Source organism: Podarcis liolepis (genome assembly GCF_965112155.1).
Source record: "Podarcis liolepis genome assembly, chromosome: W".
Taxonomy (NCBI): Eukaryota; Metazoa; Chordata; class Lepidosauria; order Squamata; family Lacertidae; genus Podarcis; species Podarcis liolepis.
Genome location: NC_139568.1, coordinates 22,758,214 through 22,830,302, shown reverse-complemented (window position 1 = coordinate 22,830,302; position 72,089 = coordinate 22,758,214).

Here is a 72,089-nt window from a genome sequence, read left to right as displayed (position 1 = left end):
AATCTTCGTAAGTGGCTGTCTTCCCTTCCATGTTGGTTTTTTTTATTGTTAAGACCTCTACCGGTGAGATCCACCATGGTGTTTTTCTTTCAAGAAGGTTCTTATTTCTTTCCCAGACCTGATATATTGGTCCCCTGAAAATATGATTTAAGAAAGCCCTGTGGACTTTCACCTTCTCATACCAGAGATATGCGTGCCACCCGTACCAATTATTGAAACCTTCTAAATCCAATAGGTCTCTGTTCTCCAGTTTTATCCAATCTTTTAGCCAAAGTAGGCACGCTGCTTCATAATATAGGCTCAAATCTGGGAGAGCAAAACCTCCTCTTTCCTTTTTATCAGTTAATATTTATATTTTAATCCTTGGTCTTTTCCCCTGCCAGATGAATTTCATCAGGGTTCTCTGCCATTCTTTACATTGTTTTAAACCTTTAATAACTGGAAGAGTTTGAAATAAAAACAACATCCTCGGCAAAACATTCATTTTAACCACTGCTATCCTCCCTAAAAAGGAAAATTTCATCCTCCCCCATATTTCCAGATCTTTCTTTATTTTTTTCCATGTAACTTCATAATTATCTTTATATAGGTTTATGTTTTTTGCCGTGATCCACACTCCCAAATATTTCACTTTTTTCACCACCATGATTTCCACTTTTTGTTCTAGATCTTTCGTTTCTTCCTTAGTTAGATTTTTAACCAGCATTTTAGTTTTATTCTTATTTACCTTAAAACCTGCCACCTCTCCAAATTCCTCAATTTTTTGTAATGCTTCTTTTACACTATCTTGTGGATCTTCCAAAGTCAGAACAATATCATCGGTGAAGGCTTTGATTTTGAATTCCTTCTTTCCTACTCTAATTCCTTTCACTTCTGTTGCCTCCCTCAGTCTCTTATTAAGTACTTCCAAAATTATAATAAATAATAAGGGGGACAGGGGGCAACCTTGTCTGGTCCCTTTATAAATGTTAAAATATTCTGTTGTATTATTATTTATCACCAGCTTTGCTTTCTGTTCTTTGCATATTGCTTCTATGCCTCTTCTAAATTTTTCGCCAATTCCCATCCTCTCCAAAACCTTCTTTAGGAAGTTCCAGGAAACATTGTCAAATGCCTTTTCGGCGTCTATGAAAACCAGTGCAGCTTTTCTGTCTATTTTCATGTCCAAGTATTCAATAATGTCAATCAAATTCCTTACATTATCCCGTAATTGTCTCCCTGGGAGAAATCCTGTTTGGTCACCATGAATTTTATTAATCAAGACCTTCTTTAATCTTTCTGCCATTATGTCTACAAATAGCTTATAATCATTATTTAATAATGAGATTGGCCTATAGTTCTTTACTTCCATAGTGTCCACCTCTTTTTTAGGAATCAATGTAACATAGGCTTCCTTCCAGGTATTAGGTATCTTTCCTTCTCTCAAAATATTGTTCATAACCTCTCCCAGCACTGGTGATATTTGGTTAATTAATATTTTATAATATTTGGCCGGAAGGCCGTCCGGTCCCGCGCCTTCCCAGCTTTCATCTTTTTAATAGCCTTTTTTATCTCTTCCTGTGTTATTATCTCATCTAGTGCTGCTCTTTCATCTTCTACAATTTGTTCCAGATGGTGTTTTTGCAAAAATTGATCTATTTCTTGTTCTGTTTCCTCTCCTCTTTTATACAAATCCTTATAATATCTTTGGAATATTCTTTTTATTTCTTTTGGTTCTTCCATAATCATATCTCCTTCTTTTATTTTACTGATCGTACTCAACTTCTTCCTTTCTCTCAACTGCCACGCTAGATATTTCCCTATCTTATTTGCGGACTCAAAGTTCTTTTGATTCATCCTCTTAATTTTCCACTCTATCTCTTGGTTAATTATTGTAGCAAATTTAGCTTGTAATATTTTTAAGTTCTGTTTTAAACTCTCTTCACTAGGGTTAACAGTTAATTTTCTTTCATTTTCCATAATCTGTGTTAAAACCTGCTCTTTCTTTTTTTCCTTTCCTTTTCTTAATTGGCTATTTTTCTGAATCAAAAAACCCCTCATGACCGCTTTTCCTGCGTCCCACACCGTCTCTATGGAAGTTTCTCCATTTAAGTTCCACCTAAAGTATTCTTCAATTGTTTCTATAGCCTTATTTACTATCTTTTGATCATTAAATAAATATTCATTCATTCTCCATCTGGCTGTTTTAACCTCTCTACCTTTTAACTCCATGGAAACCGCACTATGATCAGATAAAGTTCGAGGCCAAATTTCAGACTTAATTAAGTTCTGTACCAATTCCCTCGAGACCCAAATACTGTCTATCCTCCCCCAGCTCTGATTCGGATTTGAAAAAAAAGTGAATTGTTTTGCAGTAGGGTTTTTAAATCTCCAAGCATCCGTCAATCCTAAATTATTTACCATGTCAAAGAAAGATCGTGGTAATTTACCTTCTTTCCCATCTTGTCTTTTTGTTAATCTATCCGTATTCGGCGTCACCACCCCATTAAAATCTCCCATCAATATCATTTTCTGATCCATCCATTCCATTAGTATATTGTCTAGTTCCAAAAAGAAAGCTGATTTTTTCTCATTCGGGGCATATATTCCAACCACAACTATTTTTTCTCCATGAAACACCATCTGCACCACCACTACTCTCCCATGTTCATCTTTGTACAGTAATTGCGGGTCATATTTTTCCTTTATATAAATTACTACCCCTCTTTTCTTAACCTTGTCGGAGGTCACAAAGTCCAATCCCAATCTCTTATTACTTAATACCCTCTTGTGTTTTCCTATTACATGCGTTTCTTGAAGACAAATTAGATCCCAATTCTTTTTCAGCAATACATGCGCAATCTGATTCCTCTTATTTTTATTGTTCAAACCGTTCACATTCCAGCTTATTGTTTTTAAAGCCATCTATTAAACTATTCTAGCTAATTTAACTAGATTAAATAGAAACTACTGTTCCTTGCTTTCCTCCTCTTGTTCTTCCCCTTCTCCTGTTAAGCTCTCCTCTTTTTCTTCTTCTTCACTCCCTTCACCCTCCTCGTCTCTCTGTCGTTCCTCCCTTTCCGCCTCCCCTTCAACTTTTCCCAGGTCCTTCTCGTATCTCCTCGCAAATTTTTGGAGTTCAACACTGGTGCTTAATTTAAACCTTTTTTCCTTAAAGTAGAATGAAATGCCTTCAGGAAACTCCCATCTATACAATATCCCATTCTTCTTCAATTGGTTTGTTAATTTTTTGTATGTCTCTCTCCTTCGAAGAAATCTCGAAGGAATTTCTTTAAAGATAATAATTGGGTTTCCTTCAATATATAACCTTTTTATGTGGTTCTGTTGCAGTATTTCATTTCTTATTTCCAAAGTGTTGAACATGACAATTACATCACCTGGCAGCTTTTTCTTTTTGGCTCTGTCTGATTTTGGTCTTATTCAAAAAATGTTTACTAAATGACAGTTTACCTCCTCCTCACTCTTATTTAACCAAGTTGCCAGCTCTTTTATCATTTTAGATCTAATATTCTCATTTGGGGTCTCTGGTACACCCCTCAGTTTCAGGTTGGTTTGATTTTGCCTCATTTGCGTCATAGCCATATTGTCCAACAACTCTTCCTGCACTCTTTCTATCTCTTTAACTTCTACTCTAATTCTATCCACCTCCTTCTTACTAGTTTTCATATCTTTTTGCACCTTTTTCATTGAATCTTCCAGAACCTTAGTTCTTACTGATAAATCTTTAACCTTTCATGTCAATTCCCCCACCACTCCCTCCAATTTCTTGTCCAAAGTGTCTTGTACCTCAAGTAATTTTCTCTCAATATATTGTTCATTATTTTTGAATTATTTCCTTATTTCGGCCATCAGACTACTATAGTCTTTAATTTCTTTGCTTTCCTTAGCATCCTCTTGTCTCGACGGCCTCCTTTCCGCTGGTGTTGTCACCCCCCTTTTTGCACCGTTTGTCATTTTGTAGGCTTGGAAGATCGTAGGGTCCACCACACTAATGTCTTTCAAAAAGGGATGAGGCACAGGATCACAGATAGTCTCTAATGGGTTAATAGGTTACCGGGTCTGGCGTTGGGGTGTAATAGCAGATAGTAGGCGTCAGACTATACACAAAGTTTTACAGTCTTTACCTTTTACAGTCTTTACCCTCTTAGAGGGTGGTATTATAGAAGTCTGGCGTCACCAAAAATGTACTACTTATCAAACCTTTATTAGGCATTGTGCAAATAAAACCATAAAAGAGGAAATAACATATAAAAGCCTTGAAATATATATAAAAGGCAGCAGTTGGCTACATACATATATATATATATACATATAAAATCAGTGGTTTTCGTTGTTAACCTGCTCCTTGGAGGACTGCTACCAAAAACTCGGCTACCCCCGCCGTTACCCTTTGGTCGACGTCGGATAGGCAGAATCGCACACATTCACCTTGCTGGGGTTCCAGACCACCCAAAAGAGGGGACAGCACGCGTTGACGTGGGATACTGTACAATGGGCAATGAAAGAGAATATGCTCTACAGTGTCCGGGACATTCATAGAACATCTGCAGAATCTCTTGTTTCTAGGAATGTTTTGATATCTTCCCCTGACAAATGCTGAGGGAAAAACATTCAAACGGGCCAGCATAAAAGCCCTACGTTGGGCTGGGATTATTAATTTAGTGACGTAATTGGCTCTGCTATCTAAGATATTTAAATCATAGAATATGGGGGAGCAAATTTTGTTTACAGCTGCCATAATATTTTGTCTCTCGACATCCTTTAGTCTAGTTAGGATATTATGGAAAATGTATTGCTCATTAGAATTGTACAGGGGCTCCAGCTCGATGCCTAAAGATTCAATCTTTTTTTCGAGGTACTGATACCATCTTGATTTATAGGAGTCTTTGAGCAAATCAGCGAGCAGACTTGATGGAGGGCAGCGAAAATGGCAGCGTAACCAGTACTTTATTGAGGTGGACCATGCCCAATATTCCATTGTGTGTATGCCTATTTCTGCACACATTGTTTCATATTTGATCACAGCTGGGAGTCCAAGAATACGTCTCAGAAAGCTGGAGTGAATCTTTTTTAAATCACTGTTATATGCTTGGACCCATAGCGGGATTCCATAGAATATCTGGGATTGCACTTTTGTTTGAAATATCTGATTGGCCGCAGGAATAAATTGATTACCTTTCTGATAATAAAAACGGGCAACTGCTGATGGGGTACACTTTGCCTGTTTTATGGCATTTGTGCGATGATTTGCCCACCCTAAATTGCTCTGGAATAAGATTCCCAGATACCTATAGATTTTCACTTGTTGGATTTCTTGCCCTCTTATTTTCCATTTCTCTAATTTCCAACCATTCGAGAAGACCAAAATTTTTGTCTTCTCATAATTTATAGAGAGTTTGTTACATTCGCAGTAAAGGATCAGAGAAGATATAAGACGTTTCAGACCCAAGCTCGTTAATGATAGTAGGACAGCATCGTCTGCGTATAATAAGAGAGGAACTGGTTTCTGATTAAGTTTAGGGGCATGTGATTCTATTTTTTGGAGGTGATCTGGCAAGTCTGATAAAAATAAATTAAATAGAAAGGGAGCGAGAATACACCCTTGTTTTACCCCTTTCGAGTTTGGGATGTCTGATGAAAGGTGACCTTTGGTGTTAAGTTTGACTTGACAGGTATTGGAAGAGTATAGATTTTGTATTAGAATCAATAAGCGCTGATCAATTTTTAATTCTGCGAGTTTCCTCCACAGCTTTGGGCGGTCAATTGAGTCGAATGCACCACGGAAGTCTACAAAAGCAGCATATATCTTAGATTGCCTTTGGGATCTATATTTTTCAACCAAATGCATAAGTATAAGGCAGTGGTCTAATGTAGAGCAACCTTTGGAGAAACCTATTTGTTCTTTCCCTGGTAAATTTAGATTTTTTCATCCAGGTAAGAAGTTTAGATAAAAGGTGCTTAGCGTAGATTTTCCCTATCACTGATAATAGGCTTATCGGTCTGTAATTCCTTGGTTCTTTTGGGTCGCCATTTTTAAAGATTGGGATAATTATTGATCTTAACCATATCTCAGGTATGATCCCATATTTATCTATGAGAGTAAACAATTGAGCTAAGGGTTCTGCCCACCAATCTATATAGGTCTTGAATAATTCTATTGGTAGACCGTCTGGCCCAGGAGATTTCCCCGATTTGAAATTTTTAACTATCTCTCTAATTTCCACTTCTTCTACCCTTGGCCACTCCTGGAGTTTATTGATTTTATTTTTAGTGGTCTCATTTCCTTTGAGTTCACTGTGTAGATTGTTAAATACAGATGTGAAGTATTGGGACCATTTGGATTCTGCAATTGGTGGTAGAGTTAGTTGGTTTTCGGCTTTCAATCCTCCGTACACTAGGTTCCAGAACGCTTTGTTGTTTTTACTCTGAATTGAGTCGAGTAATTGTAGCCATTTTTGGGTTGCATATTTCTGTTTCTTTTCGGCCAGAATGTAATGGTATTGTCTTTTTTCATCAAGATAAGAGGGCTCTAGTTTAGCGCGATTATTTTTAAATGTTTGACGCAGCTTTCTTTTTAGCTGGAAACATTCATCATCAAACCAAGGGCTAGCGCTATGTTTAAGTACCCAAACTTTAGGTGGAGTACTAAGCTCTACGAACATTTGGAAGATTTCATTATAAATTTTCGGAATATCACTGTAGGGATTAGTGGTCTTTAAGTTGGATAATACTTGTTTTCTCAGGTTGGCTGTAAGTTTTTGCCCCACTGCTGCACTCGTTTCCTGGGACCATTTTAATTGGGTCATTTGTTTGTATTGAGAAGGTTCTATGATATTGTACTTGGTTATTTTGGTTTCGTCCTTTAAGTTAATAGACAACAATAATGGCTGATGGTCGCTTTCAGTACGCGTTCCAATTTTGAGGTCCATGATTGAATTTATAATATTATAAGGGACAAGAATATAGTCGATGACACTGCATCCTCGGGGGGAGAAGTATGTAAACTCCCCGCTTCTATCGCCTTTTGTTGAACCGTTCACAATCTGCAAATTAAAGTTGTTACATAATTCAAGTAGGCGTAAGCCTTCGTTGTTTACAACCCTATCTCTGGAGAATCGTCCTATTTTCAGGGCATGTGCGATATCATTATCAGTATTCCAATTTAGTTTGCTACATAGTTGTTCATTGTTGGTTCCCACTCTGGCATTAAAATCACCTGCTATTATCAGTGAGGCATTTGGGTATTTATCGGTCAAATTTTCTATATAAAAGGTTAGTTGTGACCAATTTTCACTGCTGCTGTTGTTTTTGGTTGGGGGGATATAGACATTTACAAGTAGCAAAGTATCGTCTTTTTGGGTTAAAAGTAGAGCTTGTGCAAGTGGTAAGCATTTTTCTAGCTGCTTGATTTCAAACCCTAAGTTGTCTTTGATCATGCAACAGAACCCTGCTTTCGGCCGGCCCTTCGTGTTTGTTTTCACTGCGGGTTTCGTATAGGAGGTGAATCCATTGATTTTAATATCTCTAGTTGACCATGTTTCTTGTAGAAGTATTAATTCAAAATCTTTAAGGAAGTTCATTAGGTCTGGGTCTCCGTCTTTGTTTCCCCACCCTGCAATATTCCAGGACAGCAAGCGTAGGATCCGTTTTTGAGTTGATGGCTGGTTGACAGCATTTAGTCATTCTAGTTCTGTTATTGAGTCCAGCGAGGGATTTTGTCTTGTGCAGATACAGCCATTTGTCGCTGCTTTCGGCGGGGAACATAATGGTGGGTCTTTTAGATTCTTTTTTAAAGTGCGGGAAATTAAAATTTCCTCCCTTTCTTGGTTTTCTTCCTTAACTATTCCTTGTTCCTGAGAAATTTCTGTGGTTGGTAGACTGTTGTGGACAGTAGGACTGTTTTCAGTCTCTACTTCCATTTCTTTGGCCTCATTTGATGTTGGGCTCAGTGAATCAGGTCTGTTGGAGGTCATCTTTTGTTCAGCAATGTTAGAGTCCTTTGTAGTACTTAAATAAGGGGTACCTATTTCGTTTAGAGCTAGTATTTGATATCTCAGCCAGGAATTTGTGGTCTCATTGCTGGAGTTTTTCCTTGCCATTTCATATTCTAAAGGAGGCTGGATTTGAAGGTCTGCATCTATACATTTGAAAGTTCCATTGGTGGCTTTCTTTTTGACTATGCATTTAGGGGAGAGGGCTGGTAAGTGTAAAGTTTGATTGTGTATTGTTTCTACTGCATTTTGTTGCCCTTGTTGGTGAATTTCGGTCAATCTGGCCTGTAGTTTCGTCAATTTACTGAGTATGTTTATTTGTTCTTTGTCTGGTAGCTTGGTAAAGTTACTCAGCAGATCTACTTCTTCTGGGACTGTCCAGTCTATTGTATCAAGGGCGCACCAAAAATGTTCCTTTACTGGATACTTGGAGGTTCTTCGGGAAGTGTTCTTTATGCTGGTTTAAATTCTCCTATTTGGCTTTTGGCGCATGTCCCTTTAAATCTCAAATGCATGCAGAGGCGTAGTAGATCAAGAACAAATTGAAATGGCGAATAACAGAGCCAAGTTAAGTCCCGAAATGGCTTCCTCCTCCCTTTTTTAAACCCATAGGGAAGTCACTAACATAAAACCGGCATTAAGGTCTGGGGAGGACCCAGGCTTTCTTCCACCCACTTCAAACAAGAAAGTTGATGTTAACGATAACGTCCTCAAAAAGCCTGTCGGTTAAAGCATCAACCAAATGCCCCAGAAACCTCCTTTCCTCCTCTCAAACCCGGTAAAGAGTCTCTCTATCAAAAAAAAAAACCAAAAAAACTCAGTATTACCTTACTTCCAACTCTTTGTACTTTGTACTTTGTAAAGTGTACTTTGTTACCGAGGATATTCCTTCCCCTCGCTAGTGGTTACTTTCTTGCTCTTTCATTCACGTCTGCCAGCTTTTCGCTTTACTCCTTTATCAATCTTGCCGCCAGTAGTGAATTCCTCCTTCTTTTGTCTTTAATTACTTCTCCGCTGGGTACTTCGTTCAGCATTCCTTTTGCTTTTACTTTGATTGTTTTCCATTGTTCTCCCTCCTCTGCTTTCTTCAAAGCTTTAGAACTATTTCCCAGCTTTTCCTCTGTTGTCGGAGGTCCGCCGCTTTCACTCGGAGCCTGAGGCTTCACAGCATGGAGTCTGTTGCTTCCCCTTCTCGCTGCGGCTCCAGCCTTGTTAAACGCCGGCAACACAGGCGAGCACACACAGCCTTGCTGGGTGTTTGACCAACAGGATATTCCACCTGTGGTTTAGGGGTTCACGGAGCCTTCGTGACCCCTCTAAGACCCCCACGCTGTTCGAGGCTCCTCGGACGAGTTGCCTCGCGCTCCTTCCCGTGGCCGCGGCGTCCCGGAAGACGGAAACCACTTAGTTTCTATCCAACATCCTTCTAACATTCATTAATTTTACAATATTTCTTTAAATAGTCTTTAAATTTCTTCCAGTCTTCTTTCACCGACTCTTCTCCCTGGTCTCGGATTCTGCCAGTCATTTCAGCCAATTCCATGTAGTCGAACACCTTCATCTGCCATTCTTCCAGAGTGCGTAGATCTTGTGTCTTCCAATACTTAGCGATGAGTATTCTTGCTGCTGTAGTAGCATACATAAAGAAAGTTCTGTCCCTCTTTGGCACCAATTGGCCGACAATGCCCAAGAGAAAGGACTCTGGTTTCTTCAGGAAGGTATACTTAAATACCTTTTTCAGTTCATTATATATCATTTCCCAGAAAGCCTTAATCTTTGGGCATGTCCACCAAAGGTGAAAGAATGTACCTTCAATTTCTTTACATTTCCAACATTTATTATCGGGCAAATGATAGATTTTTGCAAGCTTGACTGGGGTCATGTACCACCTTTATATCATTTTCATAATATTCTCTCTTAGGGCATTACATGCCGTAAGCTTCATACCTGTGGTCCATAACTGTTCCCAGTCAGCAAACATAATATTATGTCCAACATCCTGTGCCCATTTAATCATGACAGATTTCACCGTTTCATCCTGAGTATTCCATTTCAACAGCAAGTTATACATTCTTGACAAGTTCTTAGTTTTAGGTTCTAGCAGTTCTGTTTCTAATTTTGACTTTTCCACCTGGAAGCCAATTTTCTTATCTAAGTTATATGTCTCCATTATCTGATAATAATGAAGCCAATCTCTCACTTTGTTTTTTAATTTTTCAAAACTCTGCAATTTCAGTTTGTCTCCTTCTTGTTCCAAAATTTCACAGTATGTCGGCCATTTGGCCTCCATATTGAGCCTTTTCAAAGCTTTCACTTCCATTGGTGATAACCACCTTGGGGTTTTATTTTCCAACAAGTCTTTGTATCTTATCCAGACATTAAACAACGCTTTCCTGACAATATGATTCTTGAATGCTTTATGTGCTTTGACCTTATCATGCCATAAATATGCATGCCATCCAAATACATTATTAAAACCTTCTAAATCCAAAATGTCTGTGTTTTCAAGAAGTAGCCATTCTTTCAACCAGCAAAAGGCTGCTGATTCATAATAAAGTTTAAGGTCTGGCAGGGCAAATCCACCCCTTTCCTTTGCATCTGTTAATATCTTAAATTTTATTCTGGGCTTCTTGCCCTGCCAGACAAATCTAGAAATATCTCTCTGCCACTTCTTAAAACAATCCATCTTGTCCACAATTTGCAATGTCTGAAATAGGAACAACATTCTCGGCAATACATTCATTTTTATCACAGCAATTCGGCCTAACAGTGAAAGCTTCAAATTTGACCAAATTCCTAAATCTTTTTTCACTTCCGTCCAACATTTTTCATAATTATCTTTAAATAAGTTCCCATTTTGGGCTGTCATATTAATCCCCAGGTATTTCACTTTCTTTACCACAGTCAATCCTGTCTCATTCTGAAACCTATCTCTTTCGATTGGTGTTAAATTTTTCTCTAAAACCTTAGTTTTCAACTTATTCAGTTTAAAGCCTGCCACTTGACCAAATTCCTGAATTAATTCTAAAACCCTTTTGGTACTAGATTCTGGCTCCTGTAACGTCAATACTAAGTCATCTGCAAATGCTCTCAGTTTATATTGTTTAGCTCCGACCTGTATACCTTGAACCAACCAGTCCCTTCTAATCATGTTTAGCAAAACCTCCAGGACCGATATAAAAAGCAGTGGGGAAATTGGGCACCCCTGCCGTGTCCCTTTTTCTATTTTAAATTCTTCCGTAACCACATTATTTACAATTAATTTGGCCTTTTGTTCAGAGTATATTGCACCTATACCATTTTCAAAACCTTGGCCTACCCCCATCCCATGTAGGTTCTTCTTCATAAAGCTCCAAGAGATGTTGTCAAAAGCTTTCTCCACGTCCACAAATATCAAAACTGCTTTAGTGTTTATGTTCACTTCTAGTTTTTCCAAAATGTCTATTATATTCCTCAAATTATCAGACAAATGTCTTTCCGGGAGAAAGCCCGCTTGATCTTTATGTATCTCTTCCATCAATACTTTTTTCAATCTCTTGGCTAAAATGTCTGCAAAAATTTTGTAATCCACATTTGAAAGTGTTAGACTGTTGTTGAAGATAGCTGCCGAAGAGTGGATGACAATTTCCCATCATGACATTAATACTGCACTTTTGTATGGCGTTCTCAATGAGAATATCTATATGTCACTGCCAGATGGTGTGCAGATAAAAGAGGGAATGGTTTGCAAGCTGAAAAAATCCCTGTACGGTTTAAAACAGAGTGCATGATGCTGGCACACCAAGCTGACTGAAGTGCTGTTTTCCTTAGGTTTTGTGCAAGGAAAGGCTGATTCGTGTGTTTTTGTTAAAGAGTCAAATCAGCACAAGCATTATTGCATTTGTTTTGTAGATGACATATTATTTATGTGGAAGAATGAAAACATCTACAAAAGCACTCTGGTAAAGTTGCAAAAGCATTTTGACTTAAAAGACCTAGGAGAAGTCAGCAATTATCTCTCGCTTGAGATTGAGAGAAATGCACAGGGGGATGTTTTGCTGCATCATTCACGTAAGATCACTGATGTCATAGAGAAGTTGAACCTGAGTGATGCCAATCCTGTAGATACTCCCATGGTCACAGGTTATCAGCATGATGCCAAAGCTGATGTGTTTCCTGATGCAACACTTTTCAGAAGTGTGTTAGGTAAACTTAGTTTCATAGCAAAATGTTCAAGGCCAGACATTGCTGTGAGTGTAAATTTGATCAGCAGATATGCAAATAAACCCACAGTTCAGGATTGGAAAGCGCTAAAACGAATAGCAAGATATTTGAAAGGAACTGTGGATTACAGATTGAGACTTACTAGTCAAAATTCTGGAGGTCTTGAGATCTATGCAGACAGCAGTTTTGGTAGTGACACAATTGATGGCAAAAGCACATCAGGAGTGTGTTATCTGTATAATCAATGTCTTTTTGATTGGTGTTGCAGAAAGCAAGCAACGGTAAGCTTGAGCTCTTGCGAGGCAGAACTGAATGCTTTAACTCTTTCCCTGATGGACATAGAGTGGTTGCAGCAACTGTTTGAGGATATAAAAGTGAAGGTCACTTTTCCTGTTCACGTGTATCAGGATAATAAAGCATGTATATTGTTGCTCCACTCAGAAGGATGTAAGCAGAGGACAAAATATCTGCTAACCAAGCTTCATCGAGCTCGGGAATGTGTCCAAAGTGGTGTTGTAAAAGTGTCTTATATGCCGGGGAAAGAGATACCTGCAGATGTTTTAACAAAGGTGGTTAGCAAAGAACAACTTTTGGAGTGTGTACGCAAGTTGCAGTTATGCTAGATTCTGCAATGGTTGGAATGAAAGGGGGAGGATGAGGAGATTTCACCTCTCCCATTGCAAGAATCTGCTGATTTTCCAGAGAGGAGGGGGCGGATTGTGCTTGCTACTTATTCCGCTCCAGCCTCACTTCAAAGGGGGAGACTGAGTGTTATCTCTGTATAGATAAGGTCGCTGCAGAAAGCAGCTGTAACACTCAGTGCAGTCCAGCGTCTCCATTTGTATATAGTTTGTATAGTACAGTAGCTGTAGTGAATAAAAGAAGATATTCTTCAGCGCTGTCGTCCGAGTGATTTATGCTCTGCTGTACTCTGCTGTGCACAGCTGTCTTCTGGAAGTGAGTTCGGTGCTCACAGCTCTGAGTTGTGTGTCCACAGCACTTAGACCTGTTCCTGCAGAAGAAGGTCTCTGGAAGTGCTACCCCAGCTCGCCTGGCCCAGTCGGGGCTGAAGTGGTTGAGCCCAGTCGGTGGCACTGGCTCAAAGGCGAAGCTGACAATTTGGACAGTGCTTGGGAGCTTCACCTGTGTTGCAGGTGGGAAGGGGAACAAGGGCTCTGGTCCCCCATGGCTGACACAGCTCGGATGGCCAACTTTGCCACTTCCACTACTTAAGGCAGTTGACCCCCCCGCACTGGAGTTGCTGGGAAATTGCAGCAGTCTTTCCTGGTGTGGCCCAGGGCCTGTAGGGTATGGACCAGCTGATGACCTAGGCCTTCCATGTGGTTCTTAGCACTGAGCAGGGCTCCTGGACCTGGAAGGGACCCCTAGGGTCATCTAGGCCAACCCCTTGCAATGCATGAATCTCAACTAAAGTATTCATGACTGATGGTTGTCCAACCTCTGCTTGAAAGCCTCCAAGGGAGGAGAGTCCACAATTTCCCAAGGGAGTCTGTTTCACTGTCAAACAGCTCTTACTTTCAGTCTTCTCTTTTCCAGGCTAAACATACCCAGCTTGTGGTCTACGATTACAATGTCTCAGTGCTCAAGGGAGACACAGTATTGTGTTTTATTCTACCTTGTCTTCTCATCCCCACCCCCATAAATTGAACAGGTATTCCATCTGGTAGAATTGTTCCAAAATTCATTGCAGTATACCCTCGAGGGTGCATTCTGGAGCCATAGGAACACAGAAAGCTGCCTTCCACTGAATCAGACCATTTGTTCCCCTATCTCACTATTGTCTACACTGACTGAACCTGGGAAGCAGAGGCTGCATCACTGAGTGACACCCCTTCCCCCATTTTCCTCATCTCAGTCACTGAAGCAGATGCCAGCCCTAGCATATGAATATCAATATGGCAGTCTTATATACACACACTTTGGAGTTAGGCTTATTGAAGTCAATGGGACATACATCTGAATAAACACAGAGGAGCGGAAGTGGGCTTCACAGCACTTAAAAATGGAGCCCAAAACCATTGCACCCTTTGCTGCTTTTCATCTGCCTTTGACCCAAGCCCCTTGTGTTACTGCAAGATCCTTTGAAAATACTTTCTTCTTTTAAATAAAAAAAACCCCCTAACTGTGTAAATGCTTTCTCATGTGATCCTTCTGATGTGCCAGTTAGAGTTACCATATAATGTTTCTTCTGGGGAATGCGAGGGGTCTGAAAAGGAAATGTTTTGAGCAAGTAGCTAAGGTGAGGATATTGTAGCCAATATCACAGCTCTCATCTGTCAGACACAGTCTTCATTGGGGGAGTCAGATTGAAAGAGATGGGTCCAAGGGACTTCTCTTTAAGGAAATTAAATTATTGTCCTGATAACGTTGCAAACTGTGACTAGAAAGGCTGCATGCTTCACAACACAGAAGTATTCTCCCGTACAAAGCTGAGAAAGATGAATTGTGCTGGCTTCAAACCTAACTCCCACCTACTGAGTGTTGGGAAATAAACTACTGGAGCAAAATCAGAACACCCAAAATGACAATGGAGATGCTTCTTTAGCTTATTTAATACTCCTACGTAGCTGGGGGCATCTACTTCTACATTGGCATTTTGCAGGAATAGGGTATGACAGTAGTTTTATGTTTATCCTGTCAACATCCTACTTGATCTTTCTGATCTTGATCTTTTGTGTGGCTCATTCTTCCTCCCACCGTTACTTAACTTGCCCTTGTAAAACTCGTGAGTGGGGACTTCCGGTTGGCTCGCCCGATATGGCGGACAGGAGCTCTTTCACAGAAAGGGCGCCGGTGCTTTGAAGGCAGGGGAAAACCGCTAGAGCACTGCGGTACCCTGAAAACCCTCAGATCGAGCGTTCTGAGGACCTGGTGTTCCTGCGGGTGTCTGGAACTACTCCACCGCTCCCCGGTAAGCTCCAAAAAGAGCGCCGAGTGTGAGCAGGGTTGGAGATGGTGGCACTTGGGAATCAACTCACTTCCTTCATTGCATGAAGCTCTGAGTCTGGCGATCGTGAGCGGCCAATTCCTCCAAAGAAAATTTGATTGGGAATTCATGAGTAAAAGGACATAAATTTGATCTCTTGATTTGGAAGGAAAGGGATTTAAAAACGGAGGTTGGTCCCTTCCGCTGAATGAAAGTGAAAGCAGCTATCGTAACCAAAAGCCGCAACTTAAAACTTCATTTTTTGAGAAAACTTTCAAGTAAACTTAGATCCCCCCTTCTAGCAGGGGGAAGGGGGTAAAAAGATAAAAAATTAACTTCCCTGCTGAAAACTGCTTGAACTATTATATCTTCTTTGTGGAAGCGGACTCCCTGGTGGGGGGAGGCTAGACTATTGTGACGTCATAAAGGAATCAGATACTTTTCAACTTTCGTTTTCCCCTTTGGGAAAAACAAAGTGTCAGAGCTGCTCCCAGATCCTAGCTCACAGAGGATCACGCTAGCCAGCGTTCACTTTATAAAAGTCTTTATTGAGTTACAGTTTCCATTTCCAAGCTGCCGCGTGCAGCTCTACGTCTTATAAGCTAGACCGGCGAAGCTCCGTCTGAGTCTCCGCCCCCTGTACACCAACTTAATACCCTAGCCTTACTCCACCTTTTCCGCCTGACCGTTCTTCTCTGGGTCCCTCTGCCCCCCGTGGTCTCTTCCTTCCTGGACTCTTCTGACGCTGACCCCCCGGACCCTTCTGTCTCCTTGCGTGGGGCTTTAGGACCTGGCTCCCTTTCCGGGCTGCTTACTGCGCCGCCTTCCTGTGCATTTGAACTTGGCGCGCGCGCCCAACCTTCCACCTTCCGCTTGACCGTTTCTTCGCTCCCCGATGGAGGTGTGGCCACTCCTGACTCATGCCCTCCCCCCTGCGGCGAGCTGCCGGAGCTCGATACCTGGCGCCCTTCCTCTCCACTGCGCTCTGTTGGGGATGCTGGCCCCGATTTCCAACTGCTCTCCTCTGAGTCCCCTCTGGACCCTTCTTCCTGGGGTGTCCCCCTAAGCTCCCCCCTTGCTCTGGCCACTGGCGCTCCTTTCTGTGAATCCTCTGATTCACTGGAAAGACTCGGAGATCTCGGGTCGTCGTCATCACTCATCTTTTCTTCGGACTCCTCCCCCTCGCTCTCTGTTTCCTCCCTTGCCCTTGCCTCTGCTCCTAAACCCCTGACATCCATCCCCCCCTCGAAGCCCCCCATTCCCCCCTCCCCTCCTTCCGGTGCTGGAGCTGGGTGCTGCTGTTGCAAAGGGACGAACGTCGGATATCGTTCGCTTCCCGTGGCGGGCCTCCATCTGAAGTCTCCCGGGTCTTCCTCCCTGCTCTCGTCGACGACGGTCACCTCCGCTTCCATCTCTGTGCCGCCGTGCTCGAAACCAGGGTCGTCCCCGAAAACATCCATGTCCGTCTCTCCCTCACTTCCTCCTGGCGGCGTTGCTCGTCCTGGGCATTCCAGCCACTTTCTGCGGAACTGCTCCTCTGGTCTATCGTCCCACCAATATGAGGGTTCTGAGGCAGATCCCGAGGGTGACCCCTCCGGGGAACGGACGTCTCGTGTCGGGTCCTCGTCCGAGTCGAACCCCCGGAACGTGCTGGCCGAAAGCGTGGGCGTGAAAAGCCAGTCGTCGAAAAAGTCTGCTGGCATTGGTCTATGTGGGAAGAGGGCATGAAACTCATCTTTGAGCAGAGGTTCGTCCAAGGCGTAGCCCGGCACCCAGCTGTTCGCACTGGCCGGGGTGCCCTCCTTGGCGAGAAAGTATTCTACCCCCTCTTCCCCCCATCTGGAGTCCAAAATCTCCGTGACTTCGTTGATGCGCTCCTTCTGTGCCACTCCCGCGTGCCCTGTTCTGTCTCTGACCGGACTCGGCGCCGTTCCGGGTTCCTGGAACCTGTGCGGTGCCTTGTAGGGAGTGAGCACCGATCTGTGGAACACCGGATGCATTCTGGAACCCTCCGGAAGTGCCAGTCTGAAAGCTACCGGGTTGACCTGCTCTTCGACTTGGTAGGGCCCCAGTTGTTTATGCCCTAGTTTCTTCTTGGCCAACGACCTGGCCGGCACTGCGTGGGCTGCTAACCAGACCCAGTCTCCCACGTGGAGCTCTTCGCCAACCCTTCTGTGTTTGTCCGCTTGTACCTTGTATGCGTGCTTGGCCAGCTCCAGGTGGCGCCTCAGCTGATCGTGGACTTCCTGCAGCTCCGACGCGAACGCATCTGCTGTCTGCGGCTCCCCCTCCCCCATTCTTTCCAGTCCCGGGAAGGTTCTGGGGTGCCTCCCGTTGTTGGCGAAGAACGGCGTGACCCCCGTGGACACGTGCTTCGTGTTGTTGTAGGCGAACTCGGCAAGCGGCAGGTAATCCACCCACGTCGCAGGCTGTTGATTTGCATAACATCTCAGGTACTGCTGCATGATGGCATTGACCCGCTCCGCTTGCCCGTTGGTCTGCGGGTGTCTCGCCGACGCCAGGTTGATCTTGACGTTCAGGAAGCCCATCAGCTTCTGCCAGAAATTCGAGATGAACTGCCGCCCCCGGTCGGACAGAATAGACCGTGGCAGACCGTGAACCTTGAACACGTGGTCTATGAACAGTTTGGCGGTTTGCTCCGCCGTGGCCACCTTAGCACACGGAATGAAATGTGCCATCTTGGAAAACAGGTCAAGATTGCTGCAGAGGAGAAACTGCACGTTTCCCATCACGACATTAATACAGCTTTTTTGTACGGGGTTTTGGGGGAGGAGCTGTATATGCTTCCACCTGATGGAATGCAGATACAGAAGGGAATGGTCTGTAAACTTTGGAAATCCTTATATGGTCTCAAGCAGAATGCCAGGTGTTGGAACACAAAACTCACTGAGACATTGCTTTCTCTAGGTTTTCACCAGGGCAAAGCTGATCCATGTGTGTTTGTCAAGGAGGAGGGACAAAACAAACTGTATTGTTTATGTTTTGTTGATGATCTTCTGATGTTTTGGAAGAATCAGGCTTTCTACCAAGGCACCCTAGCTCAGCTGAAGGAGCACTTTGACATGAAGGATCTTGGTGAGGTATCCAACTATCTTTCTCTGCAGGTGGAGAGGGACCAAGCAGGTAATTTTCTGGTACACCAAACACAGAAAATTGCTGATGTATTAACCAGGTTGAATTTGGTTGATGCAAACCCAGCAGACACACCGATGGTGTACCAGGTAGATAGTACTGCTGAAGCGTTTTCTGAGACTATACTCTACAGATGGATTCTAGGCAAGCTGAATTTCATTGCTAGATGTTCAAGACCTGACATAGCTGTAAGCACTAACCTGCTTAGCAGACATGCTAACAATCCTACTGTTCAGGATTGGAAAGCTCTGAAGCGCATAGCCCACTATTTGAAAGGGACTTTGCACTACAGGCTGAGGTTCACCAGTCAGAAGACTGGAGGTCTTGAAATCTTTGCAGATGCTAGTTTTGGAAGTGACACCACGGATGGTACAAGCACTTCTGGAGTATGCTACATGTACAACCACTGTCTGTTTGACTGGCTGTGCAAGAAGCAGACGACAGTAAGCCTAAGTTCCTGTGAAGCAGAACTCAATGCACTGTCATTTTCACTCATGGATTGTGAATGGTTGATGCAACTGTTTCAGGGCATCAGAGTTTCTGTGAAATGTCCTATACAAGTGTATCAAGACAATAGATCCTGTTTGGCTTTGCTGAACTCAGAGAGTTGCAAGCAAAGAACCAAGTACTTGCAGATTAAGCAACATCGTGCAAGAGAGTGTATTCAGAAAGGACTCATTCAGGTGTCCTACATGCCAGGAAATGAAATTCCTGCTGATCTGTTGTCTAAGGTTGTTAACAGAGAACAACTTAAGGTTTATGTACAGAGGTTGCAATTGGGTTGAACCGCAGGTACTATAGGTTACACGGAAAGGGGGAGGATGTTAGGCTATTTCCGTTCCACCTTAAAAAGGGAGCAGGTTGTTGTATCACAGCCTGCGTATTTCCTGTTCACAGGAAGTTTCTCTTTTGTATATAGCTTTTGTTTTTCTCTCTGTGTCTGGACATCGAAGCAGGCAGTCATGTTTTTTTCTTTGTTCTGACCAACGCTGAATAAAGTTGTAAATAATGCTTTTTTTAAAAAGGGATTCCCATGATCCCCCTCACACATGGGAATCAGAGCTCTCAGTTGCCGACTCCTTGGCTCCCCCTGGAGGCTGGAATGCTGCCTGGGATGGCAATTTCACCCCTCCCATTGCAAGAATCTGCTGATTTTCCAGAGAGGAGGGGGCGGATTTTGCTCCAGTACTTATTCCGCTCCAGCCTCACTTCAAAGGGGGAGACTGAGTGTTATCTCTGTGTAGACAAGGTCGCTGCAGAAAGCAGCTGTAACGCTCAGTGCAGTCCAGCGTCTCCATTTGTATATAGTTTGTATAGTACAGTAGCTGTAGTGAATAAAAGAAGATATTCTTCAGTGCTGTCGTCCGAGTGATTTGTGCTCTGCTGTACTCTGCTGTGCACGGCTGTCTTCTGGAAGTGAGTTTGGTGCTCACAGCTCTGAGTTGTGAGTCCACAGCACTTAGACCTGTTCCTGCAGAAGAAGGTCTCTGGAAGTGCTACCTCAGCTCGCCTGGCCCACTCGGGGCTGAAGTGGTTGAGCCCAGTCGGTGGCACTGGCTCAAAGGCGAAGCTGACATCGGTTATGGGTCCAGTTGTCTCACCAGTCGTCTCACCAGTCGTCCCAGTCGCCGGTGGCTTCTGATGCTGATTGCCGGACGGCAGAACGGAGGCTGCGTGCTGGACTGATTTGCGGTGCCCAGGAGCAGAGCTGTTTCGGAGTTGTTCAAGCTATTGCTGCTGCTGCTGCTTGATTTATGGAGGTATGTTGCTGGCTGCCAAGAAAAAAAGATAGCGTCCCTGTTTGCCTGTTAATTGCGCTCTGAGTGGGAGAGAGAGTGGCTGAAGGAGTCCAAGGCTCTATCTGTGTTGCACGAGGGAAGTGTCTTGCTTTAATTAGAAGCAGACATGGCCTGTTCACATTCTGGCCAGATGGCTCTGTCCTTTCCTCTCCTCACGCCCGAGACCTATGCAACTTGGCAGGTCAAAATGAAAGCGCTTTTGCAGAGGGAGAAGCTATTCTACACTATAGAAGATGACCCTCCCGAGAAGGATGCAGATGAATGGCCTGAGTGGCATGCTGCAGACATGAGAGCCCGGGGGACAATTGTTTTGAGTGTTTCAGACCACTTGTTGGTGAATTTAGAGGGTCAAGAGACTGCACGAGCTGTTTGGCATAAACTGAGAGATATGCATTTGAGGCAAAATGCCGGTTCCAGTGTGATTTTCTTCAAGAAGCTCTGCAGGTTGCAGTTGGAGAAGGGTGGTGATTTGCTAGCCAACTGTCTCAATTAAAACGCCTGAGACAGGACCTTGTTCAGCGAGACCTGAATATTTCAGAGGCTGTGTTTGCAATGCTGATGATAAATAGCCTAGACGATTCCTACGACGGAGTAGCTGCTCAGATTTCTACCATGCCTTCTGACCGGCTAACAGAAGATTATGTGTCTAGTGTGCTCTTGAATGAGTGGGATCGCAGACAGGCTGTTAGAGAAAGCCGGGACAATGGTGCTGCTGCAAATGTGCCTAAGCCTCCAGCAGGGGAAAGTGAAACTGCTGCTAAAGCTCTGAAATTGCGGCGGTGCTTTTTGTGTGGAGCCCAAGGCCATTTGAGTTTCCAGTGCAGCAAGAAAACTTCAAAGAAGAAGGGAAACTTCAAAGGCAGAGGGGGAGGAGGACAAAATCCCCAAGCACCTGCTACTTCAAAGGCTTTGATCTCTCGCTGCTCCAATCAACGTGGGCGGAATTTCTTTGTGGTCGACTCTGGCTGTACCAACCACGTAGCCAAAGATAAGAATCTCTTTGTTCAGCTTGAGAAGCAAGAGAAGGCAATTCATCAAGCTGATGGGACTGTTCTCACGAGTTTGGCTAAGGGAACTGTGTTCTTAAAGAGCCTGAATGCAACAATTAAGAATGTCCTGTATGCTCCTCATCTTCAGGACAATCTTTTGAGTGTTTTGCAGCTTGATCATCAAGGGTTTAAGGTGGTTTTTGCTGGATCTCGTTGTGAAATTTGTCGAGATGGCAAGCTCATTCTGTATGCCAGATGTGTTGATGGTTTGTACCAATTGCCTTTTGTTACAGGTACTGCTGAAGCAACTGAGAAAGCATGCTGTAACATATCTGTAGATAAGAATGAGAAGCTGCATGATCAATGCATTCATGATTACCACTGTCTTTATGGTCATTTGAATTTTCAGGCTGTGGCAAAAATGCCAAATATGGTTGAGGGCATGAAGCTGAAAAAGTGTTCTTACCATATGAAATGTGTTTCTTGTGCTGAGAATAAGGCAAGGCAAGCTCCCAAAGATGCAAAATCTGGGAGAGAGGCCAAGGAACCATATGAAGTCATTCATGCTGACTTAGTGGGGCCTCTAGCACTCTCTAGAGGTAACTCAAGGTTTTTCATGGTATTGATAGACTCCTATTCAATATATGTTTGGGTCTATATGCTACAGAAAAAGTCTGAAACTTTCACTAAGTTTCGTCAATTTTGTACATGGCTCAGGAATGTACACAATAGGAGCATACGTTGTCTGTTCACTGACAGGGGTGGAGAGTGATGTTCAGAAGAATTTGAGAGTTTTCTTGCTGAACAGGGCATTGAGCATATGACTGCCACGCCCAGATCACCCTGGCAGAATGGTTTATGTGAGAGAGTAAACCAAACCTTGCAACAAGGTATCAGAACTCTGTTGCACGATTCGGGCCTGCCCAATCCCTTTTGGGGCGAAGCTCTTTCGTGTTTCTCTCACGTGTACAATCGAAGGTATCAGTCTGCTATAAATTGCACCCCATACGAGATGCTTCACAAAAGAAAGCCGTATGTAAAGCATTTCAATTTTTTTGGTTTGGAGGTATGGGCACACCTTGCATGATAACAAACTGAGCAAGCGTGGTGAACATGGTGTTTTTCTAGGGTATGAGAAGAGTTCTTATCGTGTCTTGATCACTGACACGAAAACAGAGTTGGCATTTTTCAATGTCATCCCATTTGTGATGATGGTGCAAAAACAGTTAAGAGGGAGGCAGGTTCTGTTGTGGTTGATGATAATTCTGATGTCGATGTAGATCCTGATGATGACACAGATTATCAAAGCCCAAAAGCCTCAGATGGGTCTGATGCTGAATGCACCTTCATTTTCTTTAGGTCACCATTCTCCCAAAGAGGAGGAGACACCAGACTCAGAGGATCAGAGAGTTTTGCGTAGATCCGAAAGAACTACGAAGGGTGTACCACCTAAAAGATTCTCTAAAGAGTTCGCTAAGGCTGCGGTCACAAGCAACTCTGGTGCGATTTTCGAACCAGCCAATTATAAGGAAGTTAAGAACCTGTCTGCAAAGGATGCTGAACCTTGGCTGAATGCCATGAAAGCTGAATTGAATTCCCTAAAACAGGACGATGCTTGGGAATTGGTTCCAGCAGAACCAGGCATGAAGTGTGTAGACAGTAGGTGGGTCTACAAGGTAAAAACTGATCAGAGTGGAAAAATAGTCAGACACAAAGCCAGACTAGTGGCGCGAGGTTTTTCTCAGACACCTGATCAGGATTACCATGAAACGTATTCTCCAACAGTAAGATTTGTGTTTTTTTTAAAAAGATATTTATTGAAAGTTTTTAAAATATAGCAAAAAATGAAAAATAAACATACAAAATAACATACAAAATAAAAAACAATTAAAAACACACATTAATTTTCAATAACATAACTTCCATACACTTATTTCCTCAGACCTCCTCACACCTCCCCTCCCTGTATTCCAATTCAATTTGTTAGTTCAGCAAATCCTTACCATTAAACTTTTACCCATTTGTGAATCTTTTTTTCATGTCTCCTAAAGCATTACAGCTGGAAACCACTTAGTTTCTTTTTTTTTTTGCAAGTAAATTTTTATTCAGAATTTGTAAAAGAAAAAAGAAAAAAGGACAAACAAATACTAAAATAAACATTTTAACATAAATTATTCATCCTATTTTCATGCTATACAAAAAGTAAGCGTACAATCATACAAAAAAATAATATAAACATTAGGCTCTACTTAGCCTTTGACTTCCCTTCACCCTTTTGGTAAGTATCAAATAAATCCCGGGTTGCGTAATTAGTTTATTAAAGTTTATAATTATTAGCTGATAAAGTTTTTCTAATACCGCCAGTTCCTCCTATATATCCGTTCCAATATATTTCCAAAATTTACTCCATTTTTTTTGAAATTTCTGGTCGTCTTGGTCTCGTATTCTGCCTGTTAATCTATCTAGCTCGGCATAGTTAATCATTTTGACCTGCCAGTCACTTACGTTAGGTATAGTTTCTGTTTTCCAGTTTTGTGCCAGCATAATTCTTGCGGCTGTGGTGGCATAGAGAAATATTTTTTTATCTTCATTTTTTATTTCCTTACCCATAATTCCCAGCAAAAAGGCCTCAGGTCTTTTGGGAAAAGTATATTTAAAAACTTTTTTAAGTTCATTATAAATTGCTTCCCAAAAAACCTTCACCTTGTTGCATTGCCACCACATATGGTAGAGGTCTCCCTCCACTTCACCACATTTCCAGCATGTCTTATTTTCTGATCTATAGATTTTAGCCAATTTTGCCGGCGTAAGATACCATCTATAGAGAATTTTCCAAACATTTTCTCTCAAACTCGTACAGGCCGTAAATTTAATATCTCTATTCCACAATTTCAACCACTTTTCAAACTCGATGTTATAGCCGAAGTCAATTGCCCATTTAATCATTGCCTCTTTGACTTCCTCGTCTTTTGTATGCCATTCCAGTAATATGTCATATAATTTAGACAATGTTTTGTTTTTACCTTCTATTATTTCTATATTGAATTTTGATTTCTTGTCCTCAAAGCCCATTTTTCTTTTATCTTGCTTTAACATATCATTCACCTGATGATATTGTAGCCAACCGGTGAATTGATCCTTTATTTCCTCATATGGTTTAAGTTTAAGCCCTTGTTCTGATTTTCTTACCAAATCTTCGTAAGTGGCTGTCTTCCCTTCCATGTTGGTTTTTTTTATTGTTAAGACCTCTACCGGTGAGATCCACCATGGTGTTTTTCTTTCAAGAAGGTTCTTATTTCTTTCCCAGACCTGATATATTGGTCCCCTGAAAATATGATTTAAGAAAGCCCTGTGGACTTTCACCTTCTCATACCAGAGATATGCGTGCCACCCGTACCAATTATTGAAACCTTCTAAATCCAATAGGTCTCTGTTCTCCAGTTTTATCCAATCTTTTAGCCAAAGTAGGCACGCTGCTTCATAATATAGGCTCAAATCTGGGAGAGCAAAACCTCCTCTTTCCTTTTTATCAGTTAATATTTATATTTTAATCCTTGGTCTTTTCCCCTGCCAGATGAATTTCATCAGGGTTCTCTGCCATTCTTTACATTGTTTTAAACCTTTAATAACTGGAAGAGTTTGAAATAAAAACAACATCCTCGGCAAAACATTCATTTTAACCACTGCTATCCTCCCTAAAAAGGAAAATTTCATCCTCCCCCATATTTCCAGATCTTTCTTTATTTTTTTCCATGTAACTTCATAATTATCTTTATATAGGTTTATGTTTTTTGCCGTGATCCACACTCCCAAATATTTCACTTTTTTCACCACCATGATTTCCACTTTTTGTTCTAGATCTTTCGTTTCTTCCTTAGTTAGATTTTTAACCAGCATTTTAGTTTTATTCTTATTTACCTTAAAACCTGCCACCTCTCCAAATTCCTCAATTTTTTGTAATGCTTCTTTTACACTATCTTGTGGATCTTCCAAAGTCAGAACAATATCATCGGTGAAGGCTTTGATTTTGAATTCCTTCTTTCCTACTCTAATTCCTTTCACTTCTGTTGCCTCCCTCAGTCTCTTATTAAGTACTTCCAAAATTATAATAAATAATAAGGGGGACAGGGGGCAACCTTGTCTGGTCCCTTTATAAATGTTAAAATATTCTGTTGTATTATTATTTATCACCAGCTTTGCTTTCTGTTCTTTGCATATTGCTTCTATGCCTCTTCTAAATTTTTCGCCAATTCCCATCCTCTCCAAAACCTTCTTTAGGAAGTTCCAGGAAACATTGTCAAATGCCTTTTCGGCGTCTATGAAAACCAGTGCAGCTTTTCTGTCTATTTTCATGTCCAAGTATTCAATAATGTCAATCAAATTCCTTACATTATCCCGTAATTGTCTCCCTGGGAGAAATCCTGTTTGGTCACCATGAATTTTATTAATCAAGACCTTCTTTAATCTTTCTGCCATTATGTCTACAAATAGCTTATAATCATTATTTAATAATGAGATTGGCCTATAGTTCTTTACTTCCATAGTGTCCACCTCTTTTTTAGGAATCAATGTAACATAGGCTTCCTTCCAGGTATTAGGTATCTTTCCTTCTCTCAAAATATTGTTCATAACCTCTCCCAGCACTGGTGATATTTGGTTAATTAATATTTTATAATATTTGGCCGGAAGGCCGTCCGGTCCCGCGCCTTCCCAGCTTTCATCTTTTTAATAGCCTTTTTTATCTCTTCCTGTGTTATTATCTCATCTAGTGCTGCTCTTTCATCTTCTACAATTTGTTCCAGATGGTGTTTTTGCAAAAATTGATCTATTTCTTGTTCTGTTTCCTCTCCTCTTTTATACAAATCCTTATAATATCTTTGGAATATTCTTTTTATTTCTTTTGGTTCTTCCATAATCATATCTCCTTCTTTTATTTTACTGATCGTACTCAACTTCTTCCTTTCTCTCAACTGCCACGCTAGATATTTCCCTATCTTATTTGCGGACTCAAAGTTCTTTTGATTCATCCTCTTAATTTTCCACTCTATCTCTTGGTTAATTATTGTAGCAAATTTAGCTTGTAATATTTTTAAGTTCTGTTTTAAACTCTCTTCACTAGGGTTAACAGTTAATTTTCTTTCATTTTCCATAATCTGTGTTAAAACCTGCTCTTTCTTTTTTTCCTTTCCTTTTCTTAATTGGCTATTTTTCTGAATCAAAAAACCCCTCATGACCGCTTTTCCTGCGTCCCACACCGTCTCTATGGAAGTTTCTCCATTTAAGTTCCACCTAAAGTATTCTTCAATTGTTTCTATAGCCTTATTTACTATCTTTTGATCATTAAATAAATATTCATTCATTCTCCATCTGGCTGTTTTAACCTCTCTACCTTTTAACTCCATGGAAACCGCACTATGATCAGATAAAGTTCGAGGCCAAATTTCAGACTTAATTAAGTTCTGTACCAATTCCCTCGAGACCCAAATACTGTCTATCCTCCCCCAGCTCTGATTCGGATTTGAAAAAAAAGTGAATTGTTTTGCAGTAGGGTTTTTAAATCTCCAAGCATCCGTCAATCCTAAATTATTTACCATGTCAAAGAAAGATCGTGGTAATTTACCTTCTTTCCCATCTTGTCTTTTTGTTAATCTATCCGTATTCGGCGTCACCACCCCATTAAAATCTCCCATCAATATCATTTTCTGATCCATCCATTCCATTAGTATATTGTCTAGTTCCAAAAAGAAAGCTGATTTTTTCTCATTCGGGGCATATATTCCAACCACAACTATTTTTTCTCCATGAAACACCATCTGCACCACCACTACTCTCCCATGTTCATCTTTGTACAGTAATTGCGGGTCATATTTTTCCTTTATATAAATTACTACCCCTCTTTTCTTAACCTTGTCGGAGGTCACAAAGTCCAATCCCAATCTCTTATTACTTAATACCCTCTTGTGTTTTCCTATTACATGCGTTTCTTGAAGACAAATTAGATCCCAATTCTTTTTCAGCAATACATGCGCAATCTGATTCCTCTTATTTTTATTGTTCAAACCGTTCACATTCCAGCTTATTGTTTTTAAAGCCATCTATTAAACTATTCTAGCTAATTTAACTAGATTAAATAGAAACTACTGTTCCTTGCTTTCCTCCTCTTGTTCTTCCCCTTCTCCTGTTAAGCTCTCCTCTTTTTCTTCTTCTTCACTCCCTTCACCCTCCTCGTCTCTCTGTCGTTCCTCCCTTTCCGCCTCCCCTTCAACTTTTCCCAGGTCCTTCTCGTATCTCCTCGCAAATTTTTGGAGTTCAACACTGGTGCTTAATTTAAACCTTTTTTCCTTAAAGTAGAATGAAATGCCTTCAGGAAACTCCCATCTATACAATATCCCATTCTTCTTCAATTGGTTTGTTAATTTTTTGTATGTCTCTCTCCTTCGAAGAAATCTCGAAGGAATTTCTTTAAAGATAATAATTGGGTTTCCTTCAATATATAACCTTTTTATGTGGTTCTGTTGCAGTATTTCATTTCTTATTTCCAAAGTGTTGAACATGACAATTACATCACCTGGCAGCTTTTTCTTTTTGGCTCTGTCTGATTTTGGTCTTATTCAAAAAATGTTTACTAAATGACAGTTTACCTCCTCCTCACTCTTATTTAACCAAGTTGCCAGCTCTTTTATCATTTTAGATCTAATATTCTCATTTGGGGTCTCTGGTACACCCCTCAGTTTCAGGTTGGTTTGATTTTGCCTCATTTGCGTCATAGCCATATTGTCCAACAACTCTTCCTGCACTCTTTCTATCTCTTTAACTTCTACTCTAATTCTATCCACCTCCTTCTTACTAGTTTTCATATCTTTTTGCACCTTTTTCATTGAATCTTCCAGAACCTTAGTTCTTACTGATAAATCTTTAACCTTTCATGTCAATTCCCCCACCACTCCCTCCAATTTCTTGTCCAAAGTGTCTTGTACCTCAAGTAATTTTCTCTCAATATATTGTTCATTATTTTTGAATTATTTCCTTATTTCGGCCATCAGACTACTATAGTCTTTAATTTCTTTGCTTTCCTTAGCATCCTCTTGTCTCGACGGCCTCCTTTCCGCTGGTGTTGTCACCCCCCTTTTTGCACCGTTTGTCATTTTGTAGGCTTGGAAGATCGTAGGGTCCACCACACTAATGTCTTTCAAAAAGGGATGAGGCACAGGATCACAGATAGTCTCTAATGGGTTAATAGGTTACCGGGTCTGGCGTTGGGGTGTAATAGCAGATAGTAGGCGTCAGACTATACACAAAGTTTTACAGTCTTTACCTTTTACAGTCTTTACCCTCTTAGAGGGTGGTATTATAGAAGTCTGGCGTCACCAAAAATGTACTACTTATCAAACCTTTATTAGGCATTGTGCAAATAAAACCATAAAAGAGGAAATAACATATAAAAGCCTTGAAATATATATAAAAGGCAGCAGTTGGCTACATACATATATATATATATACATATAAAATCAGTGGTTTTCGTTGTTAACCTGCTCCTTGGAGGACTGCTACCAAAAACTCGGCTACCCCCGCCGTTACCCTTTGGTCGACGTCGGATAGGCAGAATCGCACACATTCACCTTGCTGGGGTTCCAGACCACCCAAAAGAGGGGACAGCACGCGTTGACGTGGGATACTGTACAATGGGCAATGAAAGAGAATATGCTCTACAGTGTCCGGGACATTCATAGAACATCTGCAGAATCTCTTGTTTCTAGGAATGTTTTGATATCTTCCCCTGACAAATGCTGAGGGAAAAACATTCAAACGGGCCAGCATAAAAGCCCTACGTTGGGCTGGGATTATTAATTTAGTGACGTAATTGGCTCTGCTATCTAAGATATTTAAATCATAGAATATGGGGGAGCAAATTTTGTTTACAGCTGCCATAATATTTTGTCTCTCGACATCCTTTAGTCTAGTTAGGATATTATGGAAAATGTATTGCTCATTAGAATTGTACAGGGGCTCCAGCTCGATGCCTAAAGATTCAATCTTTTTTTCGAGGTACTGATACCATCTTGATTTATAGGAGTCTTTGAGCAAATCAGCGAGCAGACTTGATGGAGGGCAGCGAAAATGGCAGCGTAACCAGTACTTTATTGAGGTGGACCATGCCCAATATTCCATTGTGTGTATGCCTATTTCTGCACACATTGTTTCATATTTGATCACAGCTGGGAGTCCAAGAATACGTCTCAGAAAGCTGGAGTGAATCTTTTTTAAATCACTGTTATATGCTTGGACCCATAGCGGGATTCCATAGAATATCTGGGATTGCACTTTTGTTTGAAATATCTGATTGGCCGCAGGAATAAATTGATTACCTTTCTGATAATAAAAACGGGCAACTGCTGATGGGGTACACTTTGCCTGTTTTATGGCATTTGTGCGATGATTTGCCCACCCTAAATTGCTCTGGAATAAGATTCCCAGATACCTATAGATTTTCACTTGTTGGATTTCTTGCCCTCTTATTTTCCATTTCTCTAATTTCCAACCATTCGAGAAGACCAAAATTTTTGTCTTCTCATAATTTATAGAGAGTTTGTTACATTCGCAGTAAAGGATCAGAGAAGATATAAGACGTTTCAGACCCAAGCTCGTTAATGATAGTAGGACAGCATCGTCTGCGTATAATAAGAGAGGAACTGGTTTCTGATTAAGTTTAGGGGCATGTGATTCTATTTTTTGGAGGTGATCTGGCAAGTCTGATAAAAATAAATTAAATAGAAAGGGAGCGAGAATACACCCTTGTTTTACCCCTTTCGAGTTTGGGATGTCTGATGAAAGGTGACCTTTGGTGTTAAGTTTGACTTGACAGGTATTGGAAGAGTATAGATTTTGTATTAGAATCAATAAGCGCTGATCAATTTTTAATTCTGCGAGTTTCCTCCACAGCTTTGGGCGGTCAATTGAGTCGAATGCACCACGGAAGTCTACAAAAGCAGCATATATCTTAGATTGCCTTTGGGATCTATATTTTTCAACCAAATGCATAAGTATAAGGCAGTGGTCTAATGTAGAGCAACCTTTGGAGAAACCTATTTGTTCTTTCCCTGGTAAATTTAGATTTTTTCATCCAGGTAAGAAGTTTAGATAAAAGGTGCTTAGCGTAGATTTTCCCTATCACTGATAATAGGCTTATCGGTCTGTAATTCCTTGGTTCTTTTGGGTCGCCATTTTTAAAGATTGGGATAATTATTGATCTTAACCATATCTCAGGTATGATCCCATATTTATCTATGAGAGTAAACAATTGAGCTAAGGGTTCTGCCCACCAATCTATATAGGTCTTGAATAATTCTATTGGTAGACCGTCTGGCCCAGGAGATTTCCCCGATTTGAAATTTTTAACTATCTCTCTAATTTCCACTTCTTCTACCCTTGGCCACTCCTGGAGTTTATTGATTTTATTTTTAGTGGTCTCATTTCCTTTGAGTTCACTGTGTAGATTGTTAAATACAGATGTGAAGTATTGGGACCATTTGGATTCTGCAATTGGTGGTAGAGTTAGTTGGTTTTCGGCTTTCAATCCTCCGTACACTAGGTTCCAGAACGCTTTGTTGTTTTTACTCTGAATTGAGTCGAGTAATTGTAGCCATTTTTGGGTTGCATATTTCTGTTTCTTTTCGGCCAGAATGTAATGGTATTGTCTTTTTTCATCAAGATAAGAGGGCTCTAGTTTAGCGCGATTATTTTTAAATGTTTGACGCAGCTTTCTTTTTAGCTGGAAACATTCATCATCAAACCAAGGGCTAGCGCTATGTTTAAGTACCCAAACTTTAGGTGGAGTACTAAGCTCTACGAACATTTGGAAGATTTCATTATAAATTTTCGGAATATCACTGTAGGGATTAGTGGTCTTTAAGTTGGATAATACTTGTTTTCTCAGGTTGGCTGTAAGTTTTTGCCCCACTGCTGCACTCGTTTCCTGGGACCATTTTAATTGGGTCATTTGTTTGTATTGAGAAGGTTCTATGATATTGTACTTGGTTATTTTGGTTTCGTCCTTTAAGTTAATAGACAACAATAATGGCTGATGGTCGCTTTCAGTACGCGTTCCAATTTTGAGGTCCATGATTGAATTTATAATATTATAAGGGACAAGAATATAGTCGATGACACTGCATCCTCGGGGGGAGAAGTATGTAAACTCCCCGCTTCTATCGCCTTTTGTTGAACCGTTCACAATCTGCAAATTAAAGTTGTTACATAATTCAAGTAGGCGTAAGCCTTCGTTGTTTACAACCCTATCTCTGGAGAATCGTCCTATTTTCAGGGCATGTGCGATATCATTATCAGTATTCCAATTTAGTTTGCTACATAGTTGTTCATTGTTGGTTCCCACTCTGGCATTAAAATCACCTGCTATTATCAGTGAGGCATTTGGGTATTTATCGGTCAAATTTTCTATATAAAAGGTTAGTTGTGACCAATTTTCACTGCTGCTGTTGTTTTTGGTTGGGGGGATATAGACATTTACAAGTAGCAAAGTATCGTCTTTTTGGGTTAAAAGTAGAGCTTGTGCAAGTGGTAAGCATTTTTCTAGCTGCTTGATTTCAAACCCTAAGTTGTCTTTGATCATGCAACAGAACCCTGCTTTCGGCCGGCCCTTCGTGTTTGTTTTCACTGCGGGTTTCGTATAGGAGGTGAATCCATTGATTTTAATATCTCTAGTTGACCATGTTTCTTGTAGAAGTATTAATTCAAAATCTTTAAGGAAGTTCATTAGGTCTGGGTCTCCGTCTTTGTTTCCCCACCCTGCAATATTCCAGGACAGCAAGCGTAGGATCCGTTTTTGAGTTGATGGCTGGTTGACAGCATTTAGTCATTCTAGTTCTGTTATTGAGTCCAGCGAGGGATTTTGTCTTGTGCAGATACAGCCATTTGTCGCTGCTTTCGGCGGGGAACATAATGGTGGGTCTTTTAGATTCTTTTTTAAAGTGCGGGAAATTAAAATTTCCTCCCTTTCTTGGTTTTCTTCCTTAACTATTCCTTGTTCCTGAGAAATTTCTGTGGTTGGTAGACTGTTGTGGACAGTAGGACTGTTTTCAGTCTCTACTTCCATTTCTTTGGCCTCATTTGATGTTGGGCTCAGTGAATCAGGTCTGTTGGAGGTCATCTTTTGTTCAGCAATGTTAGAGTCCTTTGTAGTACTTAAATAAGGGGTACCTATTTCGTTTAGAGCTAGTATTTGATATCTCAGCCAGGAATTTGTGGTCTCATTGCTGGAGTTTTTCCTTGCCATTTCATATTCTAAAGGAGGCTGGATTTGAAGGTCTGCATCTATACATTTGAAAGTTCCATTGGTGGCTTTCTTTTTGACTATGCATTTAGGGGAGAGGGCTGGTAAGTGTAAAGTTTGATTGTGTATTGTTTCTACTGCATTTTGTTGCCCTTGTTGGTGAATTTCGGTCAATCTGGCCTGTAGTTTCGTCAATTTACTGAGTATGTTTATTTGTTCTTTGTCTGGTAGCTTGGTAAAGTTACTCAGCAGATCTACTTCTTCTGGGACTGTCCAGTCTATTGTATCAAGGGCGCACCAAAAATGTTCCTTTACTGGATACTTGGAGGTTCTTCGGGAAGTGTTCTTTATGCTGGTTTAAATTCTCCTATTTGGCTTTTGGCGCATGTCCCTTTAAATCTCAAATGCATGCAGAGGCGTAGTAGATCAAGAACAAATTGAAATGGCGAATAACAGAGCCAAGTTAAGTCCCGAAATGGCTTCCTCCTCCCTTTTTTAAACCCATAGGGAAGTCACTAACATAAAACCGGCATTAAGGTCTGGGGAGGACCCAGGCTTTCTTCCACCCACTTCAAACAAGAAAGTTGATGTTAACGATAACGTCCTCAAAAAGCCTGTCGGTTAAAGCATCAACCAAATGCCCCAGAAACCTCCTTTCCTCCTCTCAAACCCGGTAAAGAGTCTCTCTATCAAAAAAAAAAACCAAAAAAACTCAGTATTACCTTACTTCCAACTCTTTGTACTTTGTACTTTGTAAAGTGTACTTTGTTACCGAGGATATTCCTTCCCCTCGCTAGTGGTTACTTTCTTGCTCTTTCATTCACGTCTGCCAGCTTTTCGCTTTACTCCTTTATCAATCTTGCCGCCAGTAGTGAATTCCTCCTTCTTTTGTCTTTAATTACTTCTCCGCTGGGTACTTCGTTCAGCATTCCTTTTGCTTTTACTTTGATTGTTTTCCATTGTTCTCCCTCCTCTGCTTTCTTCAAAGCTTTAGAACTATTTCCCAGCTTTTCCTCTGTTGTCGGAGGTCCGCCGCTTTCACTCGGAGCCTGAGGCTTCACAGCATGGAGTCTGTTGCTTCCCCTTCTCGCTGCGGCTCCAGCCTTGTTAAACGCCGGCAACACAGGCGAGCACACACAGCCTTGCTGGGTGTTTGACCAACAGGATATTCCACCTGTGGTTTAGGGGTTCACGGAGCCTTCGTGACCCCTCTAAGACCCCCACGCTGTTCGAGGCTCCTCGGACGAGTTGCCTCGCGCTCCTTCCCGTGGCCGCGGCGTCCCGGAAGACGGAAACCACTTAGTTTCTATCCAACATCCTTCTAACATTCATTAATTTTACAATATTTCTTTAAATAGTCTTTAAATTTCTTCCAGTCTTCTTTCACCGACTCTTCTCCCTGGTCTCGGATTCTGCCAGTCATTTCAGCCAATTCCATGTAGTCGAACACCTTCATCTGCCATTCTTCCAGAGTGCGTAGATCTTGTGTCTTCCAATACTTAGCGATGAGTATTCTTGCTGCTGTAGTAGCATACATAAAGAAAGTTCTGTCCCTCTTTGGCACCAATTGGCCGACAATGCCCAAGAGAAAGGACTCTGGTTTCTTCAGGAAGGTATACTTAAATACCTTTTTCAGTTCATTATATATCATTTCCCAGAAAGCCTTAATCTTTGGGCATGTCCACCAAAGGTGAAAGAATGTACCTTCAATTTCTTTACATTTCCAACATTTATTATCGGGCAAATGATAGATTTTTGCAAGCTTGACTGGGGTCATGTACCACCTTTATATCATTTTCATAATATTCTCTCTTAGGGCATTACATGCCGTAAGCTTCATACCTGTGGTCCATAACTGTTCCCAGTCAGCAAACATAATATTATGTCCAACATCCTGTGCCCATTTAATCATGACAGATTTCACCGTTTCATCCTGAGTATTCCATTTCAACAGCAAGTTATACATTCTTGACAAGTTCTTAGTTTTAGGTTCTAGCAGTTCTGTTTCTAATTTTGACTTTTCCACCTGGAAGCCAATTTTCTTATCTAAGTTATATGTCTCCATTATCTGATAATAATGAAGCCAATCTCTCACTTTGTTTTTTAATTTTTCAAAACTCTGCAATTTCAGTTTGTCTCCTTCTTGTTCCAAAATTTCACAGTATGTCGGCCATTTGGCCTCCATATTGAGCCTTTTCAAAGCTTTCACTTCCATTGGTGATAACCACCTTGGGGTTTTATTTTCCAACAAGTCTTTGTATCTTATCCAGACATTAAACAACGCTTTCCTGACAATATGATTCTTGAATGCTTTATGTGCTTTGACCTTATCATGCCATAAATATGCATGCCATCCAAATACATTATTAAAACCTTCTAAATCCAAAATGTCTGTGTTTTCAAGAAGTAGCCATTCTTTCAACCAGCAAAAGGCTGCTGATTCATAATAAAGTTTAAGGTCTGGCAGGGCAAATCCACCCCTTTCCTTTGCATCTGTTAATATCTTAAATTTTATTCTGGGCTTCTTGCCCTGCCAGACAAATCTAGAAATATCTCTCTGCCACTTCTTAAAACAATCCATCTTGTCCACAATTTGCAATGTCTGAAATAGGAACAACATTCTCGGCAATACATTCATTTTTATCACAGCAATTCGGCCTAACAGTGAAAGCTTCAAATTTGACCAAATTCCTAAATCTTTTTTCACTTCCGTCCAACATTTTTCATAATTATCTTTAAATAAGTTCCCATTTTGGGCTGTCATATTAATCCCCAGGTATTTCACTTTCTTTACCACAGTCAATCCTGTCTCATTCTGAAACCTATCTCTTTCGATTGGTGTTAAATTTTTCTCTAAAACCTTAGTTTTCAACTTATTCAGTTTAAAGCCTGCCACTTGACCAAATTCCTGAATTAATTCTAAAACCCTTTTGGTACTAGATTCTGGCTCCTGTAACGTCAATACTAAGTCATCTGCAAATGCTCTCAGTTTATATTGTTTAGCTCCGACCTGTATACCTTGAACCAACCAGTCCCTTCTAATCATGTTTAGCAAAACCTCCAGGACCGATATAAAAAGCAGTGGGGAAATTGGGCACCCCTGCCGTGTCCCTTTTTCTATTTTAAATTCTTCCGTAACCACATTATTTACAATTAATTTGGCCTTTTGTTCAGAGTATATTGCACCTATACCATTTTCAAAACCTTGGCCTACCCCCATCCCATGTAGGTTCTTCTTCATAAAGCTCCAAGAGATGTTGTCAAAAGCTTTCTCCACGTCCACAAATATCAAAACTGCTTTAGTGTTTATGTTCACTTCTAGTTTTTCCAAAATGTCTATTATATTCCTCAAATTATCAGACAAATGTCTTTCCGGGAGAAAGCCCGCTTGATCTTTATGTATCTCTTCCATCAATACTTTTTTCAATCTCTTGGCTAAAATGTCTGCAAAAATTTTGTAATCCACATTTGAAAGTGTTAGACTGTTGTTGAAGATAGCTGCCGAAGAGTGGATGACAATTTCCCATCATGACATTAATACTGCACTTTTGTATGGCGTTCTCAATGAGAATATCTATATGTCACTGCCAGATGGTGTGCAGATAAAAGAGGGAATGGTTTGCAAGCTGAAAAAATCCCTGTACGGTTTAAAACAGAGTGCATGATGCTGGCACACCAAGCTGACTGAAGTGCTGTTTTCCTTAGGTTTTGTGCAAGGAAAGGCTGATTCGTGTGTTTTTGTTAAAGAGTCAAATCAGCACAAGCATTATTGCATTTGTTTTGTAGATGACATATTATTTATGTGGAAGAATGAAAACATCTACAAAAGCACTCTGGTAAAGTTGCAAAAGCATTTTGACTTAAAAGACCTAGGAGAAGTCAGCAATTATCTCTCGCTTGAGATTGAGAGAAATGCACAGGGGGATGTTTTGCTGCATCATTCACGTAAGATCACTGATGTCATAGAGAAGTTGAACCTGAGTGATGCCAATCCTGTAGATACTCCCATGGTCACAGGTTATCAGCATGATGCCAAAGCTGATGTGTTTCCTGATGCAACACTTTTCAGAAGTGTGTTAGGTAAACTTAGTTTCATAGCAAAATGTTCAAGGCCAGACATTGCTGTGAGTGTAAATTTGATCAGCAGATATGCAAATAAACCCACAGTTCAGGATTGGAAAGCGCTAAAACGAATAGCAAGATATTTGAAAGGAACTGTGGATTACAGATTGAGACTTACTAGTCAAAATTCTGGAGGTCTTGAGATCTATGCAGACAGCAGTTTTGGTAGTGACACAATTGATGGCAAAAGCACATCAGGAGTGTGTTATCTGTATAATCAATGTCTTTTTGATTGGTGTTGCAGAAAGCAAGCAACGGTAAGCTTGAGCTCTTGCGAGGCAGAACTGAATGCTTTAACTCTTTCCCTGATGGACATAGAGTGGTTGCAGCAACTGTTTGAGGATATAAAAGTGAAGGTCACTTTTCCTGTTCACGTGTATCAGGATAATAAAGCATGTATATTGTTGCTCCACTCAGAAGGATGTAAGCAGAGGACAAAATATCTGCTAACCAAGCTTCATCGAGCTCGGGAATGTGTCCAAAGTGGTGTTGTAAAAGTGTCTTATATGCCGGGGAAAGAGATACCTGCAGATGTTTTAACAAAGGTGGTTAGCAAAGAACAACTTTTGGAGTGTGTACGCAAGTTGCAGTTATGCTAGATTCTGCAATGGTTGGAATGAAAGGGGGAGGATGAGGAGATTTCACCTCTCCCATTGCAAGAATCTGCTGATTTTCCAGAGAGGAGGGGGCGGATTGTGCTTGCTACTTATTCCGCTCCAGCCTCACTTCAAAGGGGGAGACTGAGTGTTATCTCTGTATAGATAAGGTCGCTGCAGAAAGCAGCTGTAACACTCAGTGCAGTCCAGCGTCTCCATTTGTATATAGTTTGTATAGTACAGTAGCTGTAGTGAATAAAAGAAGATATTCTTCAGCGCTGTCGTCCGAGTGATTTATGCTCTGCTGTACTCTGCTGTGCACAGCTGTCTTCTGGAAGTGAGTTCGGTGCTCACAGCTCTGAGTTGTGTGTCCACAGCACTTAGACCTGTTCCTGCAGAAGAAGGTCTCTGGAAGTGCTACCCCAGCTCGCCTGGCCCAGTCGGGGCTGAAGTGGTTGAGCCCAGTCGGTGGCACTGGCTCAAAGGCGAAGCTGACAATTTGGACAGTGCTTGGGAGCTTCACCTGTGTTGCAGGTGGGAAGGGGAACAAGGGCTCTGGTCCCCCATGGCTGACACAGCTCGGATGGCCAACTTTGCCACTTCCACTACTTAAGGCAGTTGACCCCCCCGCACTGGAGTTGCTGGGAAATTGCAGCAGTCTTTCCTGGTGTGGCCCAGGGCCTGTAGGGTATGGACCAGCTGATGACCTAGGCCTTCCATGTGGTTCTTAGCACTGAGCAGGGCTCCTGGACCTGGAAGGGACCCCTAGGGTCATCTAGGCCAACCCCTTGCAATGCATGAATCTCAACTAAAGTATTCATGACTGATGGTTGTCCAACCTCTGCTTGAAAGCCTCCAAGGGAGGAGAGTCCACAATTTCCCAAGGGAGTCTGTTTCACTGTCAAACAGCTCTTACTTTCAGTCTTCTCTTTTCCAGGCTAAACATACCCAGCTTGTGGTCTACGATTACAATGTCTCAGTGCTCAAGGGAGACACAGTATTGTGTTTTATTCTACCTTGTCTTCTCATCCCCACCCCCATAAATTGAACAGGTATTCCATCTGGTAGAATTGTTCCAAAATTCATTGCAGTATACCCTCGAGGGTGCATTCTGGAGCCATAGGAACACAGAAAGCTGCCTTCCACTGAATCAGACCATTTGTTCCCCTATCTCACTATTGTCTACACTGACTGAACCTGGGAAGCAGAGGCTGCATCACTGAGTGACACCCCTTCCCCCATTTTCCTCATCTCAGTCACTGAAGCAGATGCCAGCCCTAGCATATGAATATCAATATGGCAGTCTTATATACACACACTTTGGAGTTAGGCTTATTGAAGTCAATGGGACATACATCTGAATAAACACAGAGGAGCGGAAGTGGGCTTCACAGCACTTAAAAATGGAGCCCAAAACCATTGCACCCTTTGCTGCTTTTCATCTGCCTTTGACCCAAGCCCCTTGTGTTACTGCAAGATCCTTTGAAAATACTTTCTTCTTTTAAATAAAAAAAACCCCCTAACTGTGTAAATGCTTTCTCATGTGATCCTTCTGATGTGCCAGTTAGAGTTACCATATAATGTTTCTTCTGGGGAATGCGAGGGGTCTGAAAAGGAAATGTTTTGAGCAAGTAGCTAAGGTGAGGATATTGTAGCCAATATCACAGCTCTCATCTGTCAGACACAGTCTTCATTGGGGGAGTCAGATTGAAAGAGATGGGTCCAAGGGACTTCTCTTTAAGGAAATTAAATTATTGTCCTGATAACGTTGCAAACTGTGACTAGAAAGGCTGCATGCTTCACAACACAGAAGTATTCTCCCGTACAAAGCTGAGAAAGATGAATTGTGCTGGCTTCAAACCTAACTCCCACCTACTGAGTGTTGGGAAATAAACTACTGGAGCAAAATCAGAACACCCAAAATGACAATGGAGATGCTTCTTTAGCTTATTTAATACTCCTACGTAGCTGGGGGCATCTACTTCTACATTGGCATTTTGCAGGAATAGGGTATGACAGTAGTTTTATGTTTATCCTGTCAACATCCTACTTGATCTTTCTGATCTTGATCTTTTGTGTGGCTCATTCTTCCTCCCACCGTTACTTAACTTGCCCTTGTAAAACTCGTGAGTGGGGACTTCCGGTTGGCTCGCCCGATATGGCGGACAGGAGCTCTTTCACAGAAAGGGCGCCGGTGCTTTGAAGGCAGGGGAAAACCGCTAGAGCACTGCGGTACCCTGAAAACCCTCAGATCGAGCGTTCTGAGGACCTGGTGTTCCTGCGGGTGTCTGGAACTACTCCACCGCTCCCCGGTAAGCTCCAAAAAGAGCGCCGAGTGTGAGCAGGGTTGGAGATGGTGGCACTTGGGAATCAACTCACTTCCTTCATTGCATGAAGCTCTGAGTCTGGCGATCGTGAGCGGCCAATTCCTCCAAAGAAAATTTGATTGGGAATTCATGAGTAAAAGGACATAAATTTGATCTCTTGATTTGGAAGGAAAGGGATTTAAAAACGGAGGTTGGTCCCTTCCGCTGAATGAAAGTGAAAGCAGCTATCGTAACCAAAAGCCGCAACTTAAAACTTCATTTTTTGAGAAAACTTTCAAGTAAACTTAGATCCCCCCTTCTAGCAGGGGGAAGGGGGTAAAAAGATAAAAAATTAACTTCCCTGCTGAAAACTGCTTGAACTATTATATCTTCTTTGTGGAAGCGGACTCCCTGGTGGGGGGAGGCTAGACTATTGTGACGTCATAAAGGAATCAGATACTTTTCAACTTTCGTTTTCCCCTTTGGGAAAAACAAAGTGTCAGAGCTGCTCCCAGATCCTAGCTCACAGAGGATCACGCTAGCCAGCGTTCACTTTATAAAAGTCTTTATTGAGTTACAGTTTCCATTTCCAAGCTGCCGCGTGCAGCTCTACGTCTTATAAGCTAGACCGGCGAAGCTCCGTCTGAGTCTCCGCCCCCTGTACACCAACTTAATACCCTAGCCTTACTCCACCTTTTCCGCCTGACCGTTCTTCTCTGGGTCCCTCTGCCCCCCGTGGTCTCTTCCTTCCTGGACTCTTCTGACGCTGACCCCCCGGACCCTTCTGTCTCCTTGCGTGGGGCTTTAGGACCTGGCTCCCTTTCCGGGCTGCTTACTGCGCCGCCTTCCTGTGCATTTGAACTTGGCGCGCGCGCCCAACCTTCCACCTTCCGCTTGACCGTTTCTTCGCTCCCCGATGGAGGTGTGGCCACTCCTGACTCATGCCCTCCCCCCTGCGGCGAGCTGCCGGAGCTCGATACCTGGCGCCCTTCCTCTCCACTGCGCTCTGTTGGGGATGCTGGCCCCGATTTCCAACTGCTGCCCTCTGAACCCCCTCTGGACCCTTCTTCCTGGGGTGTCCCCCTAAGCTCCCCCCTTGCTCTGGCCACTGGCGCTCCTTTCTGTGAATCTTCTGATTCACTGGAAAGACTCGGAGATCTCGGGTCGTCGTCATCACTCATCTTTTCTTCGGACTCCTCCCCCTCGCTCTCTGTTTCCTCCCTTGCCCTCGCCTCTGCTCCTGAACCCCTGACACAAAGTAACTAGAATCATAGAATCATAGAATCATAGAATCATAGAATCATAGAATCATAGAATCATAGAATCATAGAATCATAGAATCATAGAATTGGAAGAGACCACAAGGGCCATCGAGTCCAACCCCCTGCCAAGCAGGAAACACCACCAGAGCACTCCTGACATATGGTTGTCAAGCCTCTGCTTAAAGACCTCCAAAGAAGGAGACTCCACCACACTCCTTGGCAGCAAATTCCACTGTCAAACAGCTCTTACTGTCAGGAAGTTCTTCCTAATGTTTACGGGATTCTTCTTTCTTGTAGTTTGGATCCATTGCTCCGTGTCCGCTTCTCTGGAGCAGCAGAAAACAACCTTTCTCCCTTCTCTATGTGACATCCTTTTATATATTTGAACATGGCTATCATATCACCCCTTAACCTCCTCTTCTCCAGGCTAAACATGCCCAGCTCCCTTAGCCGTTCCTCATAAGGCATTGTTTCCAGGCCTTTGACCATTTTGGTTGCCCTCCTCTGGACACGTTCCAGTTTGTCAGTGTCCTTCTTGAATTGTGGTGCCCAGAACTGGACACAGTACTCCAGGTGAGGTCTGACCAGAGCAGAATACAGTGGCACTATTACTTCCCTTGATCTAGATGCTATACTCCTATTGATGCAGCCCAGAATTGCATTGGCTTTTTTAGCTGCCGCGTCACACTGTTGGCTCATGTCAAGTTTGTGGTCAACCAAGACTCCTAGATCCTTTTCACATGTACTGCTCTCAAGCCAGGTGTCACCCATCTTGTATTTGTGCCTCTCATTTTTTTTGCCCAAGTGCAATACTTTACATTTCTCCCTGTTAAAATTCATCTTGTTTGTTTTTGCCCAGTTCTCTAATCTGTCAAGGTCGTTTTGAAGTGTGATCCTGTACTCTGGGGTGTTAGCCACCCCTCCCAGTTTGGTGTCATCTGCAAATTTGATCAGGATGCCCTTGAGTCCATCATCCAAGTCGTTGATAAAGATGTTGAATAAGACCGGGCCCAAGACAGAACCCTGTGGCACCCCACTAGTCACTCTTCTCCAGGATGAAGAGGAACCATTGATGAGCACCCTTTGGGTTCGGTCAGTCAGCCAGTTACAAATCCACTGAGTGGTAGCATAGTCAAGACCGCATTTTACCAGCTTCTTTACAAGAATATCATGGGGCACCTTGTCAAATGCCTTGCTGAAATCAAGGTAGGCTACATCCACTGCGTTCCCTTCATCTACCAGGCTTGTAATTCTGTCAAAAAACGAGATCAGGTTAGTCTGACATGACTTATTTTTCAGAAATTCATGCTGACTATTGGTGATCACAGCATTCCTTTCTAGGTGCTCACAGACTGTTTGCTTAATGATCTGCTCCAGAATCTTCCCTGGTATTGATGTCAGGCTGACTGGGCAATAATTATTTGAGTCCTCTCTTTCCCCCTTTTTGAAAATAGGGACAACATTTGGCCTCCTCCAGTCTGCCGGGACTTCGCCTGTTCTCCAGGAATTCTCAAAGATGACTGCCAGTGGTTCTGAGATCACATCTGCCAGTTCTTTTAATACTCTTGGAGGCAGTTCATCTGGCCCTGGAGACTTGAATACATCTAAACTAGCCAAGTATTCTTGTACTATCTCCTTAGTTATTCTGGGCTGTGTTTCCTTTTCTGAATCATTTGCTCCAAATTCTTCAGGTCGGGCATTGTTTTCTTTATCGGAGAAGACTGAGGCAAAGAAGGCATTGAGGAGTTCAGCCCTTTCTGTGTCCCCTGTTTGCATTTCACCATCTTCTCCTCTGAGTGACCCCACTGTTTCTTTGTTCTTCCTTTTGCTACGAACATACCCATAAAAGCCTTTTTTGTTGTTTTTAACCTCTCTAGCAAGCCTGAGTTCATTCTGTGCTTTAGCTTTTCTGACTTTGTGTCTACACGTGCTGGCTATTTGTTTGAATTCCTCTTTGGTGGTTTCCCCCCTTTTCCATTTTTTGTACACATCCTTTTTAAATCTTAACTCAGTTAAAAGTTCTTTAGATAGCCACCCTGACTTCTTTAAGCACCTTCCACGTTTCCGTCTCATTGGTATTTCCTGACGTTGTGCTTTTACTATCTCCCTCTTAACAAACTCCCAGCCATCATGAACTCCCTTTCCTTTTAGTATTACTGTCCATGGGATCTCACCCAGCACTTCCCTAAGTTTTATGAAGTCGGCTTTCTTAAAGTCAAGAAATTGAGTCCTAGTATGCTTGGCTGCTCCTTTCCGCTGTATAGTAAACTTCAGAAGAGCATGATCACTCGCGCCTAATGATCCTTCCACTTCTACCCCACTAACCAGGTCATCAACATTGGTTAGGACCAGATCTAAAATGGCTGTTCCTCTTGTTGCTTCTCCCACTTTCTGGACAATGAAGTTGTCTGCAAGGCTAGTGAGGAATCTGTTTGACCTTATGCTCTTGGCTGAGTTTCACATCCAACAAATATCTGGATAAAAAAATTCCTTCCAGTAGCACCTTAAAGACCAACTAAGTTAGTTCTTGGTATGAGCTTTCGTGTGCATGCACACTTCTTCAGATACACTGAAACAGAAGTTGCCAGATCCTTCTATATATTGAGAAGGTGGGGAGGGGTATTACTCAGAAGGGTGGTGGGAATGGGAGATTGGCAGATAGCTGAGATAATCTCCCATTCCCACCACCCTTCTGAGTAATACCCCTCCCCACCTTCTCACTATATAGAAGGATCTGGCAACTTCTGTTTCAGTGTATCTGAAGAAGTGTGCATGCACACGAAAGCTCATACCAAGAACTAACTTAGTTGGTCTTTAAGGTGCTACTGGAAGGATTTTTTTTATTTTGACTATGGCAGACCAACACGGCTACCTATCTGTAACAAATATCTGGGTAATTGAAGTACCCCATTACTACTATCTCCCTTCCTTTTGCATGCTTGGCCATCTGTTCCAGGAAGGCATCATCTATGTCCTCCGTTTGGCTTGGGGATCTATAGTAAACTCCCACAATGAGGTCTCTGTTATTCTTCTCTCCCTTAATTTTGACCCAAATGCTCTCACTTTGGCTTTGAGGTTCTAAATCTTGGATCTCTTCACAGGTATACACATCCCTGACATATAACGCCACTCCTCCTCCTTTCTTGTCTGGTCTGTTTCTCTGAAATAGATTGTATCCCCCCATTATTACATTCCAATCGTGGGACTTATCCCACCAGGTTTCAGTGATGCCTATTGTAATGGGAATTGGGGTTGCTTGTGTGTAAACTGCAAACTGCTCCAAGCTAGCCGTATAGCTAAAACTTTCCCTGGTTTGACAGCCCTTGAAACGCGACTGTCAGGGGTTTAGGAGCAGAGGCAAGGGCAAGGGAGGAAACAGAGAGCGAAGGGGAGGAGGCAGAAGAAAAGATGAGTGATGACGACGACCCGAGATCTCCGAGTCTTTCCAGTGAATCAGAGGATTCACAGAAAGGAGCACCAGTGGCCAGGGCAAGGGGGGAGTCTAGGGGGGCACCCCAGGAAGATAGAGCCAGAGGGGACTCAGAGGAGAGCAGTTGGAAATCGGGACCAGCGTCACCGCCAGAGAGCAGGGAAGAGGAAGGGAGCCAGGGGGCAAGCGCTGGCAGCTCACCACAGGAGGGAGGGCACGAGTCAGGAGTGGCCACACCTCCATCGGGGAGCGAAGAAACGGTTAAGCGGAAAGTGGAAGGTTGGGCGCGCGCCAAGTTCAAATGCAGAGGAAGGCGGCGCAGTAAGCAGCCTGGAAAGGGAGCCAGGTCCTAAAGCCCGGCGCAAGGAGACAGGAGGGTCCGGGGGGTCAGCGTCAGAAGAATCCCGGAAGGAAGAGACCCCGGGGGGTAGAGGGACCCAGAGGAGGACAGTCAGGCGGAAAAGGTGGAGCCGGGCTAGGATATTAAGTTGGTGCACACGGGGCGGAGACTCAGACGGAGCTCCGCCGATCTAGCTACTAGACGTAGAGTTGCACGCAGCAGCTTGAGAATGGAAACTGTAACTCAATAAAGACTTTTACTTAATGATCGCTGGCTAGCGTGATCCTCTGTGAGCTAGGATCTTCAAGCAGCTCTGACAGTAAGCTCCGTCTCACAACTGTGGGCATCTACAGCCTCGAGGAGGGGAGAGAAGCAGGTGCCTACTAGCGAGCTCACGAACGGCAGACGACATGACGGCTGAGCAGCAGATAGCGGAACTCAGAGAAGCAGTGTCACAACTGAATGCAGCGGCTCTCGCATCCAGGAAGAGAGAGGAGGAGGCAGCTGCCGCCTGCAGGGATCTCCAGGTCAGGTTAGACGTGCTTGCAAAGCAGACACCCAGGCAGGAGGGAATTGGGTTGGCGAGACGAACAGGCGGTCTGGTCTCTCACTTCGATGGGAACCTGCAACAGTATCCCAACTTTAGAGCAGACGTACTGTGCGCACTGCAACTGCTGAATAAAGACTTTAGAGATGAGCAAGAGAAAGTGGGATTCATCATGTCCCATTTGCATGGGGATGCTAAAGCATGGCTGCGCAATTTATGGAGAGATAAGGATCCGGCGCTCCAAAATGCGGATGCCTTTATTAAAGCGATGGATGGGTGTTTTTTATCAAGCATTGACGTGGATCTTGCCCGGAAGGAGGTGCATGGACTAAGGCAAGGGAGGGCCAGCGTGAGGCAGTACCATGCCCGCTTTTTCGCTTTGGTCAGTGCCCTGGAATGGGACAGAGATTCGGCCCCTGTAAGAGACCTCTTTTGGGAAGGGTTGCACAGCTCGATTAAAGATGAAATCGCGAGGGGGGAGAGACCCCGGACCACCCAGGAGGTCGTTCAGAGGGCACTGGCAGTGGGGGTGCGGATGGAAGAACGTCCGTGGAGCAGGGACGAAGGGCGTGGAGGGCGCGAACCAGCCAGGGGCTCCTCCTTCCTTCCCAGAGAAGCAGCGCGTGCGCAATCCACGCCTCCGCCAGGAGGAGGAGCGGAACCTATGGAGGTTGGAGGTGCAAGGGCTCAGTCAGCAACCAGAGCCCTAGCACCGGCAGCAGTGAAAGCGAAGCCTCCTAGAGGGAACAGGAAGTGTTACGTCTGTGAAGAGCCAGGGCATATGGCGAAAGAGTGTCCCCAGAGGCTCCACAAGCTCACTGCAGCCTCAGCAATGGTGACTGCAGCAACGCAGCAAGGAGGACCACAGCAGGGAAACGACGCAGTCTGGCTGGAGGAAGAGGCCCTGGGGCCCAGCCAGACGTGTTAGTGACGCAGTCCCCAGAGATTTTACAGCCCGTGAACCCCCTCCCGCCCAAACCAGTAGTGAGGCTCACCGCATCTCTCCAGCTGCCCAATGGAATCACCATGGACGTGCCAATCACCATTGACTCAGGCAGCAATGCGGACTTTATAGGGCAGGACTTTGTCGACAAACACGCTATACAGTTGCTGCCGGCCACACTGCCCCTGCAGGTTGTCACGGTGGATGGCAGGGAGCTGCTCGGGGGGCAAGTGGTGAAGCAGACGCCACCAATGGTGATGCGACTTGGGAATCACAAAGAAATCATCAGCTTCAATGTCACTCAACTATCGGATACGCCCATTGTATTGGGAATGAGTTGGCTGGACAAGCACAGCCCAACGCTGGCTTGGTACCAGAGGCAGCTGACCTTCGGCTCTTCCTTTTGTGCTGAACACTGCATCGTGCCCCGGCAGGAAGGAGAGGAAGAGGAGTCACAGCTGCTGCTAGGCACGCTGCAAGCGATTCCCCACAAGTACGCAGAATTTTTGGAAGTTTTCTGCGAGAAGGAGGCAGACAGGCTACCCCCTCACAGACCATATGACTGCAAAATTGACCTGCTGCCGGGGGCGGCGCTGCCTAAAGGGAAACTGTATTCCATGTCAGAGGACGAACTGCAAGAACTCAAAGAGTTCATAGATCATAATTTGGAGCGCGGTTTCATCCGAGAGTCCAAGGCAGCGGGGGGCAGTCCTGTATTCTTTGTTAAAAAGCGGGACACGCCCCAAAAAAGACTGGTAGTGGACTATCGCATTTTAAACAATGGGACCAAGCCATCGGACTTCCCCATGCCCCGAATCGACGACCTCCTAGCGAAGGTGCGGAAGGGAAAGGTGTTCACCAAGTTAGACCTGCGAGGGGCGTACAACCTCATTCGCATGCGGGAAGGAGATGAGTGGAAGACGGCCATGTTCACGCCACTGGGTACCTACGAATATAGAGTTATGCCTTTTGGATTGCAAAATGGTCCCACGTTTTTCAAGCTTTCATGCATCACGTGTTGGCGGGACTTCTCTACAAGACGTGCGTCTGTTTCTTAGATGACATCCTGATCTTTTCGGAATCGCAGCAGGAGCATGACGGACACGTCAAGGAAGTGCTGAGCAGGCTAAAGCAACATAGGCTCTACGCCAAGCTGGAGAAGTGCCAATTTGACGTGACGGAGGTGGATTTTCTGGGCTACAAGCTGTCTGACAAGGGGCTCGCCATGGACAGCGCCAAGGTTCGAGCGGTGTTGGATTGGAAGAGCCCACGCAACCGGAAGGAGGTCCAACGGTTTGTCGGCTTTGCGAACTTCTATCGCAAGTTTATCAAGGGCTTCGCTATGCAGACGGCGGCCATCACAGACACGCTTAGCTCCAAGAAAAAGAAGTTCATTTGGACAGAGCAGGCGGAGCAGTCCTTTCAGGCACTCAAGCGTCTCTTCGCGTCGGAAGAGCAGCTGCTTCATGTCAACCCCAGCAGGCCGATGAGGGTGGAGACAGACGCCTCGGACAGAGCCGTGGGGGCGGTCCTGCTGCAGAAGGACCCGCAGGGGGTGTGGCGACCGGGAGCGTTTTACTCCAGGAAGCTCAGCAAGTCCGAGCAGAACTACACCATCTGGGACAGGGAGTTGCTGGCCATTCATGCAGCGTTCAAAGCGTGGAGGCACTTCCTGATCGGCGCCAAGCACACGGTGCAGGTTTGCACGGACCACAAGAATCTGGAGCACTGGCGCACGGCACAGTTCCTAAACCAGAGGCAGATACGTTGGGCTGAGTTCTTTGCGAACTTCGACTTCCGCATAGAGTATGTCCCGGGGGACACTAACATCATGGCGGACGCTCTCTCCCGTAAGCCACAGTATCTGGAGGACGCAACGCCAGCGGCCGCCATGCACATCTTCGCACCAACAGTGTGGGCGTGCGCCGCGGCAACCGTGGACCTGGAGGCGGTGCGACGAGCGTTGCAGGATGACTCCTTCGCGCAAGCAAAGATGGCAGAGGTGCAAAGGGGCAAGGCAGCGGCCGACGGTTTCCAGCTAAGAGATGGATTGCTCATCCGTAAAGGGGCCATCTACGTGCCGGGAGACGACCTTCGCGCCAAGGTGCTGCAGCAGCTGCACGACGGGCCCACTGCCGGGCACTTTGGCAAGGAGAAGACGGTGGAATTAGTCGCCAGGGATTTCTGGTGGCCTGGAATGAGAGGGGAGGTCGCAGACTACGTGGCGAGGTGTGACACCTGCCAGAGGGCCAAGCCAGTGCACAGACCGCCGGCCGGACTGCTGGAACCGCTGCAAACTCCGGTCGAACCTTGGGAAAGGGTGGCCCTGGACTTTGTCACGGATCTGCCCAGCTCGAGGGGCAAGACGGCAGTGCTGGTGGTGGTGGACCTGTTTTCCAAGATGGCACATTTCATTCCGTGTGCTAAGGTGGCCACGGCGGAGCAAACCGCCAAACTGTTCATAGACCACGTGTTCAAGGTTCACGGTCTGCCACGGTCTATTCTGTCCGACCGGGGGCGGCAGTTCATCTCGAATTTCTGGCAGAAGCTGATGGGCTTCCTGAACGTCAAGATCAACCTGGCGTCGGCGAGACACCCGCAGACCAACGGGCAAGCGGAGCGGGTCAATGCCATCATGCAGCAGTACCTGAGATGTTATGCAAATCAACAGCCTGCGACGTGGGTGGATTACCTGCCGCTTGCCGAGTTCGCCTACAACAACACGAAGCACGTGTCCACGGGGGTCACGCCGTTCTTCGCCAACAACGGGAGGCACCCCAGAACCTTCCCGGGACTGGAAAGAATAGGGGAGGGGGAGCCGCAGACAGCAGATGCGTTCGCGTCGGAGCTGCAGGAAGTCCACGATCAGCTGAGGCGCCACCTGGAGCTGGCCAAGCACGCATACAAGGTACAAGCGGACAAACACAGAAGGGTTGGCGAAGAGCTCCACGTGGGAGACTGGGTCTGGTTAGCAGCCCACGCAGTGCCGGCCAGGTCGTTGGCCAAGAAGAAACTAGGGCATAAACAACTGGGGCCCTACCAAGTCGAAGAGCAGGTCAACCCGGTAGCTTTCAGACTGGCACTTCCGGAGGGTTCCAGAATGCATCCGGTGTTCCACAGATCGGTGCTCACTCCCTACAAGGCACCGCACAGGTTCCAGGAACCCGGAACGGCGCCGAGTCCGGTCAGAGACAGAACAGGGCACGCGGGAGTGGCACAGAAGGAGCGCATCAACGAAGTCACGGAGATTTTGGACTCCAGATGGGGGGAAGAGGGGGTAGAATACTTTCTCGCCAAGGAGGGCACCCCGGCCAGTGCGAACAGCTGGGTGCCGGGCTACGCCTTGGACGAACCTCTGCTCAAAGATGAGTTTCATGCCCTCTTCCCACATAGACCAATGCCAGCAGACTTTTTCGACGACTGGCTTTTCACGCCCACGCTTTCGGCCAGCACGTTCCGGGGGTTCGACTCGGACGAGGACCCGACACGAGACGTCCGTTCCCCGGAGGGGTCACCCTCGGGATCTGCCTCAGAACCCTCATATTGGTGGGACGATAGACCAGAGGAGCAGTTCCGCAGAAAGTGGCTGGAATGCCCAGGACGAGCAACGCCGCCAGGAGGAAGTGAGGGAGAGACGGACATGGATGTTTTCGGGGACGACCCTGGTTTCGAGCACGGCGGCACAGAGATGGAAGCGGAGGTGACCGTCGTCGACGAGAGCAGGGAGGAAGACCCGGGAGACTTCAGATGGAGGCCCGCCACGGGAAGCGAACGATATCCGACGTTCGTCCCTTTGCAACAGCAGCACCCAGCTCCAGCACCGGAAGGAGGGGAGGGGGGAATGGGGGGCTTCGAGGGGGGGATGGATGTCAGGGGTTTAGGAGCAGAGGCAAGGGCAAGGGAGGAAACAGAGAGCGAAGGGGAGGAGGCAGAAGAAAAGATGAGTGATGACGACGACCCGAGATCTCCGAGTCTTTCCAGTGAATCAGAGGATTCACAGAAAGGAGCACCAGTGGCCAGGGCAAGGGGGGAGTCTAGGGGGGCACCCCAGGAAGATAGAGCCAGAGGGGACTCAGAGGAGAGCAGTTGGAAATCGGGACCAGCGTCACCGCCAGAGAGCAGGGAAGAGGAAGGGAGCCAGGGGGCAAGCGCTGGCAGCTCACCACAGGAGGGAGGGCACGAGTCAGGAGTGGCCACACCTCCATCGGGGAGCGAAGAAACGGTTAAGCGGAAAGTGGAAGGTTGGGCGCGCGCGCCAAGTTCAAATGCAGAGGAAGGCGGCGCAGTAAGCAGCCCGGAAAGGGAGCCAGGTCCTAAAGCCCGGCGCAAGGAGACAGGAGGGTCCGGGGGGTCAGCGTCAGAAGAATCCCGGAAGGAAGAGACCCCGGGGGGTAGAGGGACCCAGAGGAGGACAGTCAGGCGGAAAAGGTGGAGCCGGGCTAGGATATTAAGTTGGTGCACACGGGGCGGAGACTCAGACGGAGCTCCGCCGATCTAGCTACTAGACGTAGAGTTGCACGCAGCAGCTTGAGAATGGAAACTGTAACTCAATAAAGACTTTTACTTAATGATCGCTGGCTAGCGTGATCCTCTGTGAGCTAGGATCTTCAAGCAGCTCTGACAGCGACTGTCTTAGTCACTGGCAGAATCCGTCAGTGGGCGGGACCTAAATTTCTTCCAACATAAAAGTTGCTTGACTCCAAGTCTCCTCCTAGATTCTCTGCGTGGAAGCCTTCTGCGCAGCGTGGGCGTGCCAAGCAGAGGTCCTGTGCTCTCTCCGCTGATTTCACTGGAAGAGTCTCTGAGCCTCCCCTCCGCCTTACTCTCAGCTTCCCCTTTCTCCCTGGTGTCCCCTGGATTTCTTTCCCCCGTGGAAGCTCTCTCTCTCTCCTTGCTAGTTCCCTCCCCTGCATCACTGGAGCGACTTTCCTCTCCTCTTCCCTCTGATGGCAGTTCCCTGACATCCACCTCCCTCCCAGGGCCCTCCCCCTCTCCCCTCCGTTCCTCGGACGGCGACGCGGGAAACCCCTGGAAGGAGCTCTCCCCTTCCTCAGAGGATTCAAACACCGCTCTTCATCTGTTGCTAACTCTTTCCGCTGCCCAATCTCCCCAGTCGGATTCCTCTCCCTCGGCTTCCCCTCCTTCCTCCTCTGCTGAGGCTGGCCACCCCTCAAACTCTTCTTCATCCTCCGTGGTGCCAAATTGCTCTCCCCAGAACCTTCCAAGGGGTTTGGGCTTCCTTGGGAACCTGCTATGAAACTCTTCCTGCAGATACTCATCCCTGATCTCATCCGCAGGAACCCAAGCATTTTCCGACTCTGGTTCCCCTTCCCAGGCCACCAAATATTCCACCCTTCTCCCTCTCCACCTTGAATTGAGGATTTCCGCTGCCTGCCCACGGAATTCCCTTTCCTCCACCCGTGGATGCCTGGGGAATTTCTCTTTCTCCTCCCTGCAATTCCCACCCTTCCCGGTACGGTGAGAGCAAGGACCTGTGGAACACTGGGTGTAGCTTCATGTTGGTGGGCAATCTTAGTCTAAAGGTCACCGGATTTACCTGCTGCGTTACTTCAAAGGGTCCCAGTCGTCTCGGCTGTAATTTCTTACACCCCCCTTTGAACGGTAACCCTTTGGTTGACAACCACACCTGATCTCCAACCCTTATAGTCTCCCCTTCTCTTCGGTGCTTGTCTGCCTGCCTCTTGTATACTTCCTTAGCCCTCTCCAGGTTAACCTTAAGTTGTTGGTGTAAAGCTTCCATTTCTTCCACAAATTGTTCGGCCGCCGGCACACTCCCCCTCCCCTCCCCCTCCCCTGGGAAGGCCCTGGGGTGACACCCGTAATTGGCCATGAAGGGACTCATCCCCGTGGACACATGTTCAGCGTTATTGTATGCAAATTCGGCCAGCGCTAGCTTTTCCACCCAATCGTTTCCCCTTTCGTTGACGTAGCACCGAAGGTACTGCTGAAGTACGCTATTAGCTCTTTCTGCTTGTCCGTTGGTCTCCGGGTGTCTGGCCGTCGAGAAGCTCACTTCGATGTCCAGCAGGCCCATGAGCTTCTTCCAGAATCTGGAAGTAAATTGTCTGCCTCTGTCGGACAAAACCCTCAAGGGGGCGCCATGCAACCTGAAAACGTGATCTATAAACAGTCTAGCTGTCTCCTCTGCTGTCACTGCATGCGAGCAAGCAATAAAATGGCACATTTTGGTCATCAAGTCCACTACCACCATGACTGCTGTTTTCCCCCTGGACTTGGGTAAATCGGTCATAAAATCTATGGATACCACCTCCCATGGCCTTTCCGGGGTGGGTAAGGGCTCCAGTAACCCCGCAGGTGGTGCCCTCTCCCCTTTAGCCCTCTGGCAGCGCTCGCACCCCCTTACGTATTCTCTAACATCTTCCCTCACTCTTGGCCACCAGAACTGCCTGGTGACTAGCAACATGGTCTTGTGTTGACCAAAATGTCCCACTGTGGGGTTATCATGTAGTTGTTTGAGTACTTTTCTCCTCAAGTCCCCTTCTGGTATGTACAATGCTCCCTTATAGTACAGCGCCCCCTCCTTTTCCTCAAAATCCCCCTGATTTTCTTCTGCGTCTCGTATCTCCCTGATTTTAGTTTGTGCGTACTCGTCATTCCTCGTCAACCCGGTTAGTTCTTGTCTCCCTATCAACACTCCCCCACACACCCATCGGTCCTCGGGTATCACATGTCGTGCTTCTGGCTCTCCCTCTCCTTCCACGTACTCTGGTTTACGGGAGAGGGCGTCTGCCTTGACGTTTTCTTTTCCGGGCACATACTGAATTTCAAAGAAGAACTTGGAAAACTCCTGTGCCCATCGCACCTGTCTTTGGTTGAGAACTCGAGCAGTCCTCCAATATTCCAGGTTTTTGTGGTCCGTGCACACCTGGATCTTGTGCTTCGCGCCTATCAGGAAATGTCTCCAACGTCGAAAGGCTTCATGAATTGCCAGTAATTCCCAGTCATACACTGTGTAGTTCTGCTCTGACTTGTTCAGCTTCCTAGAAAAAAAGGCACATGGCTTCCACTCTGATCGATTTCCTGGCTGGAGCAGCACGGCTCCGACCGCTCTGTCTGACGCGTCTGTTTCCACCCTCATAGGCTTCCGCAGATCCACGTGTAAGAGTTGCTCCTCCGAAGCGAACACCCTCTTTAGCTTTTCAAAAGACTCCTGAGCTGCTGCTGTCCATTCAAACTTCTTCTTGCTGCTGAGACAATCAGTTATGGGTGCCGTTAGGTGGGCGAAGTTCTTGATGAACTTTCTATAGAAGTTTCCAAACCCCAGGAACCTCTGCACGTTCTTCCGGGTCTTGGGAGCCTTCCATTCTAGTACTGCCTGCACCTTGCCTGGGTCCATTGCCAGGCCTTTGTCCGACAACCTGTAACCCAGGAACTCCACCTCTCGGGCGTGGAATTGGCATTTCTCCAGTTTGACCCACAGCTGGTGCTCCTGCAGCCTTTTCAGCACTTCCCTGACATCTTTTACATGCTGCTCCTCGTTCTCTGAGTAGATAAGCACGTCGTCCAGGAAGGCCATGCAATTCTTGTACAGCAGGGACCCCAGCACATGGTGCATGAATGCTTGAAATGTGCTGGAACCCGATTGTAATCCGAAGGGCATCACGAGGTACTCAAAGGCCCCCAGAGGGGTGAACATCGTGGTTTTCCATTCATCCCCCTCTCTCATCCTTATCAAATTGTACGCCCCTCGAAGGTCCAACATGGTAAAAACCTTCCCTTTCCTTACCCTGGCCAAAATGTCATCAATCCTGGGCATTGGGAAGGTCACTGGTTCCGATACCCGGTTGACGGATCGGTAATCTACGACCTTGGAGTCTCTTTTGTCCACAAAGAACACTGGACTGCCCCCCACCGCCCTTGATTCTCGTATAAAGCCCCTCTTCAGGTTCTTGTCAATGAACTTCCGCAACTCCTGCATCTCCCTGTCCGACATGGCGTACAGCTTACCCACTGGTAACTGAGCCCCTGGGAGTAGGTTGATCTGACAGTCAAAGGGCCTGTGAGGGGGTAGTCTATCCGCCTCTTTCTCGCTGAAGACTTCTTCCAGGTCTGCATACTGAGGTGGTACTCTCACTTTTTCTCCCACTGCCATCCCTGCCACCCTGGCTACTGCCATCCTCGGGGTTTCCCCTTCGTGGCAGTGCTCTACGCAGTGAGCTGACCCAAAGGTGACTGTTCGCTGGTGCCGCCCCACTACTGGATCGTGCAGTGCTAGCCAGCTCATTCCCAGTATGATTAGTGGCCCTGCTAATGTGGCAACGTGAAAGGCAATTGTCTCAGTGTGTCTGGAGACCCTCATTTTCATGGGAGGGGTCTGGTGGGTCACTTCCCCCCCCCCAAGAGTACTCTCTCATCAATGGTTGTTACTTGCAGGGGGTGTTCGAGAGGTACCACCTGGAGTTGGTGTTCTAGTGCAAAATCCCTGCTAAAGAAGTTGCAAGAGCTGCCAGAATCCCGCAATGCCTTCACCTTAATAGGATGTCCGTTGGGGAGCTCTAACACCACGTCTATGGCTATGGCTGCCCGGGGGGGGGGGTCTGGTTTGGGCACCTTCACTGGTTGCTCGCCTGGCTGCTGTGCCCGCTCTCCTGCAGCCAAGCCTTGCCGTTTCCCTGCTCCTGCTCTCCCCCAGCGGCCCCCACCATTCCTTGCCACGCCTTTCTCTGAGGGCAGACTCTGGCAAAATGTCCCGGCTGTAGGCAGAGAAAACACTTCCTGGTCGTTTTCCCCTCTTTCTTGCGAACCTCGCCGGAGTTTGAAACCCCCCGCGCGCGCACTCCTCCAATTTCCATTGTTTCCGCGGGCGGCGCGGGTGGTGCAGGTGGCTCAGGCACGTCTGGAATGCGATTGTCATGCCAACGCTCCGCTCTCCCTTCCCGCCTTTCCAGAGCGCGTGCTTCTTGGCGTACTCCCACAGCAAGCGCCATTTTAGTCAGCTGGTCCATCGATTGTGGGCGGGGCGAGCGGGAAAGTTCATCTTTTACCCAAGAGGATAAGCCCTCCTCAAATAGCATTTGTACTGGTTTGGAACCCAGTTCCCACCCGAGTTTGTGGATTAGCATGGCAAATCGTGACCAGTACTCTCTCACTGATTGGTTCCCTTGTTTGCACGCCATCAGCTCCTTGCGTGTCACGCTTTGCTCCACATCACTTGAGAACATATGGTCCATGACGCTAAAAACTTTCCTCAAGTCCTTTAAGGCAGCATTCTCCGATGCCATTAAGGACCTAATCCATTCTCTGGCCCCGCCTTCCAGGTGCCCTATCACAAAAGCGACCCTCCCCCCATCGTCTACAAAGTCCTCATACTGCAGGTCCAGCGCATATTGCACTTCTGTCTTAAATAATAATAATAATAATAATAATAATAATAATAATAATAATAATAATAATAATTTATTTATACCCCGCCCATCTGGCTGGGCCTCCCCAGCCACTCTGGGCGGCTTCCATAAAAACCAAAAATACAATAAAATATCACACGTTAAAAACTTCCCTGAACAGGGCTGCCTTAAGATGTCTCCTGAATGTCAGGTAGTTGTTTATTGCTTTGACATCTGCTGGAAGGGCGTTCCACAGGGCGGGCGCCACTACCGAGAAGGCCCTCTGCCTGGTTCCCTGTAGCTTTGCTTCTCGCAATGAGGGAACCGCCAGAAGGCCCTCGGCACTGGACCTCAGCGTCCGGGCAGAATGATGGGGGTGGAGACCCTCCTTCAGGTATGCTGGACCGAGGCCGTTTAGGGCTTTAAAGGTCAGTACCAACACTTTGAATTGTGCTCGGAAACGTACTGGGAGCCAATGCATTAAATGCATTATAGTCTCTGGGGTTGCCTGAAAACTTTTGTACTAGTCCCGGTACCTTCCTTGCGATGGGGATGGGCTTCCCCTGGGCATCCTGAGTCCGCCTTTCATCCAGCCGCGCTGCTAGTATAGCCAGTTGCTGCTCCAACTCTCTGTTTCTCTCTTCGAGCGTTGGTTCCTTCCTGGCCCCCTCTCCGGCGCCTGCTCCTCCAGTTTGACTCATGACGCTGCCTCTGCTGCTCTCCGCACAAGCAACGAGGAGACTGACGGATTGCTGTAATGGGAATTGGGGTTGCTTGTGCGTAAACTGCAAACTGCTCCAAGCTAGCCGTATAGCTAAAACTTTCCCTGGTTTGACAGCCCTTGAAACGCGACTGTCTTAGTCACTGGCAGAATCCGTCAGTGGGCGGGACCTAAATTTCTTCCAACATAAAAGTTGCTTGACTCCAAGTCTCCTCCTAGATTCTCTGCGTGGAAGCCTTCTGCGCAGCGTGGGCGTGCCAAGCGGAGGTCCTGTGCTCTCTCCGCTGATTTCACTGGAAGAGTCTCTGAGCCTCCCCTCCGCCTTACTCTCAGCTTCCCCTTTCTCCCTGGTGTCCCCTGGATTTCTTTCCCCCATGGAAGCTCTCTCTCTCTCCTTGCTAGTTCCCTCCCCTGCATCACTGGAGCGACTTTCCTCTCCTCTTCCCTCTGATGGCAGTTCCCTGACACCTATTATGTCATATTTAGTTTGCTGTACCAAGAGCTCAAGCTCATCTTGTTTATTTCCCATGCTTTGCGCATTAGTGTACAGACATTGAAGTCCATTAATCATTCCCCCGTGTCTCTTATTTAAGGATTTTTTCCTCCCACCACTAGGTCTGCGTGCTGTTTGCTCCATTTGGTCTATGACATTTGGATGATCATCTTCATCAATTGATAGACTCCTCCCTCCCCCACATTAGTCAGTTTAAAGCCCTCCTGATGAGGTTTCTGAGATTTTTGGCAAAAACATTCCTCCCAACCGTTGTGAGGTGCAGCCCATCGCTTGCCAGAAGTCCATCTTCAAGAAACTGCAGTCCGTGATCTAAGAATCCAAACCGTTCCTGTTTACACCATTTGCGAAGCCAGCTGTTCCCTTCCACTATTTTTCCCTCTCTCCCTGGGCCACGTCGTTCAACTGGGAGGACAGATGAGATGACAATTTGTGCATTTAGTTGCTTCAATTTCCTGCCGAGAGCCTCGTAGTCTCTTTTGATCTTCTGGAGGCTATTGCTTGCAGTGTCATTGGTTCCCACATGAACCAAGAGGAAGGGGTATTTGTCAGTGGGTTTTATGATTCCTTGCAGTCGTTCAGTTACATCTTGGATCTTAGCCCCGGGGAGACAGCACACTTCCCGAGACATCTTGTCAGGCCCACAGATCACTGCTTCTGTTCCCCTCAGTAGGGAATCCCCTATCACCACTACACACCTCCTCTTAGGTTTGGTCGGGGTTCTTCCGTGAGCTGTCCGTTCCAAGGTCGCCTGCACATTCCCTGAGGACTGACTTTGCTGCTCGTCTTCATATACCTGATCGACTGTAATGAGGGAGAGATCCTCAAATGGAGTCTGCTCTTCGTCTTCAATGCTAGGGGAGAGGACCTCAAAGCGATTGTGTATTTCTAAACAATCAGAATGAACCCTGGGCCTCCTACTTCTTTGAGTCACACAGGGGCCAGAACTCTAAAAACACTATTAACAGTATCTTTACCCTCGGATATAAATTATAACTTTGTAACGAAACTCTTGGGAACTTACTTAAAGGAGTAAAAAGAGGATAAAAAAGACTGAGGAAAGGAGAGACTCTTATTTTGCAGCGGGACTATTGAAGAGGCTGGGAAGGTAACTTGTTTGCTTCATTATCTCCCCCTTGTGACTGAGGCTGACCTTGGGGAAAATAAAAAATAAAAAAGCATGGATGCGGGAGACAAAGGAGAGAAGGCAGAAAGACCAGAGAAAGCAAAAATCAAAGCAAGGAGGGACTCTAGATCACCAACATTTGAGGAGTCTGTGATGCAACTCCTTCAGGAAATTAAAGCAGAAGTAAGAGGCAATCAAAAATCTATTCAGGATTTTAAAAATGACTTTGTTGAGTTGAAGCAAGATTTAAAAGATGTGAAGACAGACGTATCTGCACATGAAGCAAGACTGATACAATTGGAAACTGTAAGAGTCCCTGATTTGGAAACAATTCAGCAGGAAGCTCAGAACTCAATTGCGTTTCTTCAACTGAAAGAGAGGGAAACCCATTTGAGATTGAGAGGGGCACCCCAGAAGGTGCAAGAGAATTTAAGGGGTTGGCTCATTGATGAATTTGCAGGCTACTGGGATCTATCAAAAGAAGAACTAAATTCCTGGATTGATAAGGCTTATAGATTTGGACCAAAAAAAGACTAAGATCACACATGATTGTATGGTGATTTTTAAAACAAAAGAACAAAGAAACACCATTCTAGGGCATCACTATAAAAAAAGTTTAAAGATAGATGGGAAGGGGATAATTTTATTTAAAGAGATCCCGAAACACTTTCTGGCCATGAGAAATAATTACACAGATTTGGTGACCACTTTAAGAAAAAAACCCATTTTTTTCAGGTGGGAGTTCCCAGAGGGCCTCTCTTTCAAATTTCAAGGGAGAAAACAAAGAATTAGAACTGTTGGAGAAAAAGAGAGATTTCTGGAGAAAAATGCAAAAGAGCTTGGAGTGGAAAGTCCCTCTCCATTGGAGGCAGGGGCAGTACGCCCCTACAAAATTAGGATGTCTCTAAAAATTTACTCCTGGAACGTGAATGGTTTGAATTCTCGGCGAAAAAGGAACCAAGTTTATCATGTTTTGGCAAGACAGAATTTGGATATAATTTGTTTACAAGAAACACATGTTATTAGACTTCATAGAAAGATCCTACAGAATAAAAAACTTGGACAGGAATTTATTTCATCAGATAAAGTCAAAAAAAGAAAAATGGAATCCCAAGTTGATGTTTAAGGACGAGGAGGGGAGATACATTGCTGTTGAAATTACTGCACAAGGCAACAAATTTCTTTTATTGGGAATCTATGCACCAAATGATGGGAAAGTGGATTTTTTTAAGAACATGGACCTAAAACTTAATGATTACACTGGGCAACAATTTTTTACTTCATTTTCACTTACTTTTATTGCCTTGGCTATATATTTTTGTACTTTTACAAGTTAATGCATTTGCATTTAAATTCCAGTGATTTCTGCACTTGTTTCTTTCTTAGAAGTCGAATATTGCCTATATCCTGGTCATACTAGTTGACTAAATATTGTTGTTTCAGGAGGAGACTGAAGGTAATTTGAAAAACCTAATGTTGTGACACAAGAAGACTTCATTTACCAAGGGTCAAAGTACTCCTAGCTGGTATTTTCCCAGGTCGTGAGTGGCTTGTACCATACCAAACAAAACAAACCAGAGGCAGAAAGTCTGTGTTTTTCTGGAGAGAGGGGAAATGGGGGGGGGGTATATTTAGTTCTATTTAGTGGGTTGGAATTGTTGCTATAGAAGATTTTCCATTTTCTCTTGTATAAAAAATGCTTGAACTGCGTCTGTAAAAGTAGAACACTTACTGCAGTCGGAAAACCTGTTTGAATGACACACTTTTGAGAAGACCACAACCACCTTAAAAAAAGTACCCATCAGGTTTATTTCCAGCTAGTTGTGTGTTATTGAGAGAATGGTGGCCACAACTTCCTCTTTACAAAGGGTTCAGGTATGGCAACTAGGTAAGAGTGCTTAGTGCTAAGAGAGGATTCCATCATTTTTTGGAGGTCAATAAACAAAGATGTTCACACATTGTTTAATTACAAAGCAGGAGTAGAGCAACCCTGAATTACATATTAGTATTGGCTATCAGAAAACATGATTAAGTTATACCCAAAAATCAAGCAGGGAGACTTATTCACTAGATACACTAGCTGGCCTTCTGCAGTTTCACAGCTTCCAATCTCGTAAAAACATTGCCTTTCAGGGCACGGTTGTTTAATCTCTCAGAGCCAAATACCTCCTGCTACAGTCTTTTCTTCCAGCTTGTAAGAATTAATGGCTTCTGTGATCTCCCACTGATCTTCCTTCTGTATTCCAGTCTTGACACATTTGTATGTATGTATTTGTTAAGGATTCATTTCACTGGGCAACAATTTTTTACTTTTTGAATGTTGTCAAGATTTCTACAACTGATTTAGGGTATTTTTGCACTGCTGAATCAGGAAATGGCATCCATTTCTCTCCATCAGGTCAGGTTTTTGTGCTATGTTGATTTGAAAAAAAAATCAGATCTTGTGACAAAATCGATTACATTTTTGTGGCATTATCAGCTGATTTTTGTCAACACATATCCTAAATATGTTTTTAAGAGAAAAAAATGTTTTTCCAACAACATATATTGATTACCTGATAGAAACATCGATTACTGTAAACTGAATGGTGGGCATTGATAAAGATAAGTACACGTAAATTGCATGTTGCTTCACCATTTTTCAAACTTCAGGGCTTGAACTTCCGTTTCTTGGAACTCCTGGAATGCTCAGTGGCAGGGAGGTCTCTCTTCAGAGGCCAACAGTAGTCAGCCATCATGACTGCGTCCCAGCGACCCTGATACCTGGTCTCCATCTCTTTCATGTCCTGATGGAATCTCTCCCCCTGCTCGTCACTCATTGAACCCAGGTTCTCAGGAAACCGGTCCATATGTGAAAATAGGTAGTGCATCTTGACGCTCATGTTGCAGCCCAGGTTTCTGAAAGCAGTCAGCATGTTGTTGACAAGTTCTGCGTAGTTTCTGGCTTTATTGTTGCCAAGAAAGTTCTTCACTACCAGAACAAATGCCTTCCACGCTTCCAGTTCCACTTCGTTCATTGAGTTTACCAACTCTGGATCTCTGATGAGCTGACGGATCTGAGGACCGTCAAAGATGCTAGCTTTCATCTTCTCCATGGTCAATCCTGGAAAAGCCTGGCACAAGTAAGTGAAGCAGTCACCATCCCTTGTCCAGAGCCTTGGTGAACTGCTTGATTAAGCTGAGCTTGATGTGCAGCAGTGGGAAGAGTATTCTGTCTCTGTCCACCAGAGGGTCGTTGATGATGTTCCTTTTTCTGAAAGGCACCAATTCCTCCCGCACAGGCCAGTCCTTCTTCATGTAATGCTGAGCACGGTCCCTACTATTCCACATGCACAGAAAACATGGGTACTTGGTGAAGCCAGACTGTTGTCCCAACAAAAAGTTCACCATCTTCAGGTCAACACAAATAAACCACTTATGCTGATCATAACCAATTTTCTCCAGGACATACTTCACCGCTTCATAGTTCTCCTTCAGTGTAGTCGAGTGAGCCAGGGGTATAGAGGCAAACTGGTTGCCGTTGTGTAGCAGAACACATTTCAGTGATCGCTTGCTGCTGTCAATGAACAGCCTCCAAACTTTGGGTTCGTACTGTGGCACTCCAAGCTTGAGCAGAAGCTGCGCAATATCTGCACAGTACACCAAGTCCTTCTCTTCCGAGAAAAAATGGAGGTACTCTTGATGCATGTTGCGGAAGAAGCTGATGCGAGCACTGTCAGAGAGGAGGTTTTTTTCCTTCAATCTGGATGCCAACAGTTCGACAGAGTCCTTTGACAAGCTGAGGTTGCAAACTAGATCATTCAACTCCTTTTGGGAAAATGGATGTGGAGCATCATCTTCAAGAACCACTTCTTCTGTTATGATATAGAAGCAATGCAGTTGCGAGCTGCTAGCTTGAAAACATCACATGATGGAATGTTGGGACTGTTCCATGGGAAACAGAGGGACAGTCAATTCACAGGGCATTGCACCGGAATTAGCTCAGAGTGTAATATGAGCTCTTCCTCTTGCTCTTGTACAGGAAGTACAGGAGGTGTTTGTCTCTCGACTGCTGGAGCTTGAAGAGAACAGTCATGTTTTTTGTAACGCTGCAAAGACAGAAATAAAGGCATGTAAATACGTTTCTGTCTATCTCTTTCCCCTGCTGGGGGGGCAAGAAAGAGGGGGGGGTGTTCTTCTCACGCTGAGAAGAATCGCCTATCGCAACCTAGCCTGGATCTTGCTGGGGAATGCAGACAGGGAGGTCAACAGGAAACCAAGCCGGGTGCCTGGGAGTGCTGCCTGTTACTCCTGATATAGGCTTGATTTCCGACATCTGGTAGCAGCTCTGATGGTTTTGCTACACGCAGTAGCAAAAGAGGTGGATGGATCATATTCATCCTCTTCAAGGAGATAAAGGAAGAATGTGGTAGCAAGCGGATGGAAGCTTCAACGGCTGACGTTTTTGCTGATAAGCCAGGAGCAACGGATTCCCTCAAGGTATGGTGATTTTATGGCTGTGAGAGTGAACACGAATTGAAGCATTCTTCGGTTCACTAAGTGTCTGCTTTTGGATAAAAACAGCAGGGAGAAACAGCCCGCATATTTCACATTCCTGGGACTGATAAGGTTTGCTGCTCAAGCCTGCCAAGTCCAGTTGCTAAGCAACGAGACGTGTATGCTTTTCAGCTACTTCTGAGCTAGTTAGCTTGAAAAGCAAGTGGAAAATTACAAGCCAACGGAAGTGAGGCTGGGACTGTGAGAGGCTGGAAAAACACTGGTGGAAAATTCCAGTGTTTGTTTTGTCTGTTATCTCACTGCTCTTGGAGGGACTTTCAAGACAGCCTGCGTTTAGCTGCCAGGTGCAAGGCAGTAAACAACCAGCTATTGGATTTTACCAGCGCGTGACTGAGAGCTGAGGCTTGGAATGAAGATGGCCTTATTCAGTCAGAAGCTGAGTGGGCAAAACTGGGAACAGTGGAGTTTTGCAATGGAATATTTGCTAGTGGGAGAGCAACTTTGGTACTTAGTGCAATCCCCACTGCCTGTTGCTGGACATGCACAGGGGAGGAAGGCTGAAGTTCAAAAGGAACTTAAGCAACGTCTGATCAGAATTCTGGCTGAGAATGTGGAAGCTTATCTTGAGCCAATTCTATTGGGTGCTGAGGAGCCACGAGTCGCTTGGCAATCCCTCCGAAAAGCTTGTGAAGCTGGGATGGGAAGCAAGGGCCAAGAGTTGACTGCACCACCAGAGAGAAAGAGCCAAGAAAGTGAAAGCCAGATTCTTGGAAGCTCATCGAAAGCTGAGGAGAGCTTTGACCCCAAAAGGGGAAGTGCAGGAACTGTTGCTGCTGTTGATGTTCCTGTTCTTGCTGCAACGGATGTTGCTGACAGGGGGAGTGAGGCTCGGAGTTGTAGTGCCCCCACTGCTATTGCAAGAGAAGAGCAAGCTGAAGCTCTGAACGTTGTTTGTTGTTGCAATTGTGGCCAGCCTGGGCATCTACAGAGGAACTGTAAGAGGCCACGTCAGCAGAAAGGAGCTAAGGGGAGCTCTGCAAAACCTGAGGCGTCAGGCAAGATTCATACTAAGTCCCAGGTGGAACCAGCTATGGCTTTGATGTCACTAAAAGCCACACCAGAAGTAGAAAACGCTTTTGTTTTGGACACGGGCTGCACGCAACACATGACGTCGTGCCGAGAACTGTTTTGTACGTTTGAGAAGCAAAGCTTCACTGTGAAACAGGCCAATGGCCAGCAGCTAAAAGTGACCGGGTTTGGAACTGTGTATCTTAAAAGTCTGAACTTGACTATTAACCATGTATATTTGGTTCCTGATTTGAAGTTCAATCTGCTGAGTGTTTCGCAGATCGCAAAGAAAGGACTGGTCTTGTCCTACGATAAGGAAAGCTGCAAGATCTTCAAAGATGGAGAGCTGTATCTTTCTGCCAGAGAGAAAGATGGACTGTATTTGTTGACTTTTGATCAAAGTGATTGCATAAATTGTAATGCATCTGAGTCTAACATGATTTCTCTTGCAGGCGTGATGAAGAACGTCCAGAAGACGACGAAAGTAACCAAAGCTTTTCAGCGAGTGTATGCTGATGTGATTGGTCCTCTAGCACCATCTAGAGGCAATGCAAGATATTATCTTGTGTGTGTTGATTATTTCTCTCATTATGTGTGGATACACATTCTGCAGAGTCCAAAAGAAGCCTTAACAAGGTTTAAAGAGTTTTGTGACAAGGTTAAAAGTGTTCATGATGCTAACATTGATTGTCTGTTCACAGATGAAAAGCCAGTTTTTCTTTTGCAGGATTTTCAAGATTTCCTGGATAAGAAAGGGATAAAGCATAAGACTGCTGTTTCTGCAGGAGCATGGAACAAAAGTGTCTGTGTGCAAGTGAACAAAGAATTGCAAAAGGGCATGAAGGCACAATTGCTGAGTTCACATTTGCCACATGAGTATTGGGCTGAATCTTTATCGTGTTATTGTTACACTTGGTTGAGAAAGATTTCAAAAGGTTTGGGATGTTCTCCTTTTGAAAAGCTATTTCACAGAAAACCTTCTGTTGCCCATTTTAAGGTTTTTGGGTCTCATGTGAAATCTGATGCTCCAGGTGGAGTAAAGAATGCTAGAGGCATTTTTGTGGGTTATGAAAAGGGTCTCTACAGAGTAATTTTGTCTGAATCTGGTCAAGTGATTCTCACAAAATTTCTAGATCGAATTTCTAGATTGAAGAGAGCAGTCATGTTTTTTGTAACGCTGCAAAGACAGAAATAAAGGCATGTAAATACGTTTCTGTCTATCTCTTTCCCCTGCCGGGGGGGGGGGGCAAGAAAGAGGGGGGGGGTGTTCTTCTCACTCCTGAACAGGAGAGAGTAATTGTCCACACATTTCCCACTGAGGACAAGTCAGATGATGATGATGATTTTACTGATTACAGTGGTACTGAGAGTGACAGTGATAGCTCAAAGAGCTCAGTTGACACAGTCATTGAAAGGAAATCTCACACAATGGATAGATCTTCACAGGTTAAGGATGAACCAGTGTTTACAGTTGGAACTGGTTCTCCAAAGAGTCCTGAGACTGAACCAGTGAGCAGAGAGGATCAGCACCTCATACGCAGGTCTGAGAGAGTTACAAAGCGCGTACCACCCAAGAGGTATTCCAAAGAGTTTGCTAACTCAGCTGTGGCATGTGTTACTATTGTTGATAACTCAAGACAGGTTAAAGGTTTGTCTACGTCAGAGACAAAGACACAACAGGGAGTTGCTAAGCGTAACACTACATTCCCTAGCCAAGGTAATGCAGATGCACTCATTCCTTGGAAGTCAGGCAACCAGAGAGGTACACTGGGGAAACCAGTGGCGGGTAGTTCCAAGGGTGGAACTGAAACAACTGGGGATTGTTATATGTATAACAACTGTTTGTTTTCTTCTCTGGATCAAGCTTTGTTCGCAGCTCACATTGATTCATATGGGGGAGTATGTTACGATATAGAAGCAATGCAGCTGCGAGCTGCTAGCTTGAAAACATCACATGATGGAATGTTGGGACTGTTCCGTGGGAAACAGAGGGACAGTCAATTCACAGGGCAATGCACTGGAATTAGCTCAGAGTGTAATATGAGCTCTTCCTCTTGCTCTTGTACAGGAAGTACAGGAGGTGTTTGTCTCTCGACTGCTGGAGCTTGAAGAGAGCAGTCATGTTTTTTGTAACGCTGCAAAGACAGAAATAAAGGCATGTAAATACGTTTCTGTCTATCTCTTTCCCCTGCCGGGGGGGGCAATAAAGAGGGGGGTGTTCTTCTCACACTGAGAAGAATCGCCTATCGCGACCTAGCCTGGATCTTGCTGGGGAATGCAGACAGGGAGGTCAACAGGAAACCAAGCCGGGTGCCTGGGAGTGCTGCCTGTTACTCCTGATATAGGCTTGATTTCCGACATCTTCTTCTTCATGTCCTTCAACACTGGAGGCATCTTCATCACTAATGTCAGGAAGTTCTCCGAAGATAGGCACTGGAATTTCATCCCAATGAGCTCCAGGACGACGTGCTGATTGAAGATCAGGATACTTGAGGCTGCACTTCTGGTCGAGTTTGCGAGCCCAGCGCAAGTGGGAATTTTCCTGGAGGGAAATTCCGAGCTTTCGGGAGGGAAAGGGGGTGCTACAGGGCACCGTAGCCCCCCCAAAAAACCCTCTAGAGGGAAATCAGAGGGTCAGATTCCCAGCGAAGCCAAATTGCAGACCACCCGGCCATCAGGTAGCTCTGTAAAAGGAGCGAAGAGTACGGCGGTGTGAGGAAGCAGGCGACGGGAAGCCATTATCTCTCCTCCATAAGCACAGCCCCAGGCTTGCAGGGTGAGCGACCGATTCTCAAACAATTAGAAATTCGAACCCAAAATGGATATAAATTGGCTTTAAAAACAAGAAAGGATTCGGAGAAGATGAAGTGAAATCGGAGGTCAGCTTCATCTGAAATTGAGCTCAGATGCAAAAACACCGGCAGAACTTGGGAGAGAGGAATGTTAGTTACTGCAAGCAGCTTTGAAGTCTTTCTCTTGCAAAAAAACAACAACACCTCTTTGGGGTGTTACATTGAAACAATAAGACTGAGGGTAAAAGAGGAAGCAGAGGGTTACTATCTTGCAAATTTAGAGGGTCTTCGGTGGAACGGCTGGAATTACTTAAGGAAAGACTGAAAAGGTTTTCCCTTTAGTTTCGATTTAAAAAAAAACTGCGTAATGAAAATAGAGCTTTGAGTCTCCATTTTTGCTTCACTTAGAAACCTTCCAGCAACAACTGAGGGGAAAAGGGGATAAAGGAAAAAAGACTGGACGATCTATCTGAATATATTTTGGTTATATTATATAGTGTTATATTGCTACCAGTATTGGTATTATCTGAAAGTGGCTGAGAGTTTTGGTTATAAAACTATAAGACCACCACCCCCTCACCTCCAGTTCAAAGACCTCCGTGGAGGTGAATGAGGCGTTTTATGACTTTATTTTTTTTATAAGATATTTATTAAGAATTTTTGGATATAAGAAAAAAATGAAAAATAAACATACAAAATAATAAACAGTTAAAAACACACATTAATTTTCAATGACATAACTTCCATACCCTTATTTCCTCCGACCTCCTCATACTTCCCTTCTTTGTATTCCAGTTCAATTTGTTAGTTCAGCAAATCCTTACCATTAAACTTTTACCCATTTATAATCCTTTTTTCATGTCTCCTAAAGCATTACAGCTAGAAACCACTTAATTTCTATCCAACATCTTTCTAACATTCATTAATTTTGCAATATTTCTGTAAATAGTCTTTAAATTTCTTCGAATCTTCTTCCACCAACTCTTCTCCCTGGTCTCGGATTCTGCCAGTCATTTCCACCAATTCCTTGTAGTCCATCATTTTCATCTGCCATTCTTCCAGAGTGGGTAAGTCTTGGGTCTTCCAATACTTTGCAATAAGTATTCTTGCTGCTGTTGTAGCATACATAAAGAAAGTTCTGTCCTTCTTTAACACCGATTGGCTGACTATGCCCAGGAGAAAGGCCTCTGGTTTCTTCAAGAAGGTATATTTAAATACCTTTTTCAATTCATTATATATCATTTCCCAGAAAGCCTTAATCCTAGGGCACGTCCACCAAAGGTGAAAGAATGTACCTTCAGTTTCCTTACATTTCCAACATTTATTATCGGACAAGTGATAGATTTTTGCTAGCTTGACTGGGGTCATGTACCACCTTTATATCATTTTCATAATATTCTCTCTTAAGGCATTACATGCCGTAAACTTCATACCTGTGGTCCATAACTGTTCCCAGTCAGCAAACATGATATTATGTCCAACATCTTGTGCCCATTTAATCATAGCAGATTTCACCGTTTCATCCTGAGTATTCCATTTCAACAGCAACTTATACATTCTTGACAGATTCTTAGTTTTGGGTTCTAACAGTTCTGTTTCTAATTTTGACTTTTCCACCTGGAAGCCAATTTTCTTGTCCAAATTGTATACCTCCATTATCTGATAGTAATGGAGCCAATCTCTCACTTTATCCTTTAATTTTTCAAAACTCTGCAATTTCAATTTATCTCCTTCTTGCTCCAAAATCTCACAATATGTCGGCCATTTGGCCTCCATATTGAGCCTTTTCAAAGCTTTTGCTTCCATTGGTGATAACCACCTTGGGGTTTTATTTTCCAACAAATCTTTATATCTTATCCAAACGTTAAACAAAGCTTTCCTGACAATATGATTTTTAAATGCTTTATGGGCTTTAACCTTATCATACCACAAGTATGCATGCCATCCAAATACATTGTTAAAACCTTCTAAATCCAAAATGTCTGTGTTTTCAAGAAGTAGCCATTCCTTCAACCAGCAAAAAGCTGCTGATTCATAGTAAAGTTTAAAGTCTGGCAGGGCAAATCCACCCCTTTCCCTTGCATCTGTCAGTATCTTAAATTTTATTCTGGGCTTCTTGCCCTGCCAGACAAATCTAGAAATATCTCTCTGCCACTTCTTAAAACAATCCATCTTGTCCACAATTTGCAATGTCTGAAATAAGAACAACATTCTCGGCAATACATTCATTTTTATCACAGCAATTCGGCCAACAGTGAAAGCTTCAAATTTGACCAAATTTCTAAATCTTTTTTCACTTCCGTCCAACATTTTTCATAATTATCTTTAAATAAATTCCCATTTTTGGCTGTCATATTAATTCCCAGGTATTTTACTTTCTTTACCACAGTCAATCCTGTCTCATTCTGAAACCTATCTCTTTCGATCGGTGTTAAGTTTTTCTCTAAAACCTTGGTTTTTAACTTATTCAGTTTAAAGCCTGCCACTTGACCAAATTCCTGAATTAATTCCAAAACCCTCTTAGTACTAGATTCTGGCTCCTGTAACGTCAATACTAGGTCATCTGCAAATGCTCTCAGTTTATATTGTTTAGCTCCGACCTGTATACCTTTAACCAACCTGTCCCTTCTAATCATATTTAGCAGGACCTCCAGGACCGATATGAAAAGCAGTGGGAAGATTGGGCACCCCTGTCGTGTCCCTTTTTCTATTCTAAATTCCTCCGTAACCACATTATTTACAATTAGTTTAGCCTTTTGTTCAGAGTATATTGCACCTATACCATTTTCAAAACCTTGGCCTACCCCCATCCCGTGTAGGTTCTTCTTCATAAAACTCCAAGAGATGTTGTCAAAAGCTTTCTCCGCATCCACAAATATCAAAACTGCTTTAGTGTTTATATTCACTTCTAGTTTTTCTAAAATATCTATTATATTCCTCACATTATCAGACAAGTGTCTTCCTGGGAGAAAGCCCCCTTGGTCTTTATGAATCTCTTCCATCAATACTTTTTTCTTTTTTTAATAAAATATTTATTAAAGATTCACTGACAAACTGGAACGTGTCCAGAGGAGGGCAACCAAAATGGTCAAAGGCCTGGAAACGATGCCTTATGAGGAACGGCTAAGGGAGCTGGGCATGTTTAGCCTGGAGAAGAGGAGGTTAAGGGGTGATATGATAGCCATGTTCAAATATATAAAAGGATGTCACATAGAGGAGGGAGAAAGGTTGTTTTCTGCTGCTCCAGAGAAGCGGACACGGAGCAATGGATCCAAACTACAAGAAAGAAGATTCCACCTAAACATTAGGAAGAACTTCCTGACAGTAAGAGCTGTTCGACAGTGGAATTTGCTGCCAAGGAGTGTGGTGGAGTCTCCTTCTTTGGAGGTCTTTAAGCAGAGGCTTGACAACCATATGTCAGGAGTGCTCTGATGGTGTTTCCTGCTTGGCAGGGGGTTGGACTCGATGGCCCTTGTGGTCTCTTCCAACTCTGTGATTCTATGATTCTATGATTTTAAACAATCCACACAATCAGTAAAAAAGAAGCCAAAAAAGACAAGAAAAACATACAAAACATACAAAAGAGCAAGAAGGAAAAAAAACAAAAACCAAAACTTAAAATAGTCAAAAAAACCCCAAAACATTTCAATTTCTCAAATGCTATTTCCATAACCCTCTTTCTTCACTCCCTCACATTTCCCTTTTCTGTGTTCCCATTTAAAAAATCTTATTCAGCAATGCTTCACCTTCTTTCAAACCTTATTTTATGTTATATATTTCTACTATTATGTCTCCAATCTTTCCCCTTTTTCATCAATTTATTTAAGCTTGACATAATATTATTCAAATTTTACCTTTGTTCTTATAAACCCATTTTGCAATTTCCTTTCAGATATATTACTAATGCCATGCTGTCTTAATATCCTGCATCATTCTAACATTCATACAGTTTACAATACTTTTGCAGATAGTCCTTAAATTTCTTCCAGTCCTCTTCCACTATCTCTTCTCCCAGGTCTCGGATTCTGCCAGTCATCTCTGCCAATTCCATGTAGTCTATCAGTTGCGCCTGCCATTCTTCCAAAGTGGGCAAATCTTCTGTCTTCCAGTGCTTTGCAATAAGTATTCTTGCTGCTGTTGTCGCATACATAAAGAAAGTTCTATCCTTCTTTAGCACCATTTGGCCGGCGATGCCCAAAAGGAAAGCCTCTGGTTTCTTAAGGAAGGTATACTTAAATACCTTTTTTAGTTCATTATAGATCATTTCCCAGAAGGCCTTAACCCTTGGGCATGTCCACCAAAGGTGAAAGAATGTTCCTTCAGTCTCTTTACATTTCCAACACTTATTGTCTGGCAAATGATATATTTTTGCAAGCTTGACTGGGGTCATGTACCACCTGTATATCATTTTCATAATATTTTCTTTCAAGGCATTACATGCCGTGAATTTCACACCGGTGGTCCATAACCGTTCCCAGTCAGCAAACATAATATTGTAGCCAATGTCTTGCGCCCATTTTATCATAGCTGATTTAACCGTTTCATCTTGAGTATTCCATTTTAACAGCAAGTTATACATTCTTGAAAGTACCTTAGTTTTAGGTTCTAACAGTTCTGTTTCTAGTTTCGATTTTTCCACTTGGAAGCCTATTTTTTTGTCTTTATTAAAAACCTCCCTGATCTGACCATAGTGTAGCCAATCTCGCACTTTGTCCTTCAATTTCTCAAAACTCTGCAATTTCCATATATCTCCGTCTTTTTCTACTATCTCCCAATATTTTGGCCATTTGGCCTCCATATTGAGTCTTTTCTGAGCCTTAGCTTCCATTGGTGACAGCCACCTTGGGGTCTTACTTTCAAGTAAATCTTTATATCTTATCCAGACATTAAACACTGCCTTTCTGACAATATGATTCTTAAAAGCTTTGTGAGCTTTAACCTTGTCGTACCACAAATATGCATGCCACCCAAACACATTGTTAAACCCTTCCAAATCTAAAATATCCGTGTTCTCTAAAACCAGCCAGTCTTTCATCCAGCAGAAAGCTGCTGCTTCATAATACAGTTTCATGTCTTTAGCATCAGTTAGTATTTTAAATTTTATTCTGGGCTTTTTGCCCTGCCAGACAAACCTAGAAATATCTCTCTGCCACCTCTTGAAACATTCCATCTTGTCCACAATCTGCAGGGTCTGAAACAAACAAAAAAAAAAAATTGGCAATACATTCATCTTTATAGCAGCAATTCGGCTTAACAAGGAGAGCTTCAATTTTGACCAAATTTCTAAATCCTTTTTAACTTCCGACCAACTTTTTTCATAATTATCTTTTAAAAGATTCAATTTTTTAGCCGTCATATTAACCCCTAGGTATTTCACCTTTTTAGCCACATTTAAATCTGTCTCCTTCTGAAACCTTTCTTTTTCTAAAGTTGTCAAGTTTTTTTCCAAAACCTTAGTTTTCTGCTTCTTTAATTTAAATCCCGCCACCCGACCAAATTCTTGAATCAATTCTAACACCCTTTTCGTACTAGATTCTGGCTCCTGTAATGTCAAAACCAAGTCATCTGCAAAAGCTTTAAGTTTGTACTGTTTGGCTCCGACCTGGATTCCTTCAACCAACCGGTCCCCTCTGATCATGTTCAAGAGCACCTCCAGGACCGAAATAAATAACAGTGGGGAGATAGGGCACCCCTGTCACGTTCCTTTCTCAATCTTAAACTCTTCTGTCACCACATTATTAACTATCAATCTTGCCTTTTGTTCTGAATAAATTGCTTCTATACCGTTTTCAAACCCCCGTCCCACTCCCATCCCCTTAAGATTTTTCTTCATAAAGTTCCATGAAATGTTGTCAAAGGCCTTCTCCGCATCAATAAAAATCAGTACTGCTTTTGTATTGGTGTTCATTTGCAAAAGCTCCAAAATGTCAATAATGTTCCTTGTATTATCAGACAAATGTCTACCTGGGAGAAAGCCTGCCTGGTCTTTATGAATCACTTCATTTAACACTCTTTTTAATCTATTTGCTAAAATGTCTGCAAAAATTTTGTAATCCACATTTAAAAGGGAGATGGGACGGTAGTTCTTAAGTTG